The 70,286-nt window shown below is 35.2% G+C and overlaps 9 protein-coding genes across 13 annotated transcripts in view; 5 read left to right on the top strand and 4 right to left on the bottom strand.

Annotated features, from left to right (window-relative positions):
• The window catches only part of LOC115981092 (receptor-like protein kinase FERONIA), a 1,051-nt gene extending 786 nt beyond the window's left edge, over positions 1-265 (top strand). The window contains exon 1 of the mRNA XM_031103279.1: positions 1-265. This exon is cut by the window's left edge and continues 786 nt beyond it. Within this exon, the coding sequence (XP_030959139.1) occupies positions 1-265 (265 nt within the window).
• A 5,240-nt stretch (positions 266-5,505) lies between these two features.
• On the top strand, positions 5,506-7,571 carry LOC115982319 (mitotic spindle checkpoint protein MAD2-like). 2 transcript variants are annotated; one of them, XM_031104876.1, is made up of 8 exons: positions 5,506-5,754; positions 5,882-5,897; positions 6,008-6,138; positions 6,612-6,732; positions 6,865-6,968; positions 7,057-7,178; positions 7,268-7,331; positions 7,363-7,571. In XM_031104876.1, exons 1-7 carry the CDS (start codon positions 5,682-5,684, stop codon positions 7,322-7,324), a joined length of 624 nt encoding a protein of 207 aa, XP_030960736.1. In that variant the 5' UTR covers positions 5,506-5,681; the 3' UTR covers positions 7,325-7,331; positions 7,363-7,571. The 2 variants fall into 2 exon arrangements, with proteins under 2 accessions (XP_030960736.1, XP_030960735.1); XM_031104875.1 differs by having other exon boundaries at positions 7,268-7,571.
• A 676-nt stretch (positions 7,572-8,247) lies between these two features.
• On the bottom strand, positions 8,248-18,413 carry LOC115982321 (trihelix transcription factor GT-1-like). 2 transcript variants are annotated; one of them, XM_031104878.1, is made up of 6 exons: positions 18,268-18,387; positions 17,419-18,076; positions 14,570-14,608; positions 9,648-9,779; positions 9,145-9,369; positions 8,248-8,807 (listed from the first exon to the last, which is right to left on the bottom strand). In XM_031104878.1, exons 2-6 carry the CDS (start codon positions 18,008-18,010, stop codon positions 8,602-8,604), a joined length of 1,194 nt encoding a protein of 397 aa, XP_030960738.1. In that variant the 5' UTR covers positions 18,011-18,076; positions 18,268-18,387; the 3' UTR covers positions 8,248-8,601. The 2 variants fall into 2 exon arrangements, with proteins under 2 accessions (XP_030960738.1, XP_030960737.1); XM_031104877.1 differs by having other exon boundaries at positions 8,248-8,830; positions 17,419-18,413.
• Positions 18,414-26,195: 7,782 nt separating this feature from the next.
• On the top strand, positions 26,196-28,732 carry LOC115982322. 2 transcript variants are annotated; one of them, XM_031104879.1, is made up of 2 exons: positions 26,196-26,519; positions 27,555-28,732. In XM_031104879.1, exons 1-2 carry the CDS (start codon positions 26,378-26,380, stop codon positions 28,553-28,555), a joined length of 1,143 nt encoding a protein of 380 aa, XP_030960739.1. In that variant the 5' UTR covers positions 26,196-26,377; the 3' UTR covers positions 28,556-28,732. The 2 variants fall into 2 exon arrangements, with proteins under 2 accessions (XP_030960739.1, XP_030960741.1); XM_031104881.1 differs by having other exon boundaries at positions 27,571-28,732.
• Positions 28,733-29,458: 726 nt separating this feature from the next.
• LOC115979253 lies at positions 29,459-29,938 on the top strand. The gene has a single exon (XM_031101238.1). The coding sequence runs from the start codon at positions 29,472-29,474 to the stop codon at positions 29,658-29,660; it is 189 nt and encodes a 62-aa protein (XP_030957098.1). The 5' UTR covers positions 29,459-29,471; the 3' UTR covers positions 29,661-29,938.
• A 5,549-nt stretch (positions 29,939-35,487) lies between these two features.
• On the bottom strand, positions 35,488-40,481 carry LOC115982323 (F-box protein SKIP14). The gene is made up of 3 exons (XM_031104882.1): positions 40,110-40,481; positions 38,699-39,693; positions 35,488-37,166 (listed from the first exon to the last, which is right to left on the bottom strand). Exons 2-3 carry the CDS (start codon positions 39,632-39,634, stop codon positions 36,612-36,614), a joined length of 1,491 nt encoding a protein of 496 aa, XP_030960742.1. The 5' UTR covers positions 39,635-39,693; positions 40,110-40,481; the 3' UTR covers positions 35,488-36,611.
• Positions 40,482-49,897: 9,416 nt separating this feature from the next.
• On the bottom strand, positions 49,898-54,677 carry LOC115982324 (signal recognition particle subunit SRP72-like). 2 transcript variants are annotated; one of them, XM_031104883.1, is made up of 6 exons: positions 54,347-54,677; positions 54,112-54,248; positions 52,725-53,077; positions 51,636-51,732; positions 51,266-51,547; positions 49,898-51,151 (listed from the first exon to the last, which is right to left on the bottom strand). In XM_031104883.1, the coding sequence occupies exons 1-6, from the start codon at positions 54,486-54,488 to the stop codon at positions 50,141-50,143; spliced, it is 2,022 nt and encodes a 673-aa protein (XP_030960743.1). In that variant the 5' UTR covers positions 54,489-54,677; the 3' UTR covers positions 49,898-50,140. The 2 variants fall into 2 exon arrangements, with proteins under 2 accessions (XP_030960743.1, XP_030960744.1); XM_031104884.1 differs by having other exon boundaries at positions 49,900-51,151; positions 52,725-53,060; positions 54,347-54,438.
• A 3,448-nt stretch (positions 54,678-58,125) lies between these two features.
• On the bottom strand, positions 58,126-59,301 carry LOC115979654. Its single transcript, XM_031101709.1, has 4 exons — positions 58,786-59,301; positions 58,553-58,699; positions 58,373-58,452; positions 58,126-58,290 (listed from the first exon to the last, which is right to left on the bottom strand). The coding sequence occupies exons 1-4, from the start codon at positions 59,098-59,100 to the stop codon at positions 58,245-58,247; spliced, it is 588 nt and encodes a 195-aa protein (XP_030957569.1). The 5' UTR covers positions 59,101-59,301; the 3' UTR covers positions 58,126-58,244.
• A 6,958-nt stretch (positions 59,302-66,259) lies between these two features.
• LOC115981094 lies at positions 66,260-66,883 on the top strand. Its single transcript, XM_031103280.1, has one exon. It carries the CDS (start codon positions 66,260-66,262, stop codon positions 66,881-66,883), a length of 624 nt encoding a protein of 207 aa, XP_030959140.1.
• The last annotated feature ends 3,403 nt before the right edge of the window (positions 66,884-70,286 follow it).

Genomic DNA, 70,286 nt, shown 5'->3' on the forward strand with positions numbered 1-70,286 from the left:
GATACAACCAAAGGAAGACACTGGCATGTTTAGAGAATGGTCTGAGGCCATAAAAAAATATTTGTGGAGTGGCGGTACAATCCCTCGTGATCCATCTTTGAATCCCAAATACTCAAAAATACCAAACTACACTGCACCTGATCCTATCTATCAGTCTGCAATAACAATGGGTCCGAATATGACCAAGAACATGCAGTCTAATTTGACATGGGGATTACGTGTTGATACGGGTTTCAAATATCTGGTGAGGCTCCATTTCTGCTAATTAGAGTCCAATATAACCGCCACTGGCGATAGGGAATTCACCATCTATATAGATTATCAGCTAGCTGAAGATAGGGCCGATGTAATATTGTGGACTGGCAGTAACGATACGCCTTACTACAAGGACTACGTAGTAATGATCCAAAACAAGGGTGAGGACACGCGTCAGCTTTCCATTGATCTACAACCTAGAACATCAGAGGGAACTTTGATCGATGCCATTTTAAACGGTGTGGAAGTGTTCAAATTGAGCAACCCAGATAGCCATCTTGCCAGACTACATATGGTGCCTCCACAGCTAGCTCAATAGTGGCAATACCACATACAGCTCAGGATGTTCCTGGAACACCCTGACCTGAAAAAAATTTAAAAAAAAAATTATATTTAATTTGTATTGGGAACACCCTCAATCACAAAATTAGGAACACCTTCAAATTAAAAATAAAAAAAATAAAAAAAATTTATATGTTCTACTTTCAAGCAAAAAAAAAAAAATTGTAACAGAGCCAAGCCCATGGCGAGCCCAACAGATTACAGAGGTAGCAAACCATACGGATTCTCAAAAAAAAAAAAAAAAAAAAAAACCAATACAGAGAATCAAAAACCAAACCCACGGTCACGTCACTGGCAGAGAAAACCAAACCCCAATACAATCTATACAAAGCAAAAGCAAAACAAACTCCAATACAGAGGTGTTTATCAAAAAAAAAAAAAACCTATACAGAGCAAACCAAAACCAAACCCCAATACAGAGCAAACCAAACCCTTGGTCACGTCGCTCGCAGCTCACTCGTCGTCGTCATCTCTCGATTGCTCGCCCCTCATTGTCATCACTCATCGCTCGCCCCTCATCGCAAATCATAGATCACTCTGCTTTGGTACTCGATGCTCCCTCCCTCAAGGTATTTCTCTCTCTTTTTCTCTCTAACTCTCTCTCGGTCTCTCAGTCTCTCTCTCTTTATCACTGAAATGAAATTAATGAATGAGTCTCTCTCTCTTTATTCTCTAACTCAGTAACTCTCTCTCTCTTTTGAACTGTGAGTCTCTAATTGGCTGGCCGAATTAGCTTTATTTATATTTTTCTTTTTGCCTTTTTTTGTCTTTTTAAATTTGGCTTTATCTTATCCATTGGTGTTGGTCAGTGTGTGTGGGTGTTGGTGTTGGTGTTGGTGAGATATTGATTGTCTTTTAGTGTAATGTGTATAAGTGTATTGTGATTTGTGATTGTGATATTTTCTGATTAGCAGCTGGCTATTGTGATTCGGGCATCAGGCATAAGGCTTGTGCTTGTCTGTTGAGTGGGGAGGGGGTAGATGGGCTCATGGGCTCGTGGGGCCAAGTAAACAATAATTAAAGCAGTGTAATGTGCTGCACATTACACTGCTTTAATTATTGTGCTACACATGGGATGTGTAACGTCTGGCTCTTTAGTGTTAGGCTAAATAAATTAACAATTATAAAAGAAAATTAATAATTAACCAATACATTAAATTAACCAATACATTATAATTAACCAATACATTATAAAATTATGTTAGGCTAAATAACAATTAATAATTTTATAATTAATGAAACAATAATATAACAAATTATAGTTTATAAAAGACAAACAAATTAATGAAACAACTAAACAACATTAATTAATAATTTTATTAATATTTCAAATGAACTTATAGTTTATTGTTCATTCTTTTGCTAGAATTATGAACAAATATTTGATAAGAAAACCACGTACCTAAGATTCATCTCCTGCGCAAGATTCATCTTCATCTTCTAAGCGAATTCGTGTTGACTTTAACTTAGAAAATCTTCCTTCAGATCCTAAGCTACAACAAAAGATATCATCTTATCATCCTAATAATCATGATGAAATAAGACGATATTATTTAACAAAAGGTCCTTGTCAACCTGTTCATGATTGCCCTATATCATATTTTTCTGGAAAGCCCCGTCGATTTAGATCCTAATGGTATGTAAATAGAAAGTGGTTGGAATATAGTATAGACAAGGATGCGGCATTTTGTTTTTATTGCTACCTATTTGGGTAAGATGTTGGTAAGTAAGGAGGAGGTGAGACTTTTGTAACGAAGGGATTCAAACTTTGGAATCAGCTTATGAAGTTAGATTCCCATGTTGGAGGAGTTAATAGTGCTCATAACTAAGCTGTCAAGAAGAGTGAAGATCTACTGAAGGAAAAGCAACACAGTTAAAGTGTTTTGGTTAAACAATCAAATAAAGATAAATTTGAATATCGAGTTCAATTAAATGTAATAGTTGATTGCATAAGATTTCTTTTATACTGGGGATTAGCTTTTCGTGGTCACGATAAATCTCAAGGTTCAAGTGATAAAGGAAATTTCCTTGAGCTTTTACAATTTTTGAGGGATCACAATGAATCTATCAATGAAGTGTTGCAAAATGCTCCAAAAAATTGCAAGCTTACCCACTCTGATATTCAAAAAGACATTATGAATGCAATTGCACGTGATATTTCAGTAAAGAACAAATGACCCTCGTTCTTCGTTGTGTGAACAAAAATGAATTATTATAGAGCGGTTCCTTAGTGTTGTACATGTAGCAAGTACCACCGCTTTGTCACTCAAATATTCTATTGAATGTTTACTTTGTGAATATAATTTGAGTTTATCGAACCTACGTGGGTAAGGTTATGACGGGGCTAATAATATGTAAGGTGATATCAATGATCTCAAAACTTTAATTTTGAAAGAGAATAAATCAGCATTTTATGTCCATTGTTTTGCTCATCAACTTCAATTGACACTTGTTGCCATTACTAAAAATCACATTAACATTGCTGAATTTTTTTATGTGGTTAGTAATTTAGTAACTGTTGTTGGAGGCACTTGTAAGAGACGAGATGCTCTTCAAGATGCACAATTTGCCAAAATTAAAGAAGATTTAGAGAATGGTGTACGTAGAGTGGGCAAGGTTTGAATAAAAGACAAATTTTAAACACCTTGGTGATACACGTTGGGAATCATATTATGGGACTATTTTCAACTTGATTTTGATTTTCTCTGCTGTTGTTGATGTACTTGAGATTATTAAAGAAGATGTCATCTCCGACCAAAAAGTTGAAGCTTAATCTATTATGAGGTCAATTCTATCTTTTGAATTTGTCTTTACTCTACACTTGATAAAAAACATTTTAGGTATCACAAATGAGTTGTCAATAGCATTGCAAAAAAAAAAAAAAAAAAAAAAAAATCAGGATATAGTAAATACTATGAATCTTGTTAAAGTGTCTAAGCAACGATTGCAAGTGATGAGAGACGATGAATGGAAATCTTTATTGACTGAAGTGTCTTCATTTTGTACCACACATGATATTTCTATCTTGAACATGGATGAAATATTTGTAGTTAGTGAGAGGTCGCGACGCAACACTCAACAAAATACAAATTTACATCATTATCTTGTTGAGCTATTCTACACAGTCATAGATATGCAATTTCAAGAGCTTAACAACCGTTTTTCTGAGGTGAATCCCAATTTGCTACTTTGTATGGCTTGCTTGAATCCAAGTAATTCATTTGTGACTTTCGATAAGAAAAAGTTGTTATGTCTAGCTAAGTTCTATCCCTCTGATTTTCTTAGGACAGATATTTCGGCACTTGACTCTCAACTGCAAAATTACATTTTTGATATGCACAGCAAGGACCTCTTTTTAGAGCTTCAAGGAGTTAGTGAACTTGCTGAAAAGTTAGTAAGCACAAAGAAGCATGAAACTTATCCATTAGTCTATTTGCTTGTGAAGTTAGTTTTGACCCTTCCAGTTGCTACTGCAACAGTAGAAAGAAGTTTTTCAGCAATGAAATATATAAAGAATGAACTGCGCAATCGAATGGGAGATCAGTGGATGAATGATTGCTTGGTTGTGTATATTGAAAAAGACATAGTTTGTAGCATTAATAATGAGACTATCATGCAACGATTTCAAAATATGAAAACTCGTAAAAGGTAATTGTAAATTTTATATATTTGCGTGTTTTTTGATTATTGTTGTTATCAATATATAAAATTTTCTTTTTATTAGATTATGTAATTTATGCTTGTTGAGGAACATCCTGAAAAAATTTTCTAGAGTCGCCACTAAATGTGGCTGTGATGATGGTTGTTATGGGTGGTTATGGTTGTGGCACTGATGGTTGTAGCTATTGTTTATTGTGTTGGAAATATTATTTTATTGTATTGAATGCTAAAATAAAATCATCGATGTTAGTATTTTGTAAAGCGAGTTTTTTTTTTTTTTTTTTTTTTTTTTTGATAAAGCGAGTTGTTAAAATAGATAAAGTAGGTTTTTAAGTTGCTAAAAAATATATTTTTTGGGTAAATTGCAAATTACACCTTTAAAATTTGGGGATGTTTGGATTCTATACTCTGAAATTTCAGAAATTGGATTTTAACCCCCTGAAGTTTGGGGATGTTTGGACTTTACACTTTGAGGTTTCAAAACTTAAATTTTACCACCCCCCTAAATTTTAAGACTGTTTAAATTTTACTCTTTAGGGTCCACTTAGATACAGCTAAAAATTGAAAAATACTGTAGCAAAATAATTTTTAAATATATAAATAGTACCGTGGGATCCATTTTTAATGAAAAATTTGCTGAAAAGTTAAATTTATGGATCCGTGAACAGTGCATGGGACCCACATGTGGCTGAAAATTAGTTGAAAAGTCAAACTTTTCAGCTAAAAAAAAAAAAAAGGCAAAAACGCAAACGTGCATCTAGGAAACGCAAATCGCACTTCCCAAACGCACACTTAAGGTTCAAGAGTATTTGAATTTTATACCCTAAATTTTTAGAATTTGAAAGTATTTATCTCAACACTTCAAAATTTTAGGGAATAAAATCAAAATTCTGAAACGTCGGGGTGTAAAATCTAAACATCCCAATCTTCAAGGAGTAAAATCTAATTTGCAATTTAACTTCTTTTTTTTTTTCTTTTTTTTCTTTTTTTAAGAACCCTGCGAATGCTCTTGCGTGGCAGCTTTTCAAGACTACTACAACCACGTGTGCAACGTATCCGTCGTCCAATCTAAAGAAATCTAGTAAACACCCCATTCGTCCGGTCCCACTTTCTTCGCGTTTAATTTTAAAAAGCACCAATTTAAAATGCTACCGTTGGACCTCCACTCCCAGCCAAATAAAAAACTAGCCGTTACACAACTTTGTCCCTGATCCATCGTATATTTGCTATTGCCCGATAGTGAAACCCTTATTTTTTGCAAATTTCTTTTCAACCCTACAGACACAGAGTAAAAAACAAAACCCAAACCCATTTTCGTTTTCCATCGATTTCACGAAATCCCATCATTCTGTGCGTTTGTTTGATATTTCTTTGAACGAATCTTGATTTTCTTGGCTTAGAGAAGAGAAGGTGAGGGAGAGACTATGGCTTCAAAAACAGTGGCTAAAGATATCATCACTCTTCGTGGTTCAGCGGCGATTGTCAGCGAGTTTTTTGGTATGTTATTGTGCGTTATAGACTTCTTAGATAAACCCTCTTTTGAAATTCAGCGTTCTATTTTCTTTGTTGGGTTTTGAAGAAAATCTTGGCTGATCTTTTTATTTCTTTGCAATTCCTCTTTCAGGGTATGCTGCGAATAGGTAAGATTGGATATTAATTTTCTCTTTCTGTTTTTTTTTTTTTTTTTTAATTTATTGGAATGTTGTTAATGATGGGTTTTGAAAATTAATGTTGATTGAACATTGTTTAGTATTCTTTACAATCGCGGAGTTTATCCGGAAGAAAGTTTTGTGAAGGTGAAGAAATATGGGCTTCCTATGTTGCTTACTCAGGATGAGGGTGTTAAATCCTTCATTGCCAACCTAAACTCTCAGCTTTCTGGTAAGTGTTGCCTTTTAGAAAAAGCATTTTCTATTCTGTTTGGATACTAAGAGATTTTCTGGTAAAAAATCTAAGTAAAGAATCAGGAAATTATTTAGTGGATCTAGAACAGTTTCACGGCTCTATTGAGGCCAGTTTCTCTTTTTATCATGAAACATATCAATAGAAGTCATGGGACACAAATTTGTTTGTTGGCTCTATGTGATTAGCATGATATGGGTCGATTTAAATGTACATGAAAAAGGAGGAGAAAAGAATGTGTCATTTATTTCATTTGGATATAGCAAGATTTGACTTTACTTGCTGACTTCTGTTTTTCATTTTCTGAGTATAGAAAACAAGAAAAACTAAGATTTTTATTCGTTTGTTTGGGTTGTCTTCTCTTCCAATTACTGAGAAACCGTACTAGAGTTTATGTTTGATGCATTTGTGTACAATGTTCGTGACTGAAATGTTTTGGTTTTCTTGTAAAGAATGGCTGGAAGCTGGACAGTTGCAAAGGATTGTTCTTGTGATAATGAGTAAGGCTACCAATGAGGTCCTAGAGAGGTGGAACTTTACCATTGAGACTGATAGCGAGGTCGTTGAGAAGGGGTAATGAACCAAATATTGGTTTTAATTTCTTCTTCCTTTTGCATAGTATGCTTCTTAATATGAAGTTACTGAAATGTTCTAATTGTGGGTATGATCTCATTGATTTCATTTTTTTTTTTTTTCTGGTTTCAGTGTGTCTAGAGAAAAGAGTGACAAGGAAATCATGAGAGAGATACAAGCTATCATGCGACAGATTGCTTCGAGCATTACCTACTTGCCATGCCTCGACGAAGCCTGTAAGAACCATTCATCATTCCCCAATTATGTCAATTGTGCTTGGTGTTTATTCCAATCAACCCGTTGTTTGTGCCTACTTCCTTTTAGGTGTCTTTGATGTGTTGGCCTACACTGACAAAGATGTTGCAGTCCCATTCACTTGGATCGAGAGTGACCCCAAACTTATTGCTAATCCACAGATGGTCAAATTGCATTCCTTTGATACCAAGGTGAGTCTGCAATGGTATTTTTGATTTGGTTGGAGTGACAGACTCTGGTTAGCTATAGTTGATGTGATGTGTTTGCTTGGGTTATGCAGATTCACAAGATTGACACTCTTGTGTCATACAAGAATGACGAATGGGATGAGCAGTAGAGAGAAGGCTGCTTTTTTACATGAGCAGTAGAGAGAAGGCCACAGATGGTCAAATTGCATTTGTTTCTTTTTTACCTCTTTGTGTGGTTCCTTCTTCGCTTGAGAGCGTGGTCATTGTGAATCTTTTATTCACATTTTGTAGTGGCTGATGAAAACATGGAGTGAAGAAGAAATATGAGTGTCTTGAATTGAATTGTAATCTGTTCCCCATTGTGATATATATAAGTAAATCCGTTTTGCACTTTAAGTCTTTTTGTTATGTTAAGGGAATAAACATGAGAATAAGTAAAAAATATTTCTTGCATTTTAATCATTGAAGAACTGTAGAACAAATATGGTTCATGAAAAAATTGGACATACAATTAAGTCAGCAACAACCACTTTAAGGTGCTGTGCTTAAAGTTTTGAACGATTTTGCTGCACGTTTAAAAAGGGCAACTGAGTCTTTAAGAGCATTCACAATAGACGTGTTTCTAGTAGCAACTTACTGTAGTAAGTTGCTAAAAAATTTATGTTTGCGCACCACTGATAAAGAACTTTTTGGTGTGTTAAAATAGCTTTTTAACACCCCTGCTCTTAAGCTATAAGCTATTTTAACAACTCAAACACCAAAAAACCGTTCTTTATTAGTGCCAAACTTAAAAAATTTAGCATGCAGTAAGTTGCTAGTAATGTAGCTGCAGTATTTCTTCCCAGGCATGTAGCTTGCTACATTTTAATGTATTTCTTCCCAGGCATGTTGTACCTGTGTACATAAACTTGTTAATGAATAGTTTTGAACATTAATGACGGATTTCAAGAAACAGGATTAGTAACGTGCTCATTTTCAAGAACCAGTTATACCGCATGCTCAGAAACACACCAACGCAAATAGTAACAAATACATTAGCCAAGAATCGGCAAAGCAAATAGCAGCAAATCCATAGTGGGAAAAATGATTTTACTGGTAATGAACTTGGAAACCCTTTGTTGTCATTGGAAATACATATTTACACACAAGCTGTTCAGGCCACTATACGTTGAGATCAGAATTTGTGCAACAGGCTTTTTTCCATGTGCTACTATATAATTCTGAATTATACACAACTAAGCAACATGGAACCTGATCAGTAGGTATGGTAAACAGAATAACAAAGTCCCTCCAGTGTCAGTATTTAACCAAATTAACTGGAGAACAGCATTATACACAACTGAGCTAGACGGTTCCAAGCCGGTCGCACTCACATCAAGAAGAAAACAGAATGAGGTCCCTCCATCCAGACAATGATGAGCTGTCTTCAACTCACACCACGGTATATTGCACCAGGTCGAAGATCATCCATACTATCAATGTTTCGATACCCATCAAGCTCCCTTAGACATGACCAGCCTCGTTGAGACAGAAAATTACGGTAATCATCTTCAGTGTAAAAAATCTTATCTTCAGTATGCATTGCTGGTATGTGATCGGACTCATCATAAAGACACACTTTAACGGCCAATCCTGCAATTAGGAGTTCAACATTTCTGCTTAGCCCCAACCAAAAAAATTGCTCAGCATAAGGGGAAAAAGATATTTACAACTCTTCCAGGTTATTGTCGACCTGTTAAAGTTATTATGCTGGGTTAGGGAATGCGGCTATAGGGAACATACTTCATTAGAAAGATCCAATTTCGTAACAGCACTACAGCTCTTGAAAAGGTGAAACAAAAAGAAATGTGATAATTAATCCCATCAATAAAAGCTGCTACCTTTCAACTTTTATTTTTTTGGGGTGATCCTTTTCTTAAGAAATATTTAGAATCATAATGACCTTTATGAAAACCACATATAATTGTACCTTCATCAAGATGAAGCATATAATTCCCCAAAGGCATATCCCGATCAAGGCTTCGGATTATCTGATCCTCATCCTCCAACCAAAACGCACGTTTGGTTCTCAACCTGAAAGCGCATCTTATTGCCTCCTTGATGGCATCTGTGCTGCCATCAATACCTATCCTTCTAGTGTAATCACCCCACTTGACTGATATTACCCTCCCACAATATGACTGACTCTCCCCACCTGCAAGTAAGGGAATAGAGAACTATAAAGTCAACATAAAGAAATCATTTATTAATTGTCCTCTCAAAAAAAAAGAAGCCAAAGGCTCATGATCCATAGTAGTGGCCTTGATCTCACTCACTTAGGCAGGTCATACAGAGGACATTCCACCCATAAACAAAATGTTCTTACTATTAACAAAATGATACTCATCCACAGAACACAACTTGAAGGAGAAGTCACAAATAAAGATGTCTGTTAAGATAATTTCAAAACAGTCAGATTAACTGCAAAGTTACCATTTCCAGGGGTTTCTCTCCAATTCCAAGGAGGAACACCACTTGCTGCAACTGCATCAGCTGTGGTAATGGCAAGAGGATGTCCATCATGATCCAAACGTCTCTCAAGATTGAGTGTTGGCCTGCCAGTAGCTGCACATGAAAGAACTTAAATGGGAGGGGAAAACATTTTTCTTTGAGATACATAGATAACAAGGAAAACTCTCTCTCCCAAAACAGAAAAAGTACATAATAATAATTATTATAAAATAAAAATAAAAAAATAAAAGGCTGTGCAAAAGTATCTAAACGACCAGAGATACATATAATTCAGATGATTGCATTGTGTCAAAGTATTCAGGTCTCGGCTGTATGATATACTTAGGTAAGTATCAACAAAAGACTGAACTCTGAAGTAGGCAGTAGTATCGTCAAGCGTCTGTCCTCTCTATTGGACCTTAATAGACTGTTCTATGGATTATTGAAGTGGACTAGACCTAAACAACAAATCAACACAAGTAAAGAAATTGTCTACTCAAAACTTAGAGAAACATAGAGAGAAGAACTAGGAGATAATCAAGAGAACTTTCGCAATACATTTTAACTACCCTCCAATAAAGTTTGTCTCAAGTCAGGAAATGGAAAATGGTGTTTGCATTGAGGAAAGACAACAGAAATGCCGATTACAAATAGTGGTATTGCATCTGTATATCCATGCAGAAAATCAAGTTCACTCAATATCAAACTAGGTAAGTGTAAGTCCATAAATCATTTACCCCAATATAGCTAATTCTTATCCTCTTTGCTCTCATTTCTCAATTTGTTCTATTTTCATTTATAAGGGTATTTGTTTTTAGGGGAGAACGGAACCGGGCATAAGGAGCTTCAATCGCTATTATACCAACTCACTCATTTATAGTATAGAGTTGAAAAAACAAAAGAAGCAGCCAATGATGACAAAGAAACTTCTTCTGTAAAAACTCAGATCAGCATTATGTGTAGCTGTCATCAAGTGACAATGGTAGACCAAAGAATAAGTGGCTGATATGAAATGAGCTCTTTTTTAAACTAAACTTCCAAAACCCAGATTTCTTGTCTCAACATGCGACTAATTCTTCAATGATAGTTGATTCATTACAATTATTTGTAATCACAACTTTAAAAGAGTTTTGTATCTTGGCAATGGGTAGAGAATACTTCACACTTCCTTTAACATGAAAAGCTCAGCATCCATAATAAAATAATATAATTCAAAGCTAAATGATTGTTTATGGTAGTGGTGGTGATTTCATCCAATATATATTTTCTAATATATTTTAAGTGAGGGAGGGGGAATTCAAATGCTAAACGTTTCCGTTGAAAATACTCGGAAATGACACTTGACCTAAGAGGTCATTGGCAATTCCATCCAATATATAGCCATATTTTATTGTAGACTAAAATTCAAAAAACAATGAGCATGTGAACATGCATGTCCCATGCAACAAGAATGGTGTGCAATTTTGATGCAAGAGACGCAAGAAGATTATTATTTAGTATTATTTATGTTTGCAAGTCAATTATATTTTTATGTTTTAGGTCCTAGTAATTTATTAGGGTATTAGTATTTTAATTTGGAAGCAAGGTTATTTTTGAAATAAGGCAATTAGAGTTTCCTAACCAATTAGAACTAGGGTTTAGCAATCATTTATAAGCAACCTATTGTACTCTATGAAGCACGGGTGCGTTTCCGGATTCGGATGCGGGTGTGGAACTCAGCAATTTTTGAAAAAGAAGGGTGTGGGTGCGGCGGGGTGCGGCGATTAAAAAATTATTAAAAATATTTTTATTTATATTTTCTATATATTTTTACTATTAAAATATACTTAAAAAACACATTACTATGCCTTGATTCACAAAACAAAGAAAGAAGAAGGCAAGAAACACAAAACAAAACACAACAAAAAGGAAAACACAAAAGAAGCAACAAATATTTAGATTAAAATTGAGGAAGGACAGATTTAGGATGTTTGGGCCTCATTCAAAACCAATTTCGGCTGTTCTAGCATGATTCAAAGCCTATTTCGGCCTGTTTCAACCATTTCGGTCGCTGGCCGATACGGCCCGATTCGGCCAATACGGCCCAATTCTGAACGAATCGGCCCGGTTCGGCACGAATCGAGCCGAGTTGGCGCAAATCCATGAAAAAAAAAAAAAAAGAGCTCAAACACGGCACCAGTGCGCGGGCAACCGCGTCGAACTTCGATGCGGCACCCTCCCAGGCCGCGTCTGTGCTTCATAGATTGTACTCCTTGAGAAGATAGTTGATATTTTGATGAATGAAAAAAATGGTTGTTTGATCTTTCTTTGATCTGGTGCTGACTCCTAGCGGTTTCCCCACTTGGTGCCGACTCCAAGCAAGGCCTAAGTGCTGACTCCTAGGTCATCTCTTTATTTTATTATTTGTTTCAATTTTGTTCTGGTTGTCTTGCATCATATTTGGGATCAAAGCAAACACCGATCTGTTGAAGCAACACCGCAGGAAAGAACCAGAAAATATCAACCAAAAAAAAAAAAATTTTCGTTGCCGTGTTTCTCATCCCATCAAACCACAATACCCACACAAAAGCCAACCACCATAAAGGAAACCAGATCCAAAAAACCTATAACCCACTCCACCAGAACAGTACCGCAAGAATTCGTTAATACCGATCTCACCCCGTTGATCCAAAGCCGCTGCCCACAGCCATCACAAGCTGCCAGAAGGGCCAGCCACCACAACCACAACACTTGTCGGAAGCCTCAGCCTCGCATGCCGCTGGTTCTACTGCAACGCCAATCCTGCATCTATCCAATCTCATGAAGTAACCCACTGGCCTGTCTAAATTCCCCTATTCCCCTTCTTTAGCCATTTACGTGACCTACTTGATCTGATTAACCTTAAACACATCTGACCCGACCCAAAGACAGCCCATCTTTTGCCTTAGCCTTTACTGTCCCAACCCAGTTTCGAAAAAAATAAAAATAAAAACCTTAATTAGACCAAATTGTCCCAACCCATTCAACCTACTGAACCCAGTAACCCAAAAAAAAAAAAAAAAACCAACCATCAAAACCAATTAAACAAATAGCCCAGTCCTATACCCATCCACTGCAAAACCTACCCTGCCTCAATTTAAATAACATATAAGCAGTCATATTAACCCATTAAACCCAGAAGCCAACCCCCGTGCACATCAAGTGTTCTTCAACTTCACAGAAATTTTCCATATCGGTGTTTTGTGACTCCAAGTCTGAGCTGAAAATGACTGTCTTTGATTGAGAATTTGAGGAGGAGATTAAGGAGGCTGGGAATACACTCCTTAACCCTCCTTCCTCCATTGATGATCTCCTCACTCTTCTTGATAAAGTTGAAAATTTGTTAGCATATGTGGAGCAAGAACCATCCAAATCAATGCGAGATGCCCTTTTACCCTCAATGAAGGCACTAATCACTAATAAACTTTTGCGACATGCTGAAATGGATGTGAAGGTTTCAGTTTTATCTTGCATTATTGAGATTACAAGGATAACAGCACCAAATGCCCCATATAAGGATGAGCAAATGAAATAAATATTCCAATTGATTTTGGCAGCATTTGAAAATATGTCTCATGTGTCTACTCACTCTTATAAGAAGGTGGTTTCAATTCTTGAAACCACTGCAAAGGTCAAGTTATGCTTGGTGATGCTGGATCTTGAGTGTGATGCATTGGTTGTTAAGATGTTTCAAAGTTTCTTAAAGATAATTAGGTCCAACCATCCACCTGCTGTACTTTCAACCATAGAAACAATTATGAATCTGGTCATAGATGAAAGTGAAGACATTTCCTTAGATCTTCTCAGTTCACTTTTTGCTAGTGTAAGAAAGGAAAATCAGACTGTTTCACCTATTTCGTGGAAATTGGGGGAGCAAATAATCACTAGGATTAATGCCCAGCTAGAAAAGAAAATGGCACCCACTCAAAAACTAACTAGCAAGCTTGAGGGTGCACATGATGTGAAAGTTGAAGTAGTTGAATGTGCTTCTAATCAACCCTCCATAGTGCTTAAAGATCTACATCTTGGTGAAGTCGAAGAAGTTAAAACTACATTGTTTCCTATGGTTCATAAGGTTCAAGATGATATTATACTAATTCCACACATTGATTTTGTTATTCCAAATGAGTTTGATGTGGTGGAATTCAAGGTTTTTCTTTTCTCTGTGCTCCCTAAGGTGATTCCAGACTTAAAGCAAGTGTTACTTGTCAACATTCAAATCCTTCAATGTTTTAAAACTCGAGATCGAGTTTTCTCCAACCAGAGGAGAATGATGCGGGAGACACAAGAAGATTATTATTTAGTATTATTTATGTTTGCAAGTCACTTGTATTTTTATATTTTAGGTCCTAGTAATTTATTAGGGTATTAGCATTTTAATTTGGAAGTAAAGTTATTTTTGTAATAAGGCAATTAGGGTTTCCTAGCCAATTAGAACTAGGGTTCAGCAATCCTTTATAAGCAACCTATTGTACTCCTTGAGGAGATAGTTGATATTTTGATGAATGAAAAAAATAGCCATTTGGTTTTTCTTTGGTCTGGTGCTAACTCCAGGTCTACCCTAGGTGCTAACTCCTAGTGGTTTTCCCGCTTGGTGCTAACTCTAAGCAAAGCCTAAGTGCTAACTCCTAAGTCATATCTCTTTATTTTATTGTTTGTTTCAATTTTGTTCTGGTTGTCCTGCATCAAATTTCCTTTTTTATTTCCTTTTTCTGCACAACTAAAAACATAATAAAACAAAAACCACTAAACTTAAAGATCCACACTAGTCATGAGCAACCCAACCAAAAAAAAATATATATATATATATATCCAGAAAGCCAGTAAATAGGATAGAAAGAAACATAAAATGTAAATCAAAGAATGACAATCAAATATTTCCATACCTTCCACTGGTCCAAAAGAAATGCCAGCATCCTCAATACCTGGGTGAGCACAAAATGAGTTAAGCAGTTTGTCATATTGGCACCAGTTCATAATAACAGAACCATGTCATATAATAAAATTAAAAGATTTATACATGTTTTCGAACCATGTCAGATCATACAATTAAAAGATTTATCCATGTTGCCTATTATTACCAGAAAAAAGTGAATATAAATAAACAACCATATAAACTGCAGTTTAAACCAGGAGGTAAGGGGTTGCGAATTTCAAGAAACCAATTGTAAAGAACATTTAGTACACTAGTTAATGGATGCCCAAGCAGTGGAAATATGTAAATCATGAATGCAAGTGTTCAACAAACTAATGAAGTAGAACATAAAAGGATGCTCAACTAATGTTTTTTAAATAAATAAAAAAGACAAAGGTAAAAAAGGATGCTCAACTAAATCATGTACAGGAAATCCCAATATGCCATGCGATGCTTCAACGAACATTAGAATGGCACAATTCAAAAGCATGAGACCTTGTTCAGATTTTATTAAAGATAACCAACTACAGAAGCCAGATTTCATAAAGTTTGGCTCCCCATTCAGAAATTTTCAGTTAATAATTTATGATATTGGGTCACTGGGAGCATTCAGGAGAATAAATCAGACAGACTTATGTGAGCAAAGTACTCCAAATCCATAAATCACAAGCACTGGGTTAACAAAAACGTTAATCTAACAAGTAATAGCAAAAAAATTAACAAGCTCAGCTAGACTTCACATTATATCGGACTTCACCAGGAGTATAAATGACAGAAATACTAAATCAGAACTAAATTATTGAAAAGTGCATCTAAGTCTCCTTCATATGTACACCCCTTAGGGTTGTCAGCTCAACTGAGATGCAAAACAGCTTTTCTAACTGTTTTGTAACTTCCAGTAATATCCAACTCAAAGCACTGTAGCTATCAGTTCCAAGTTTAATCTTAGCCTTTGTAATCCCCTCGCAACTATTACCAATGATAAGAGTTAAGAGTAACAGGATGAGCCATGGTTACTTCAAAAAGAAGAGATGTTACATCTTCCATTATGGAGAAGAACTGAAGAAAGTTAACCCACATAGCCAGAATATCAACTATCTGTTAATGTCGTGACCATGGTGTTAGAAGGATTAAAAGAAACTTAGGCAATCAAGTCCACTAATCCATCACAGATGCTACATTTTTTTTATATAGGTAATCCATCACAGATACTACTGAAATTTTTTATTAGAAAATTGGTCTTGTATAGAAGATGTATTTTCACTATTTTGCAGCGGTTAACAATCTCAACTGTGGATAGGAATGGGAGCGAGAACAGCCAGAGCAGCTTATAATATAATGAAAGTGTAAGGGCATAAGAAGAATAACTAAGCACTTGATCAGAAAGGTAAGGATAAAGGGGTTTAGATATTCCAAATCCAAAAATGTATGAAATTTTGCATCAGTCAGTATGAAAATTATCCAACGTGGTTACTGTCATCTATCCATTATCCTAATATCCATAGATGTGTATTCAATAATCTACATGATGAGACTACAGATGCTCTCAATACGCAGGAGCATATGACATTTGGAAACAATTAAAATCACAGAATGCTCTGCATCATCCAGTCTTGCATGTTCACTACAGATAATCAGAGAGCCAAATAAGGCACGAGGATTGTAAGAATACGCAATCAAAGGAGTGAGAATCTTCTGGAAATTTTTTACCTAAAAGAACCATTTTGCAGAAAGAATCATTTATGATACACAAATACTAACATTTAAAATAGACTAATCGGTAACATATAGGCTGTTAATGAAAAAAGCTCTAAAACTGTCCATGTATTTTTTACTCTTAAAAAGACAGAAGAGAAAATTGTCATAATCATCAAGTGGAAGGAAATTGAAAGGACAAGATATGTGGGTTATCAGAAAAAAATAGTCCCCACTCATTCTCCATTCAGATCAGACAATTGCAAACAGGCAGGATTTAAAACTAAAAAAATTAATTTCATGATTCAAAAGGAACTTCTTTCCTGTAGATAAATTGAGACCTAGTGATTTGAAATCCAATGATATGTAAGCTTTTAGGGAAAAATACAGTAAAAGGGACAAGTCTAGTCAAGAAGCCAAGGCAGATAAATGGTCATTTGCATGGACTCCCCTTCTTGACATGCGTATGAAACTGGGAAGAAAATTATACTCATTCAAGTAAATTGATCTATGAATCCCTTAACTGGTTGATGAGATATCCTGTTTCTAAACAGAACTAGAACATACAGCACCACAAACTGAGCTACATACCCCCACACCCAGTACCCACCCACCCTCCCACTCCCCCCCAAAAAAAAAAAAAAGAAAACCAAAGTATGCGGTGTACAGAAAACTCAAAGTAAGCACTATAACATTGCAGACAACACTCTAGGTAATGTCTCACACTGGGCTTGCAGAAAGAGTCAACATGTGACTATCAATATATATTTGCAAAATGAGGAATAACCAAAAATAGCAATTTCAAGAGCATGCTTTGATAAGGTAGATTTGCTTTTTCAACTTAATCTGTTATACTTATACCCATTTCCAAGGCCTCTAAATATAGCTTCTAATAGAATCATTCCATAAGACAGCAAAAACTACACATGGCAATCTCAAATAACACAAAATATTGTAAGCTATCCCAATCATATACACCCAGATAACACAAATCAGGCATTACCCAATAAAACCCACATCCAGAAACACCTATTCAAATCAAATACCTTTACCAAAAAAAGAAAAACTAAAATTTGGGCAATATTCACTTCCAATTCTGCCAAAAACAAAGCTCAAAAACTATACCTTTATCAGAGAATTGCATATAGGTATCAACCTTAGGTGGAGTGGGGCTCTTGTACTGTGCATTCTTACTCCTATCTCTCAAAATCTCTTCAATCTCTTTGTAATAAGACATCTTAGCAGACCCACTACCTCTATCTTGGTGCTTAGCCTTCTTGAACTCTTTAAGCAAGTTCCTCCACTTGTCGGTGCACATAGTGGGTGATCGATCGAACCCTTTTTCTCTCATCTTCGATGAAATCTGCTCCCACAAGTGCTTGTTCGACTTCGAAGTGTTGAACAACCCGTCCATTTCTCTGCGCAGAGAGATTAAGCTACGAGTCTCGTCTTGGACCCACGTCTCGGCTCGCTTCTTGGGAGCCTTGACTTCGACCTCGACTTCATGGTCCTCGTCGCCGCCACTGCTGTCGCCGAGAATCATTTGCTGGTGCTGGTGGTGAGAGTGGGCGTGCGTGTGAGGGTGAGGTTGAGGAGCGTGGTGAGGTGGCAAGTCGCCGCCGCCGCCGCCGCCATTGGAGACGACCTCGATCATCATGTCGCGTGCGCCTTCTTCTTTGTAGAAGTCTATGGGGCGGGGCTTCTCGGACAAGTACATGGTGGTGGGCTTTTGTTTTTTCTCTGATGTAGGTGTTTGTGAAAATGCCTCCGAGAAAGAGAGAGATAGAGAGAGAGAATTAGATTGAGATGAGGAAGTGGGAGTGAGAGTAAAAAAAGTTCATTTTGTTGTTGTAATAAGTAAGGGGATTGAAGTTGAGTGCGGTTCTTTTCTCTCTTTTTTTGGATTTGGTTTCACTTTATTGCAAACGGTAATTTTGGGGTTTTAGCAAATAAGTGTGTCCTTGTGAGCTGAGGGAGAGAGAGAGAGAGAGAGAGCGAGAGAGAGGTGCGTGAAGTAAAAGCTTTGTGTTTGATTAGCGGAGAAATGGGAGAATCGGTTGAACTTGATATGGACTCCTCTCTTTCTTTCTTGTGTTCTACTGTTCATTTCAGCTCCTCCTCTGTCCCATCCTTGAATTTTGCACTCAAACTCTATTAATTCTTATTGGACGATTTTAGGCATAGAGTCGCAAGGAAGAACTATCCAAAATACATATGGGAAAAAGTTAACAAAGTTTTTATTTATAAAAAAATATATATTAATTGAAATTTTCTACAAGAAAAATAAAAAATAACTAATTTTTTGACAATTTTTTAATATTTTCTACAATAAAAGTAATATCAAATTTTTTTTTTAAATGATCCATTAATAAATGTTTTAAGACCATTCATTGTATATAAAGGCAAAAGTTAAGAGATCCCCTAACTGTATTAGTTTAGGAAATATTTTTAGAAATTCTTTGAATAATGTCACCGTGCATAAACTATTTTACAAACCTTTTTACAAAGAGAAATGATATGTCTACAATAATTTTACAACAATTCCTAAGTAACAGGTTGTTACTGGTTGTTATTGTTAGGACAAAAAAGTAATTTTAGTGTTAGTTTCAAATTTGAACCAATAACAACTAACCACCTATAATTTGTTGTAAAAATATTATAAACGTAGCATCTCTCTTTTACAAATTATTAATGTAAGACTAATACTGTAGACACGAACTATTTTACAACATTTTTACAAACTGCTAATGTGGCTTAACATTTACCAAATAATTATTGGTAAATAAAAATGTGATATTAATGATGGCCTAGATTAGAACTAGTAAGAATTTGTCACATCAATAGTTTGTAAAAATGTTGTAAAATAGATTGTGCCTATAGCATTACTCTTAATGTAATAGGTAATTATTGGTAAGTAAAAAAATAACGTTAATGGTGGACCCATATGAATATTAATAAGAATTTACTATATTAACAGTTTATAAAAATACAATAAATTAATTTATGCTGGGCACATTACTCAAACTTTTTCCTAGTAAAAAAAAAACTATATTTTTTTAATAATTTTTTAAAACCTCGTTAACAGGATCTTATAAATATATATATATATATATATATATATGTTTTTTTAATAATTTGATGGTTATAAAACTTGCAATGCAGTGAGAGATTTGAAATTTGAATAACTTCGTTAAAAATGCCTAATGTAATTGAGCTGAAAGGGCACATCTGCTTGCCAAAAGAATATAAATAATTTTTAATTACGGATACTTTAAGGAAAACTATAAATGTCTCCACGATAAAAGAGCTAAAGGCACACATCTACTTGCCAAAAGAATATGAATAATTTTCAATTATGAATAATTCTTTTAAGGAAAACTATAAATGTCTTTACTATAAAAGAAAGAGATTTTTATCTCATTTGTAGTTTAGAAATAAAAGATGTATATACTTTTTTTAAGTTAAAGCAATATTACCAAATAAAAGAATTACTACTTGCCAAAAGAAAAAGAATTGTTGTTCAAAGTGATTTTGGTGGGTGGAGGGGGTGGTTTACTTTGTCCTAAGAATTGAGGGATTTAAGAGCATCCACAGTAATAAAGCTAAAAATTTAGCTATTTAGCACCACAAAAAGTTATTTTATTTATTTTACCTACACACATGCTGTAATAGTAGATCTATTTTAGTTTTCAACACAATAAAATAATATAAACATCAAAATAAAATAAGATATCTATTACAATAAAATAATATATCCACTACACACAACCAAGCAGGGAATAAAAAATTATTTTTTATTTTTAGCTCTATGGATGTGCACTGTAGCAATGAAGTTATAAAAAAAAAAGTTTAGCTCCACTGCTGTATAGGTTTTTTTGTGTTTTGGTGGAGCTAAAATAGCTATATAGCTTTTTAGCTCCACTGCTACAAGTGCTCTCATCCAAGACTATAAGGGTTAGTCTAGGGGAAGTTTTACTTTTTTTAAGAAATTATATCATTTAGATAATTAATATGTTGCAAATATCAAGTAAATATCTTATCCTCTTTTTTTTTTTTTTTCCTTAATTCGATAGATGTAGAGGATTTGAATTTGAACGTTTTCATCTAATACACTTAAAATATTTGAGAAAATAGAATAATTAAGAACGCACTAAACGTTTTTTTTTTTTAAATTGCACTAAAGTTTATGACATTTTTAATGTTTAGAATAAATAATGATGTTAAGATGATTAATAAGCTCATTGTGAAAGCATTAGGAATTTGAAATCAATTTGATGACACAATTTCCATTTTGCTCTTAAACAAACAAACAAACAAACAAACAAAAACTTTTTTTAACAACAAATGGAAGAGGAGAATAAAAACTTGTTTAGATAATTCTATCAAATTACAAGACTTTTGACTTTCAATTTATTATCTTTTAAAATAAAAACTAGTCAGATTTGGATCTCATGCAATGATTGCACAGTCAAATTACCTTGTAGCTATGAGATGTAAAAATTTGAAAGGTTAAAGGTTAAAAATGAATTTTTAACTTTCAATTGATTCTTTATTGCACCAAATCTGAATCCAAAGAAGTCATATTTGTCCAAACTTCAACAAAACTCATACTAAAATCCATGAAATGGCTCCTTCGAAAGAAATCCACGAAATGTCAATTGAAAAATGAATTGTGGCGCTGTACATGTTGGAGCTAGTTGGTCATACAGGTTGTAGTCCAATAAATATGCAGAGGCCTGCTCAGACTAAAAATAAAAATTTGTTTGTTTCTCATTGAAAAGAAAAAAGGTGAGTGAAATTTTGCTTCTTTTTTTTTACTAGTTTTTGTAAGTGAATTTTTTTTTTTTAAATGGTGTAGTTTTTATATACAAATCATCTTTGTAGCTTTGTCTTTTAAAAAGTTATTAATTAAAACTATTATGAGCATGTTATTTTGTTTTTTACTACTAGCATATTAGTTTTAAATAATAATATAAACATTTTTTGAGATAAAAGATAGAATAATAATAATATAAACCTAATTCTACAATCTAACACTTAAAATGGATTAAAATTTAAATATCCAAGTGTATGAGAGAAATATATATATATATATATATATGTGGGGCCCAATAATTTGTGGCCCTGACCCATTTATTCATTGGGGCCCAAAACCCGAGCCGAGGAAGGTTATAGCCAAGGATAGGTAATGCAAGTACAAAATAGTCTTGGGATACAGCCGAGGACGATTCAGTCCTCGGCATGTCCGAGGTCCCCCTGAAAGGAAGGACAAAAACGGTATAGGAATAGCTTGGAAAAAATCTAAAAATATCTAGGTCAATAGAGAAGGGTACGCTAGAAAGCATAACGACCAGGGAAGGCTGTCCTTACTGCCATTCAATACTCTGCACCTGACAGAGCCATACTCTCTAGCTTTTACAACCACCCCCAACCACTCTGGATATGGGCTGATGGGACAAGTATCAGTCTTGAAAAAGTCGATCCTACACGTGGACGAAGGATAAGGAACACAGGCTAGTATAAAAGGAAAAGTAAGCAACCTAGAGAAAAGGCTGGGAAAAATGGCCAAAAACCAGAGCCTCCCAGCCCACCTCCAGGAGAAAAACTCCTAGGGCGAACACGATTTAATTATGTATGAACACCACGAAAAACCCACTGTCCGGTGATCTAGGCCTAACCTTTCAAACCCACACTCTATAAGTGATATTGTTTGGGCCTTTTCACGTGCGAACCCAATATTATTATGGGTCGCTACGAATTGTGTCCTTACAATTGGCGCCGTCTGTGGAAAGGCTTGTGTCTTGGTGCTGGTGGTGGGTTGATACAATCCTTCACATCATTTTCAGTAGCCGGATATAGTGTCTTAGAGTAAAGTCCCACTAGAGGCTATGTTTCTTCACTAGGGGCTGCGCTTGGAAGCGTCAGCAGCACGGATGGTTCTAGGGGCTTGGCTGAGGAGCTAACCCCCTTAAACCAAGGTCCCACACCATAGTCGAGAGGATAATTCCCCCAACTACTTATCAAAATCAAGTTTTGGACAGAACCAAGGTATTGCATGGTCCTCGGACTCCAACCTATGGGGAAACCAACTACTTATCAAAACCAAGTTTTGGACAGAACCAAGGTATTGCATGGTCCTCGGACTCAAACTTATGGAGAAACCAACTACTTATCAAAATCAAGTTTTTGACAGAACCAAGGTATTGCATGGTCCTCGGACTCAAACCTATGGGGAAACCAACTACTTATCAAAATCAAGTTTTGGACAGAACCAAGGTATTGCATGGTCCTCGGACTCAAACCTATGGGGAAACCAACTACTTATCAAAACCAAGTTTTGGACAGAACCAAGGTATTGCATGGTCCTCAGACTCAAACCTATGGGGAAACCAACTACTTATCAAAATCAAGTTTTGGACAGAACCAAGGTATTGCATGGTCCTCGGATTCAAACTTATGGGGAAACCAAATACTTATCAAAATCAAGTTTTGGACAGAACCAAGGTATTGCATGGTCCTCGGACTCAAACCTATGGGGAAACCAACTACTTATCAAAATCAAGTTTTGGACAGAACCAAGGTATTGCATGGTCCTCGGACTCAAACCTATAGGGAAACCAACTACTTATCAAAATAAAGTTTTGGACAGAACCAAAGTATTGCATAGTCCTCGGACTCAGACCTATGGAAAGATCAGCTACTTAAGAAGAATTCTAAGTTGCTCAATCCTCGGATCAAATACCAGGAAAGGATAAAATTATGAAAGTTATTAGGAAGATGGTGAAACGCCTTATTACTCAGCAACCTATAGGGGCTGTTCATTTCTGGGTTATGTGTCCTCGGATGATTACCTCCTACACCGCACCGAGCATTCAGCTGTCACCTCGGCTATTTCGGGGTATGTATCGTTTTCTCAGATTGGCATTATTGTGCCAAACAATTCTATTAAGTTCATATCAATATCTTTTTCTTAGCAAGGGTTTCGACCCTAAGTATCATTTGTTCAAGTGGGCATTATTGTGCCGAACAGCTCTTATAAGTTCATGGTAACGTCTTTTTTCTTGGTAAGGGATTTCGGCCCTAAGTATTGTTTTCTCAGGTCGGCGTTATTATACCAGACAGCTCTAATAAGCTCATCATAATATCTTTTTCTTTTCTTCTTAGTAAGGATTTCTGTCCTAAGTATCATGTGTTCAAATCAACATTATTATGCCGGATAGTTGCAATAAGCATAGAGCAAAGACTTTTTATTTAACTGGGATCTCGGCCCTAAGTATCGTTCGTAGTATAGAAATTAAAAAAAAAAAAAAAAATCGCAGAGTAGTGCGTCTATTTACGACATAACCATTTCAAAAAGAAGAGATAGAATATATGAAATAAAGCAAGGATGACTTTTATTAATATAAAGGGGTATTACAGTGTACAAAGAAGGGCTTAAACAAGCCTATATAGAAAACGAGTTTACAAAAAAAAAAAAAAAAAAAACAACAAACGAACAGTCGGAAATCTTTTTAAGCTCTGCTCCCAAGTCTTTCCAAAACCTGTCCCATTAACCTCCATATTGAAAGGAGGACCTTCCTTGGTGGGAGAGGAGAAGAAGAGGAAGAAGGAAAAGCACCAGGATGGATCTGGTAGTGGAAAGAAGAAGAAAGAGAGGCAAAAGGAGGCACCAGTGAAGGAAGAGAGGAAGAAGCAGGGATACTTTATCCCTGCGTCAGTCCTGACTCCTAACACGTTGGTGCCATGTTAGCTATGCTCATAAGAGAGCGGCTGGTACTGATAATGAGTGACCCCAGCTCAGTCGCGCCAAAAGTTTGACACGACGAGCCCCTGTTTCGGATTTTGGCTGAAAGGAGTGTAAGAAGTATCTTGAGTCTCTGCCATCCCTGCCCTGACCGAGCCATTTTGAGCTTCATAAGAACATGGTATTTTTGGGAAGAGTATGGTTCCTTCATTACTCACTCTTATCACAAACGTATCACAATTTTAAGGTGTAACTAGTGGATAGAGTAAACTCTGGAGGAGGCTAAGGGTCTCCAATTTCAGAAGGATTAAAAGGGTCTCTGTATAAGAGAAATAACCTCTTGCCTTTCTTCTTATATGAAGGGCAAAACGGGAGGTATTTAATCTGTCCAGATTTCCGAGAAAATCTGTAAACAAGGATATGCCCGTTCCACTTCCCCACACCGTCAATAACCGTCGAATTTAAATGGTCTCGTAAAGGGAAATCATTAAAGGGGCGTTTTAAATAATCAGACGGCAGGAACGCATTGTGAATGGATTCCGAGGAATGTCTCGTAGCCCGGTATGTTTCCCGGGTAGATAAAGAGACACCAACATTAATGAAGGACAGAGTTAAACGAGCCATAATAAAGGCTTGGCGTTACCAAAACCCTCCTCTCCGACCAAGAGGTCGGACAGCAGGATTTTGAGGGGCTATTGTGGGGCCCAATAATTTATGATCCTGGCCCATTTATTCATTGGGGCCCAAAACCCGAGCCGAGGAAGGTTATAGCCAAGGATAGGTAATGCAAGTACAAAATAGTCTTGGGACACAACCGAGGACCCCCTGAAAGGAAGGACAAAAACGGTATAGGAATAGCTTGGAAAAAATCTAAAAATATCTAGGTCAATAGAGAAGGGTATGCTGGAAAGCATAACGACCAGGGAAGGCTTCCCTTACTGCCATTCAATACTCTGCACCTGACAGAGCCATACTCTCCAGCTTTTACAACCACCCCCAACCACTCTAGATATGGGTTGATGGGACAAGTATCAGTCTTGAAAAAGTCGATCCTACACGTGGACGAAGGATAAGAAACACAGGCTAGTATAAAAGGAAAAGTAAGTAACCTAGAGAAAGGGCTGGGAAAAATGGCCGGGAAAAATGGCCAAAAACCAGAGCCTCCCAGCCCGCCTCCAGGAGAAAAACTCCTAGGGCGAACACGATTTAATTATGTATGAACACCACGAAAAATCCACTGTCTGGTGATCTAGGCCTAGCCTTTCAAACCCACGCTCTATAAGTGATATTGTTTGGGCCTTTTCACGTGCGAACCCAATATTATTATGGGTCGCTACGAATCATGTCCTTACAATATATATACACACACATACCACTTTGCCATAAAATGACCTACATGAGGTTTTTAGTTTTGAATTAATCCAATAGTATATTTTAGCCATTTTCCTTTAATATACTTTGATTTTTATTTAGTTTAATCAAATCCTAAAATATTCGGTAAGCTTATTTTTATTTTTGATATCATAGTAAGTTTCAATCTATAAGTGATATTGTTGGGGCCTTTTCACGTGCGAACCCAATATTATTATGGGTCGCTACGAATCGTGTCCTTACAATATATATACACACACATACCACTTTGCCATAAAATGACCTACATGAGGTTTTTAGTTTTGAATTAATCCAATAGTATATTTTAGCCATTTTCCTTTAATATACTTTGATTTTTATTTAGTTTAATCAAATCCTAAAATATTCGGTAAGCTTATTTTTATTTTTGATATCATAGTAAGTTTCAATTAAACTTCAAATTTTGAAATAAATTTCATTGAAACAAGTTAGTAATGTGATATTCAATAGTGTTAATAGATAAAATAAGTATATATGATAGAAAGTTTAAATAAAAAATTTTCTAACTTTGAGGTTAGAATAAAATACTATATGTTGAAATGAAAAATACCAAAAATTCTAAAATCTAAAAAGTAATTTATCATTGTGAAAAAAAAAAAAAAAAAAAAAAAAAAAAAAAAAAATCTTTATCCTATTTGAAAAACTGAAAAAGAGTATAAATTTTTTAAAAAAAAAAAAATCGCAACGACGGCGTATTGCATGAGTATCCAAAACGTTACGCATCTGAAATTATTTGATAGGCTCGGTCAGACTCTCTCTCTCTCTCTCTCTCTCTCTCTCTTCATCCATGAATTGCAGCAAAACCCCTTATTCAACTACCGCCATAGCCTCAAACTTAGCTGCACAAAAACTTGAACTTATAGTAATTTTTTAACTTTATCTTCTTATTCTTTCATGGCTCTGGTCATGATTGTGAGCAAACTATAAGCGATGAAGCTCATTCAAGCCGCCTCCACTCAACCCAAAGCTTCCCATTTTTGGCTTAATAATGGAGGACCCACTTGCATTCTAAGCCCGCCCTCGGCCTTTTCATACCCCAAAGTTAATTCCTTTAACTCTAGGTCTCTCTCAGGTATTAAATCAAACGCCTTGCGTTCTTTTTTGTTTTTGTTCTTTGCTCTTATCTGCTTAATAATTAGTGTTGTTTGATTGTCAGGGATTGGTTTTTTTGCTTTTGTGCTCATGCCCATTTTAGTTTGTATGATGTATTAACCTCTAATTGGCACTAATGGAAACAAGGGAAGTAATTGCTTGGTTAATTTATATTGCTTTTTGGTCTGTGGGCTATATTTTGTGAAAACCTTCAATTAGATTAACTTAGCTATGGGTAAGAAAGTTGTTATTTTGGGGGGTGAATAATTTGTTTCTAACTATTGAGGGCTAAGGATTATTTTCAGCAAATTTCAGTAAGTTATTCTTATCTTTTTTGCAATGTTTATCTGCAAAAATTAGTTGCTTGACAAGTCCTGGAAATGTCACTGTTAGAGTCAAGTAGTTGATAAGTGCATCAAGTTACGTGATAAAATTCATGTTTGAAAAAAGGTTAGGTGAATTGACATGAAATGATCAATTTTTGCCTGACATTGCCAAGTGTTGACATATATTTTGCATGGGCCATATGTGACTAAAATTAGAGGCTCTTTTTCCTTTGGAACATGAAAGGTTCAGATTCATAGTTTTGGCCTGTATCAATTGGCTTAGTCAAGTATACGCTTTCATTGTTTTAGACTGTTCTACTCCCAGAAAAGGAATTGCATAATGCTGCTGTAGGATAAGGAATGAGTATTCAATTCTTTACTTCAACACAAAAATCTTTTGCAAATCCTTGCTTATCAAATATGCTTATTTCGATGGAAGGTTGCTTGAGAGTGAAGAAATAAAAAGACATTTGTCCAGCCTGTTGATTTCATTGACACCCCTTGTTAGCGGTTTAGCAGTGGCATATAATGCTTCCTTTCATATTTATTTTAGATCAATTATTTGTTTTTATTTTATAAAGTCATTTCTCTATTTCTCTCAGTATGTTGTACTCCAACAATATTATCTTGTATAGGAAGATTTTCCTAAAATGTTTTTTGCTAAACTCTTCAACTAAACTTTCAAGCAGTATGTGGCCTTTGTAGGATCCTTCATCAAAATAAAGTTGCTATCAACTGTATGATTATCTCAGCAATGAGCAATGTTTGTGTCTCTAGACCATATGGCACTCACCATCAATCAGTTTTGTTGCTGTCTCCAAAAGAAAAGCATGGAAATGGAATCCTTAGAATCATTTCCACATGCAAGTCAACATTGATCTCTCCAACTGCTCCTCTCATTGGCCGTCCACCCTCATCTTTGGTGTTGGCTGCACAACTTACTCCATCTGAGGCTCCCCAACGTTCAGAAGAATGGTTTGCCCTTCGCAAGGACAAGCTGACCACAAGCACTTTCAGCACTGCCTTGGGCTTTTGGAAAGGAACCCGTCGCTTTGAGCTCTGGCATGAGAAAGTCTTTGAATCAGAAGTAGAAATTGTGGAAACTTCTAAAAAGTGTGCCATGGAGTGGGGTGTGCTCAATGAAGCAGAGGCTATAGACCGGTACAGAAGCATCACAGGTCGTGAGGTGAGCTCATTAGGGTTTGCAACTCATTCAGAGGAGAGTTTTGGTTGGATGGGTGCTTCCCCTGATGGTCTTCTTGGTTGCTTTCCAGGAGGTGGGATCCTGGAAGTAAAGTGCCCATATAACAAGGGGAAGCCCGAGACTGGTCTGCCCTGGTCAACTGTGCCATTCTATTACATGCCTCAAGTGCAGGGTCAAATGGAGATAATGGACAGAGAATGGGTTGATTTGTATTGCTGGACGCCAAATGGAAGCACAATATTCCGTGTACATAGAGACCGTGCTTATTGGGATATGATACATGCCATTTTACGTGAATTTTGGTGGGAAAATGTGATTCCTGCCAGGGGGGCTCTGTCGCTGGGGAGCAAAGAAGCAGCCATGTCATATAAGCCATCATCTACACACAAACAAACAGGACTTGCCATTGTCAAGAGTCTGAAGTTGGCTAGTGAGTCAAAGTTGTTTTGTAGGGAGATTGCCGGTCATATTGAATTTTATAGGTGATAATGTATTCCCAAGTAAAAAGGCTAAGCAAATGACTCCTATTTTGGTGCTTCCTATTTTTAATCTGTATTCCGTTGGTTCTCCATGTATTTGTTTATCGGCTCTCATTGTAAACTTATAAATCTCGTTGATAAGATATTTTTTCTTTTCATTATGTCGCAAACAAATTGGAATTCAGGGTCCCTGTTTTGCAGTTAGTTTTGTTGTTCATGATGTTGGAGGTGTTAGAACCTGTTATCTGGAGTTGAGTTGTTTGTTTGAGCAAACAAGTTAATAAGAAGTTAGAAAGTATAATCTTTGCTTTCTAAAACAGTTAAAAGGAATCTCACTTTAAGAACAAAAACCTATCCTAAAATTTAGTGAGGAGATATACCATGCATCCGAAGCAAGTATCTCTCCTCTCACATCGGGGTGGACTCCACACGTGTGGAGTCCACCCCGATATGAGAGGGAGGAAACATGCTCTGGATACAGTGTATTTTTTCCTAATTTAGCCAGTGAGTTAGTGGCTGAGATGATTAGGCAAATGTAAGGTTTGGCATAGATGTAGATTTGATCATTGCCTTGAGCAATAGAGACCCAGTCAAAAAGGCTACATGAAGGGACATCCCTCGCTCACCAAAATAACCAAATTCGTTCCTTTAGTCAAAAGAAAAGGTTTTGACCACGTTAAGAATCAAATTGAGTAAAGCAACTTTGATTAAGCAACTGGTAGCTTAAGCAAAATTCGATGGCTGTTCATCCAAAATAACCACCATCCACCAAATTTATTCCTTGCGTCCGTCCAATTAAGGGCTAAGCCAACATGAGCCTAAAATAAGCAAATGAATTTTAAACAAACTTCTAAAGCTGTTTATCTAAAAAGGTTCCAATTCAGGAAATCCAAAGAGAGTTAGGAAAAAAAAAAAAAGGAGAGATGGATTCTGGACTTTCATGGGCTGATCAATGGGACGATCACCCCGATCCCCCGCCACCATCAGCAGCAGCAGCATCAGAGAATGACAAGAAGAAGAACAAGGATGGGTCTAAAGGGAGCAAGATTGGGAAGTCAATATTAAATTTCAAATGGGTGAAAGATATCCGCAAGAAATCTCAGAAAGAATGAGGACCGCTTGTGATTATGAAGGCCTCTTTTGCTACAAAAGAAAATACGTTCAATAGGCTTCACCCTCCCATATTGCTTCCGGGGTCTCTGTCACTTCATATATGATTCAATAATATTTAACTATAGTCTATCCTCCATTCTTTATGTTAAGAATAATGAGACAAGACATTCTTTATTTTTTTCTTCAATTTCTTTTCCATTTTAATTTTATTTGTATCATGAGTAACATTGTTAAAAGCCTAATGATAGGCAACTACATATATATATTATACTTTATAGAGCTGATCACTTCAATTATCTCTAGCTTTCATCATTACTCAACCATTCGTGTTTTCTTCTCTTTGTTCATATGCTTGCTTGGACTTTCTTAAAGGGTGGCACAAGCAAGGTATGTGCACATGTTGTCACTGCTTACAAAGCCCTCTTATATGTGTGTTACCATGATTACGTTCAAAATTTTTCAAAGATATTCCGTGATTGGCATTAAAAACATGAATAATGGGTTTCGAATGACTTGGATAATTAACTTTTTCCTTCATAATAAAGACGAAGCTATTAGCTATAACTTTGTTCATGGAGAAGAGCCATGCTTGGAGTTGGACGGACCCACTTTTCTATCACGCCTCTCTTGTCACATAAGTAGCTGTTTCCTACCATCTGAACTAATCAACTCCAAAAGAAAACAATCCTCACGGAATAATTATAGAGACACACCCAATCGCACACCCAATTTTATAACTTATTAACTTATATGACTACGAGTGGTGGATACTTTCTGCCAATATAGAGCCATCATTTTTCGTCAACCACTTACAATCACACAAGTCAGTAAATTGTGAAATCGAGTATAAATATTATTATATTTGTAGTATTGTTGTTCTTGTTCCTCATATCCATGGTCATTAGTGCCATAAATTACCATATGTAAGATGCAAAACCCTTGTGTGAGGGTTAAGTTTATAATGATTGCTCCTATCATTATTCTAGGGTATCAATTGATTTTTGGGGTAAACGGGGTTCAAACTTCAGATTTCTTATTTAACGACAAGAAACTTTACCAGTTGTTCTAACTAGAACCCACTAAGTTAAGAGTATTGTAGTTCAATGGCATAGCATGCTCTTTTTTATTAAGAGATTTAGGGTTTGAATCTCTCTTCCTCTCTTCCTCATTTTCAAAAAAAAAAAAAAAAAATCGTCTAAGGGACGAAATCAGAATTTCATCTTTGGGGCTAAAGCACGAAGAAAAAAAAAGATCATTTAAGAAACAGAATTATATTCAATTAAAATAAAACTAATTTTCATTTAGTGTTTACAAAATATAAATAAAAGAAAAAAAAATTATTTCTTAATATATTTCAAGTTTCAACTTAACCACCTATCAATATATGTAGCTCAAATTTTTCTTTAATTCTGAAAATCATTTACGATTGATCATGTACCAAATTTAGCAATAATTTTTCTTGACTCTTAAATTTGTGGCTCTCCTAAACAAGGGCGGCATTGCCTTAAGGCCAAAGGGTTCAATGAACCCCCTAACCTGGCCAATTATATATATATATATGATTTTTAATTAAAAAAAATTGAGCCCTTAAAATAAAATTTTGAACCCCTGACCCTAAATTTTGTTTAAACACAACTGATATAAGTTTGAATATGATCATCTTACTGCTACTTTCACAATATTTTCACAATAATTTAACAATAAATGTTAAGTGGTAAGTTGTAACTGATTTTTATCATGACCCACAACTAACATCACTTTTTTTTTTTTTACCTTTGACAACTTGCCACCTAGGTTTTGTTATGAAAGTGCTGTGTCAATAGCACTATTCTTAAAATATTTATTTTATAAGAAAGAAAAAAAATGTTTCAAATTTTTGCTCATTCAATTAAAAAAAAAATTCCAAAACTTTGGCTTACTTTTCCATTGACAATAGAATAAAGTTGTTTTTCCCTACTCTTTTCTTCTTCATCAACAATAAAGTATACTACTATTACAACCAACAGATCTATATCTATATCTATGATTCTTTCATCATTCTCTCTATCTTTCTTTTTCTCTTCTATGTTTTCTTAGTTTTTCTCTCTATTTGATTAAGTAGTTCGATAAATACTCTATAGATTTCCAAATCCAAGAACTCTTTTGGTGTTTGCTCCAATTTTAAGAGACTGACCACATGTATGTAAGGTTAAGAAGCCATACGCTTTAAAAGTAAAAACTTATATCAGTTACTATTTTTTTTTTCTTAATTTCACATTTATCATTAGTCCAACTCCAAGAGACCGGTCACGTATATGATTAGTTATTTTTATGTATTCAACGGTTGTTGTCTTACTGATATTTATACTAAATTATATTTAGAATACTATTTTAGATTATTGTATAATGTATATAATATGGAAGTTGTACATATTAAAAAAATTAATTATACAATTTTTTTTTCACTTGCCCCTCGTGACAAATTCATACTTCTACCACTGCTAACCCCTACAAAAAAATCCTAGAGCCGCCACTGCTCCTAAAAATTCTCTAATATAACCAAATTATGTTGTCATATCCAATTTGGTACCTAATTTCAAACCCGAATTAAAAAAAGGGAAAAAAAAAACGACTTTGAAGAAGAAAAAAAATGATGAATTGATGGCTGTGACAATGAGTGCAAAAGGCAAAAAATTGACACGAAAATAATTCTTTCAATTCGACTCTGTCAAAACTACGAAGCATCATGTTTTACTCACCAAAACTATGCACACACAAAAAGAGATGATTTTCATAGTGTAATTGGTTTCAACTATGCACACACATAATTCGACTCTATCAAACTACTAAGCATTATGTCTTACCCACCAAATTAGACACACAAAGAGGTGATTTTCAAAATGCAATTTGTTCCCCTTCCTCTTTTAACTATATATAAACACTCAAACAATTGTGTTGTCTTCAAAGATTCAACAAGTCAACCAAATTACTGTAGAAGCTGCAAAATCTATTCTTCTTCTCTGTTCATGTTCTAGCTTGTTCTAACATAACGGGTGGCACAGTGCAATATGTATGTGCTCAGGTTGTTGTTAACAATGCCTTTGTGGACGAAAGTTACCACCAGTACTGTGTTAAATTTTTCAATCCCTTATTCATTTTTTAACTACTCTGAGTGGTACTTCTCATAATTTACTAGTAACTTCTTTGTCTAGGCTTGTCCTTGATGTAGAGATAATCAATAATTGAGGACTATAAATGTTTTTCACATGAAAACTCATTCAGCATTCAGAGTTGAATGGTAACACGCAAAACATCTTGTACTTGTAGTCAGCTTAGAGCCTCAAAGAGTTAAATCTGGCTTTTATTGTCATCAGCTGTTCTATCATCTATGTCCTACAAGGTCATAAAGGCAACCTGTGAATCACACAACGTGACAAACAGATGCAAGATTGAAACTTGCTTCGCTGTTTGACAATGACTGGAATGAGGTGGATGACCTGGATGAGCATAGGTGAGCAGTAGTATATCCAATTGTTGAATGTTTCAAATTTCTTAAAATAAAAGGGTTAATTATAATATGCAAAGGGCAAATTTTAGATATAGTTTTTGGAGCGATGCACTTTATTTTCACTTATATTGGTGTCCATTTAAGAACAAATTATCTAGTTCTTTTTTTTTTTTTAAAGCACTATAAATAAATAGTAAAAGCTAAATAAAATAAATAAGAAATTAATGTGAGACTCGCAAATAGTAGGGGAAAAAAAAAACCAATAAGCTGGCTTATAATCAAGATCCAAACGCACACTGCATACATGTCTAGATTAAATTATTGCTTTTGAGAATCTCATGTCTAAATTAGATTTAATCATTCTGAGTGATTGGTCAATGCAACAATGTGTTTGAATTTAATTGAAGAATTTATGAAATAATACTTGAAGAACTATATCTAAACCTTGCCCATTTGTGAAATGATCAAATTGTAGATCCAAGCATCTGATTGGATGACAATAAATCTCCAACTCTAAAATCTAGATGTGTTTACAACTTGTATTTTTAAGAAGACCTAACATATTATAAGGAGGATGTGGTGAGTTCTATCTGATCTTTCTTACTTAAGGAGATTTCTTAGGGTGGTCAACTTCACGATTACCTCTTCTTTGTATAAATATCTCATTTTTGTAATTATGGGAAAATTCTCATTTTAGGTCCAAAAAAAATACCCAAAGAGAAGAGATGGTCATTTTTGAGATATAAGGGTAAAGTCATTATTTTACATGTTCATAAAATTCCATATTTAACATAAAGTAAAATTTGACATCATAATAGGTCTTTATAGAGTTCAATAACAAATTGGTCATTTTATTATTATATGTGAAATTTTGAAATTTTTGACTGTCATATGAGAGAATTTCCATTAGTTGAAATATGATTTCAAAGTAAGTATGAATGCATGGAATTAAAATTAATTGATTTTGATTAGCTCATGAGAAGAGTAATAGTTATTAAATAGTGAGCTAACCTTTGATTTTAATTTATTTTATTAAAAAATTTGGTAATAAGACCATGTATTAATTAATGTAAACATTCCCATGCACCACCTAGCGGAAATCATAAGTGTTTCATTGTTAAATTAGGAATCTGACACATAAAGTAGCATCATGCACATAGGATATTTATATATTCAACAGACCACCTCAAGTTATATCATCAAGTTAGATTCTCATGCATAAAAAATCATGTTCGTACATAATAGATTTTGTTCATGAAATAAAACTGTGGAATTAATATCTTTCTAATCACAAAATTTTCATGCCATTTATTATATTGCTTTGGTGGTTCTCACAATGTGTTGATTCAATGTGGCACCCAAAAATCTAATGTAAGTTTTATCCATTTTAATCGATTAAAGTTATTCGTATTCAATGTGGGGCTCTAAAATCTATTGTGCATCCTCACATGACTGCTTCCGCATTCATTGCAAAATTTAAAACAGTAGTCACAGGGCAACAGTCAACTTGCCCCAACTGAAGTGAGCCAATCCAAATAGTAATCATCACACTAAACGAACGCAATATTCAATCAGTTTTTCAGTACTTTCTGCTTTTTGAGTAGCAAAAACTAAAAAGTACTCAACTAAAAAGTACTCGTTATTTCCATTTCCATAACAGTGCCAAGAGAAGAGACGGAGAAAAGAGACATTTGTCCTTAATTTACAAACTATACAATAAAATGCTTTCGTTTTGAAACTATTTAACAAAATATCCCTATTTTTGAAACTCGATTTTGACAAAATCAAGTTATATGTAAAAATCGAATTATATGTATATTTTTAAATGAAACTCAATTAGTAATGTTGAGTTTCACTTAAATTTAAAAAAAAAATTGAAGTGGTAAAATATGCATAAAACTCAATATTGATAATGTCGAGTTCCATTTAAAAAACAGGAACATTTTGCTAAATAATTTCAAAATAGAGACATTGTACTGTATAGTTTGTAAATTAGGAGAAAATGCTTATTTTTCCTACCAAGGGGATGGCAAAAAGGATTATAGTGAATGTGAAGGCCGAAAGGCCGAAGGAAAATCAGTAAATGACAATGTGCAATAGTTGTTGCTCTAAAGAAGTAAACCATGTGCAATACTAGTTGCTCTAAAGAAGTAAACCATCACGCACCCTTAGCATGAATACTTGTGGAATAAGTTAAGAGGAAAATTCTATCTCAGATAAAATTTTAAAAAAAAAAATTAAAAATTAAATAGAGAGGTAAAGAAGTCATAGGCATGGAATTTTCAACTAAAGCAGCCTAAAGAATCAGAATTTAAAATGTAAGAGAGATCTGTCAATAATAGATGCTTATTGCTTAAGTAGAATTGTTAAACATTCAATTTAATAAATGACTAGTGTTCAATACTTCTTCTAGCTACATGCCAAAAACTGACATCTTTCAAGAGAAAGAAACAAGAGCACTTTTGGCATGAGAATCTAAACTTACACAGTTTGACAACTATAACTGAGCCCGACAAAAATCTTCATCCAATGGGAAGAAACATAAAGTACAATGGCCATCTGTAATGAAAAATAACAATCACCGTGGAAGGAAAAAATTAACCGTTACTTCTACAATCGAGGAAGGAAACCCAGGACTAGGAGCCAGAAAATAATAATAAATGAGAATGGAGATATATTAGAGACCAAAGCACACAGTTTGTTAAGACTTCCCAGCTCAAACAAGAGATATCCTCCTGCAAAAAAGAGGCTCCATTATTCATAGCCGTTTGTCACAGAAAATACAGCTCCAACAACGGTCTGTATCACATACATAAGAATGGCAGGAAGAATAACCATTAAACATCCTTGGGTGACTGAGACCAAAAGGACATCCCATTTCACTGCTATCAGATAAATATCACTGCTTCCTTCCCCGATGCAGCATACAAGTTATTGAAGAATGACTACCAATATCATATAACAGACGAGTCATCTTTCTTTTTACTTTGTTCTCTACAACATCTCGTACTCCTGCAAGACGGCGCTGAAATATCAAATCCCACTTCTGCACCTACTCACTGACACTTCTGAATATCCAAGTACAAATCAATGCACTAATTAGATTTATTCACGAGAACCACCTACAACAATAAGATCATCTTGGAATTCATGCAGAGAATTTCTTCATAATATTCTTTACATTTTCTATTTATTTCTTTCCTTTTTCTTTTTTCACCCTTTCCCTCCATATCAATACAGACATTAACTCCATACTCAGAATATACCAAATGCATCCAGCCAACGTTGAAGTCCACCCACAGGCAGAACCCGACAGTCAACTGACTCAGGACATACTGAGAAAGAAATGGAAACATACTCTTCTAAGCTGCCTTACATATATTCATGATAGCAATCCAGATGACCACTCTTGCTATATCTCATCCACAATGTGAAACCAGCAGACATACACAGATATCCATCTCTAGCCATGAAGAGAAAAGCTATGACTCTGTTCATATAGAAGAGCAGGCTTAGAGGGGCCAAACTTTCTATCATGCCTCTCCTGACACTTTGGTAGCTGGTTCAAACAATCTGAGCAAAGCAACTCCAAACAAAATGTTTCCTCATATTCACTGTCATTAATGCACCGACCACACTGCACACACCGTGGTATGCAAAGCGTGCATGCCCTGCATACCTGAGTTGCATGCTCTTTCCCTTGACAACCCTGAGCCGGGCAATCATAAACAAGCCTCATGTTCTGACATCTTGGGCACATTTCAATATCAATCGAACGATCATCATCACAGGACAGATAAAAATTTCCTCTGTGATAGAAATGTGGCTTGCGGGCATTCTGCTGCATATTATCATTCATGCCCAACAAAAACTTCAAATCTTCAAAATGCTTTTGTGTTACACCATAAAGTCCACCAATTCGTAAATGCTTCACTCCTAGAGTGCCCACAGACTTGAAAGCCTTTAGACAACTCACAATACCCTCAATGCTGAGTCTTGTACACCCAGGCACACTCAACTGCACAAAGGAAGATAAATTTTAGCAGTTTGTCAATTCAACATGCGACATGACATACTATATGGAGCTCAAACAGACTATTGCATATAGAAATTGATACAGTAACAAGTTGAGAAAAGAGAAAGGGCATCCCCACGTCAAGTATTTAAAAAACCTGTTGTTTCAACAAATTCCAATGAATAGTCTAGAGTGGCTATGGCGGCCAGAGAATAAAAGGATCAATAACATGTGTGAATGTGTGTAAACCCGGGTTACTCAAAACCATTTTCTTACATTTATCATTTGAATGGATGCACACTTTGGGCAGCATACATTGTGATCTTCTCTTTCAAGTTTTCAGTTGTAATTTTTAAAGATGATATCATAAGCATCTTGAATATTAATTATTTTATATTTTAATAAAATTTCAATTATATATCCCCCAGAAAGTGTCAACATAGCAAGAAAGGTAGGAATCTGCAACTCAGTTTGGTGCCACCAATAATCCACCTCACCTGACCCAACCTCACATCATCAAGCTATTACACTCCCCCTCCCCCTCCTTTTTTTTCCTTTTTTTAATAAATAAAACTCAAGCTTATCATAGGTATATTCTATGTTCTCATAAGGACACAATCCATTATAAAGTTATCAATTGGTGATTGGAATTAGACCTTAAAATCTGGTCATTGTGACTAAATAAACAGAATGAGATGCAATAGGTCACTTTAGACCTCACAATCCTGACATCAACCCGGTTTCAGCTTGGATTTGGCTAAAGTTGGTTCAAATCATGCTTGATTTCTAACCCAATTTCACAGAATTAAACTACCAAGTCAAAAGTAGATTCGCATATCCAGATGTACTTGTAGATGCATGTAGAAAAACATACAGACACTTTTGTATGGAATAATCCATTTTAAAAGCAGCTAGTAAAATATAAACCTGCAGGTAAGATGTTGAATCAACTTTCAAGACACTCTGAAAGCACCTTCCAATCCTATAACTACAAATTTGCTTTTTATACCAAGAACCTTTTGAAAAGTGAGGTCAAGAGCAGCTCCAGAAGCAGAAAAGAACAACTTTAAAGAGAAGGCAGAACATCAAGCAAGGATCCAAGCTGTGTATGACAAGTCAAATTATCTTTATCTATTTATTTTTTTTATAATAATTCCTAGTTACAATAATGGGGGACAGGGGATTTGAACCTTTGAACATCTCCGTTGGAAACACCAAGAGGGGCCAATTGAGCTACAAGGCTCTTGGTGAGTCTTTATCTTTGTTATGGCAGTAAAAATTTTAGCACATGGTCATGGTATTTAAATTTAAATGATCTAAAAAAAGGGACAATCCTTTTAGAGAATTTTAATAGGAAGGATATATACTTCCAAAAATAAAGCAGGAAAAAAAAAAAAAACACCCCAACCATTTTAAAATCTAAAACAAGATACTTGAGAATAGATACACACAATGCATGCATAAACACATTTAACAAAGAAAAAATTCAGGAATCAATCTGACAGCTGACATTTATAAAATAAAGTCACACTGACCTTGGTTAGCCTAGGGTTACTATCAAGCACACGTTTTAGACCATCATCAGTGATCCTTGGGCACTCCACCAGGCTCAGGCATTGAAGACTACCTTGAGCCCTATTAGTCAATTGCAAAAGAACTTCATCAGTAATCTTCTCATTCAAAGGTTGATCAATGTGTACACTCCTCCACAAAAGAGGGTCGCCTCGAACCGTAGAACGAAGAGATCTGCAAACAGTTTCAACAACAAGAAGATCCCGCAAACCCAGATAACCAAGGGCAAAATTCAAAGCCCCATGAGGAGCTCCGCTATCTCCAACAGAACAAATCCCATTACCTTTAGGACAAGCTTCACTTTGTTGGCCAGAAACTCCCGGAGTTTCATTGCCCAAACCCAGAATACCATCCACGTTACAATCTGATCCAAAACCACCACGGCAAGATGTATCACCAACTTCCATCTTCCCAGAACACCCCCCAATTCCACCCGCTACATCAAACCTATAATCAACCCCCATATTCCCCGAAAAACTCTGGTACTTCAAAGCATTATTCCAAATAAAATTCAACCCCGCGAATAACTGATAACTCCCATCACTTGTCCCAACCTCATTCCCGCCATACCCACCATAATCAGCTTGAAAGTCCTCCAGCCAACCCGTGATGGCCGTAAAAGTGGTACTTATGTCCATACCAAACGGATCCGAAGGCAACAGATCAAGAACATCATTCGAAACAGACTCCTGCGACCCACTCCTATCACACCTATCCCTTCCATAATCAAACCGATCCTCAACATCCCGGCTAGAAATCCACGACCTCCCAAACCCATCTCCATTCCTCTCCGAAACTCCCTCAACAAGATACCCATTAGCAATCCTCATTGGCGCAACCAAATTGTCCTCAGCCAGATGCGCCGGAAAGATTGGTCGATGCGAAAAGTTCAAGGCCATTGTATATACACACACAACCTAAACCCAATCTCTCTCTCTCTCTCTCTCTCTCTCTCTCTCTGCAAATCCAACAAAGCAAAAGCAAACCCTAAATTTCTTCTTCTTTTTTTTTTTCTTTTCGGAGAAACAAAAAAAAAATTCAAAACCAAAATCAAAACTTTGTGAAGTGGAAGATCTAATTCTAATCTAAGAACGAAACCCTCGATTTTAGATGACAAACTAAAACAACGCACCAAAAATTTCACAGAGTTTCTTGTAAGGAACCTACAAATCAGCTAAAAATGGAAGCAAAAAAAAAAAAACGACGCCGTTAATCGAATATATCTACAAAGATAAAAGAATCAATCAAATTTTGTCTCTCTTTTTTTTATTTTTTTATTTTTTGGGGATTTCTAAGCTAAGCTAATAAAAAAACTAGGGTTTGCAAAATAAGGATCAAAAGAAAATGGATAGGAATTTGAGAAAAACACAGAACCTGAATCGGCGACGAAACGAAACGGAAAATAATCGAGGTGATTATTACGACGGCGATAAAAACCCTAGTGTTTTTTTGGGGACGAACGCAATCGACGGCGAAGAACGAAGTGTGCGTTTTGCTTTGGTATCGAATTCTTGCAGAAAAAGCAAAAAGCTTTTGTGGGTTTTTTTTTTTTTTTTTTTTTTTGGGTTTGGGGGGAATTGAAATTGGAGGGAGATGGAGAGATTTTAGGGTTTTGTTTCTCTGGTCGGAATTCGATCCGAGCGCTGTCGATCGTGCTGTCAAGGAGAGAAAGGGGAGAGATAGAGAGAGGGGAAGAGAGAGAAATATAATAAAAGGAATTTTTTTTTTTTTTTTTAGGGAGAGAGAGAGAAGTGAAGGGTAACGGTGAATTGTCCAATTTAGGAGAGATGGGTGGGGTGTGGGGAGGGGGAAACGGACACGTGTCGGGTGGAAATGTTTTGGGTTTACTCTTTCTACGCAAAACTAGACATGGCGGGAGGAGGAAGAGGAGGAAAAAAAGGTGGGAATTGGAATTGGAATTGGGATTCCCTCCTCTATTTTGGTTTTTCAACTTTCTTTTTTTTTTTTTTTTTACTGTCTTTGTTTCTACATCGTTGATTATGTGTGTTTGTATTTTGTGCAGTGTTGGATTGTGGAGTGGATGGCTGAGATTGGATGGTTTTAGGATAAAGAGTATTATTTAAGTACTTTTAAAAGGGACTTAGCTTGAGTCTAGTGTTCAATTGCACCTGATAAGATGATGACACGTGTCTATTATAGGACACTTGTTATCATTTTGACAGGTCCAGGGCAACTGAATTCTACACTGTTAATGATGGTTTTTGTAATTGTTGATGGATGGGGATTTCATGTTTAGTTTATAGAGTGGACAATTGAAATTGGATGGTTTTAGGATAAAGAGTAATTATTTAGGTACTTTCGAAAGGGACTTAGTTTGGGTTTAGTATTCAGTTGCATTTTAACTGTCTAGATAATAACAAATAATCAAAAGTTGTATTAGACTTGTCAAGATAATGACACGTAGTAACTTTTGGACATATGTCAGTACAACTAGATAATAGACCTTATAATGACATGATGCTTTCTCCTCTTATAATATAAATTATTATAGTTATGAGAAAATGGAGCACCGTATTACTGTATTCTAAAAATACTTAATAATTAATCGATTATAAGATAATTGTAAAATGACTGTGACAGATATCAATGAGTCAAAGTTTTGTTTAGGTTATTTGAAGCTTCCTTGTTTTTTTATAAGAAGAAGATGCTTCCAAGTTAAACTTGGACTTCTAACCTTTAAAACGGACCCTAACTGCGTGGATTGATTAGGGTTGGCTAAGATTTTATCCAAATAAATCTTACTTTTTTCTATTTTTTTCTTTTTGAAGGGGTTAAGCCGTGTGGTCACCTTTATTTGGTGGGTTTATTGATAATTGGATCCTTAAACTATGGTAAATCGAGTGGTGTTTGTGCGATGAGAAGTCAGAACTGGATCTCTTAGCTGGAAGTGCCCTTTGACCAACTCGTCCATACCATAGCCTATACTAAACGACCATTGTTTTTTTCTTTTTTTGGTTTTCTTTGGGTGCGTGTTGGGGGCAAGGGTGTTTGTTGAGGCAAATAAGTTGGTTTGGTGGTAGTGTTTGTGTACCTACCGAAACACACTTTGATGCATTGATTTGATTGCCACTACAAGGATTTTTTTTTTTTTTTAAAATAAGGTGAAATGGTGTATTTTTAATGTAACAGATAACTATATATTTCTTCTTGCACCATAAATTTTTTTTTTTAAACAGATTATAACGTATATAAAAAGAAAATTCTTAGAAAAGGAAAGTCAGAAGTATCATTTACATATTAATATTAATTTAATGGGATATCATCTAATCTATAATTTAGGTAAGAATTTTTTTTTTTTTTTTTTATAATGAAATATTTTGACAAGAAAGTAAAGGATAGATTTATACGTAGCATTTATAAAAAATTCATTTTGGAAGTATCATTTGGATAAACCTCAATAAAGTTGATTTAATTTATTATTTATTATTATTTTTGATAATTACGCTTTCCTCCCTTGAGGTTTGGAGAAATAACACTTCACTGCAAACTTGAAAGAAAAAAACACTTTCCCTCTTTGACATCCGACTAACCAAATTTTGTGAAATTCATATTAAAAATATTGTATACTAACCTGCCAAGTTTCCAAATTATCTTATTTTATAATTAAAATTTATTGTTTTAAATTTTTAATTAAAGTGTATTTTAAAATATTAAGTGTGAATTTTGCTTATTAATTTTTTTAATGAGTATGGAGAGATTTGTCATTATAAGTGTTTTGGTATTTGATAAATTTTGCATTTTTATTCTAAATTTATTAGTTATTTTTTTTACTAACCATGGTTAAAATTTTGTAAAGAGATTCTTATAAAATTTAGAATACTTCGTTACTAATATAAGCAAAAAGGAAGAGAATGAGGGGGAGAAGTGTTAATTTCTTCAAGGCTTAAGGGAAGGAAGTGTAAATACCCCTTTTTTGGGTTTTAAAAATGAAAATATATTATCAATGGAAGACATCTAATAGGAAATTTGCAGTGCAAATATTAAGAGAACTCACATCAACGTGTATGATAGAAAAATTTGTAAAATTTAAACATTTTTGCCTAAAAATTATCCATATTAATGAGTGTAAAATTATATAAATTTACAAATTTATTACAATAAATCATGTAAATTTACATTGATATTATTATTTTTAATTTAATTTTTTATTCTTTCTTTACGTATGCCGAGTACAAAGGAAGAGCGTAAATGGCAATTATTGTATATGAAGAAAGATAAACAATTAAAAATATTTTTAAAAAATTGATATCTTAATAAAATGTAATGTAAAATAAATAATTTGATGTGTGATGTTTTGAAAAGTGAGTATGTAAAATAAAAAATTTAAAAAAAAAAAAATTATGCTAAAATATACACAAATTTTTGCACAAACATATGCAAAAGTTTTATCAATCCTATATCTATCTCAGCAAGGCAGAGTTGGTTCCTTTTTTACACTAGTTGATGCCCAAGGAATCCTTAAATAACTTGAAGTTCTCAAAGATGTTCACCAAAATTCCAAAGCATCTATCAAGCCATCCCCTTGAAGTCAAGGCATCAGACACTTTGGACAAAGCTCAAAAATTGTCTCCACCAAAAAGAAGTTTTCCATGGAAAGTTGGACCAGGATACAGATACAGTCACCTTCTATCACAAGGACTAGTCTTCTACGTACCAAAGAAGCAAACTTATTTTTGAGTGGAACAAAACCCCTAGTCCAAGCTCCAACTAAAAACAAATAAAAAGCAATAGTTTCTCAAGTGGAACAAAAAATAATTAAATTGATTTGTCTCCACTAAAGGAAGTCTGTGGAAAAGTTGGACTAGGATACCTTCTGAGCTAGATCTCAACATCTACTTGCCAAAGAAGCAAACATATTTTCAAGTAGAATAAAACCCATTGTCCAAAAAAGAAAGAAAGTTGGAACAAAGCCATCCTGTGAAGGCCAAACCCAAATCACATAGGCCCACTCTTGGAGGGCCATGCAGTGCATCCCTAAAACGATGTTTAACTTTCTACCATACAGAGACAACCCCAAATCCACCCAAAAAATAAAGAAGAAAATAAATGAAACGTCACACTCAAAACAATTAATAAGTAGAATAAATGAAACGTCACACTCAAGTCAACTTCGTATAAAAATTTCTGTATATTTTAACAACTATTTTTTTTCTGTTTTATTTAATTACTTTTCAAAGCATTCACATATTGTTTATTCTATATCCGTGCATTAAATGTTTTTATCACTTTTCACACGCTTCCAATTTTCTTCTTTTTTTTCTCCAAAAATGCCAAAAAAAAATTAAAATTAAAAACTGAAATGTATAATTACAGTGTTTGTGCAGATTTGCACAACGGATTATGCTAATATGTTTGTAGTTTTTTGGAGTTGGTTTGGAAAATTTTGGTAGTGATCTAAGGATTCGTTTGGTTGGAGAAGTGAAAAGTGGGAGAATGAAAAATTAATGGGAGGATAGAAAAGTAGGAAGATAAAAAAGATTTAGTTTTCCCTCATGTATATTTGGTTAGAGAGGTGGAAAAGTGAAAGGGTAGAAAACTTTTTTGTTTGGTTGAAGAGAAAAAGGGGATGATGGAAAATGTAGTTTATGTATATTAACTATTATGTCCTTGTTATATAATAGATAAGTGAGAAGGGCAGGTGAGTGCAATAAAGTGAGGGTGTTTGTGTAAATCACATCATTCAACATCCTTTCCTCCACATTTTCCCCCATATTGAGAGGATAAAAAATGTGGCCCAGAGGAATTATTTTCCTCCTCATTTTCTGTCTCTCTTGTTTTCTCTCCTGAATCAAACAGTATTTTCCTCTCCCTATTTTTCATCCTTCCTGCTTTCACCCCAACCAAACATACCATAAACGCTATTTTATGTGACTTTTAGAAGTATAGCAATGGTGCAAAACTGAGCATCACTATACCAGGCTCTCTAACCAATATAAAAGTTCCCTTAAGCTTGGTCTCAAGTTATCATATGCTTCCTTAACGTCCATTTGGTTGGGTGAATTTTAGGGGGATGGAAAATAGGAGAGAGAAAAGAGAAGAGAGAATGTTTTTTTTTTTTTTTTAATGAACTGGAGGTAAATTTTATTAAGACAAAAAAATAGCAACTACACAAAAGGGGTACAAGCCTCAGCTTTAATTACATAAACAAAATAAGGAGGCCCCAATCCTATGCCTACATCAAAAATAACCAAAAGAATTGTTCAACAAAGACCACTTAACTAAGACAGGCAGCAACATTAGCATCTTAGGCTACCTAGCAAATACAACAATTTGAGATTTGAGTCTGCAAGTCTAAAACATCAAAGCAGATGGTTCCAATTCTCCAAGGGACTCCTAGGTTGGAAATTATCAACGCATCAACACAAGACTTTGTGTCACTCACAATGTAGATGGAATCAACGTCAATGTTTAATGCCAAGTTGATAGCCTAGATTATAGCTTCAACCTTTGCTTGGAAAGGAAGTGTGGTGTTCACTCTTTTCGAGCAAGCAAATACCACTTCCCCTCTCCAATCTTTGGCTACAACTACAACGGAGGAACTCTCAAGGTTACAAGCAGCATTTACATTGATTTTGTCGGGGGTGTTTTTTGTGCGTGTAGCCACGTGTCCTTGGAGGTGTGGCTTTGTTAGGCCCGGATTTATTCTGGAGAGGTCAACCCGGAACTCGACATTGGGCCGCATAGATCAATGGCTATCGGTGTATTTTTAAGCCTACAAAATAGATAAAACCCAAAGTCTTAGAATCATGATAATGGTTGAAATAAATAAATAATATGCTTAGCATGATAGCTTTGATTAAATGGTGAGTTGATATGTTATTATTATGTATATTGAGTGATGTCCAATATTAGAAAATAATTAATCAGGTGTCAAATGTCCAATAATGGGATGAATCCCATGTCTAGTTGCGGTTCATGGTTCATGTTCATCATAATAAGGTATGTCTAGCAATGGTCCATGTCCAAATAATATATGTTCATTGGTGGTATATGTCCAAATGATACAAGTCCAGCAATGGTTTATGTCCAAGTAATATATGTCCATTGGTGGTATATGTCTAAATGATACAAGTCCAACAATGGTTTATGTCCAAGTAATATATGTTCACTGGTGGTATATCAATTTATTAATATGTATGTTTATTATTACTGAGACCATGTTTATTAAATGGTGAGATAATGGTAAAATGACAATGAGTTAACATATACTCAATAATGTAATTTCAAAGATGGAGAAAACATTAACTTATCTTTTATGTTTCTGACTCCAGCCGTGTAGCATCACTTTGTTCTTCATGTGATTTGTGGCTCCAACCGTATAATGTTAGTGAGCTTCATAGGTTGTGGCTCTAGCCTTATAGTGTTAATGAGCTAATAAGATTCTAACTGTATAATGACATTAGTTGAGTGGTATAATAATAATGAACGAAATATACTTGATGATAAGTTTGAAGGTAAAATATAATGACTTATCTTCATAGTTTGGAGCTCCAGCCGTAGGACAACAGTGGACTTAGACATTTCAATAGTGTGATAAAATGAGTCCAGCGGTACAATATGATATTATGAGTCCTTCCATGGTGACTTCATGATTGAAGGGGAAAAACGAGTGCAACTGAAGGGAGAGAGAGTATGTCCAGCCGTGTGTAAAGGTTGGTTAAGTTTATCCCCTTTCATCATACACTTAAATGACTTTCCCCATGTAATACTCTTTTATTTTTTAGTCAAATATGAGTGATATTGTCTTCCATAAGAAGGGCTTTTGATTTTATAAGTTTTTGTCTTTCATAAAAAATGGCTTTTAGTAATAAGTTCTTGGAAGAGTGTTTGATATATATATGTGTGTGTGTGTGTGTGGAGATGGTAAGGAATATGTATATATTGTGAGATATGGTGTTTGTAATATGTATGAGAATTATTTGTAAATACTTTGTTGGACGTGGATCTTGTATATGTATACTATGTGAGACATGAAGCTTAGAGATATATGAGAAGTATGTATGGGTATTTTGTGAGAAATGTGTTTTGTAAAATAAATGGAAGTATGAGATAAATAAATGAAAGTTAAATGTAGTAAAGGCTGCTACTAGGATTGTTTTTTGTATTATGACATTGGTTATGTTGCTTTCTAAGAAAGGGGATTTAGAATGAGAAATAAAGAATGAGATGGAGATGTGTTTTAGGCAGCAAAGATGATGAAGTTTCTGAATAATAGAGTGTGGGAAAGATGGTAATGAATAATGGTTTTTTGTAACATGTGTGTTGTGTTGTTATCTCTGAAGAGGGACTTTGTAAGAGAGATGGGAAAGTGTGAAAATGTATATTTTGCAGTAAAATGAGTGAAGTTTCTGCATAAGAGGGTGAGAGAGGGATGAATCTGAGAGAGAGGATCAGAGAGAGGGATCAGTGAAAGAGAATAGAGAGAGAGAGAGCGAGAGATCAAAGAGGGGCCCCCTTTAGTGTATAGCTTGGTCCTCTTTATATAGAGCTAAGCTATGTAACTAGATCATAACTAGTTGAAGAGAAACTTAGCAAATCAGGAAAAAACTTTGACAAAGTAAGTGGTCTTTTGTTTTTTGGCCAAAAGAAGAAAGTTTGAGACTTAATGGCTGAAGTTATAACTGTAATAGCTGTCAATCATAGCTGTTACAGCTGGATGATGTCATCTGAATGACTTCATTTGCTTGGAGGAAAGTATATGGCATTAAATTCATGATTTTACTAAAGATGGTGAGATAAGTTTTATGAGATTTTTCTGGTACCACAGTTGGAGCTAATGCAGAATGTGTTGGAACTGTTTCAGCTTCTACAGAAGGTGTTTCTGCTTCTGCTGGAGCTGTCTATAGCTTAGCTGAGCTGTTTGCAGCTTCCGCTGGAGCCATTTTTGGTGTTTTCGGCTAAGTTTTCTCTTTTTGAAAATATATTTGGTGGAGTTTTAGAGATGTAATCATGGTCTTTTTGTATCTTAACCAAATCTTGGAGAGTAAGGAGAGCATTTTAATGCTAGATATGAGATATTAATATATATTTAGCTATGTGCTTGAAATTGATTTAGATGATAAAAATATGATTGATATGAAATACTACAATTACATCTTTAAATTTATATTATATGATGAACATTAATTTTTATGTAAAGAGCATGGAGAGTTTTATCATTTTAAGTGTTATGTGATATTAGAGGCTTACCAAATGTTACCTATTGCACATTGACACGTCAGAGTTTAGGGAATTTGGGAAGACATGCCAAGTAATATGCTTTCCTTTATCAACTTTGAATCACTGGAGCTTTATTGAACATACTTCTTGGCCCTCCAAATCACGACTCCCAAAATTTCCCCGATGAGACTCATGAGCTTGGATCATAAGCCAAAAATGAGATGATGTGCTATGAGCTTGAATCATGGGCTTTGACGCATTTTTATGTAAATATGGGCTCTTTTGGGCTTTAAAAGAGGTTTTCCCAAAATCCATGATAATATTAACGTGGTGCGGGTCGCCAATGAAATGAAGCCATGTGGCATGAAAAATTTGCCCGCAGCAGATTTTAATAGGTTTTCTATCAAGTTTAGACCAAACTAGCTAAGCACGATTGGATGGTCCAAGACCTTAATAAATTCTACAACAAAACTGAATACTTTTAATGTAATCTCATCCAACTTTGGAGTTAATCCCTCAAATTGTACTTGGTTTCTTAGTTTCTAGGCCATATCATGGATCACTACACCATAAAGTAAAAAAATATGCCTTATTATTTGAGTTCAATGGTTGTCAAAATCCCGATCTGGATCTTATGATCCTATAATTTTATGATCCCACCTGCCTAAAACGATCCGGATCTTTCAAGGATCTTTGCGAAGGATCTTTGCAATCGTTCAAAATCAATAGGATTGTGCAATTCTGATGATCCTAGACGATCTTGATTTCTTGTAATCTTCTTTGACTTGACAGAAGGTTTAGTTGAACCTAAATAAAAAATAAAATCTTAATAGACCAAGCTTTTTCACTCTAATGTAGAGAGTGTCAGTTGGATCCAAATAAAAAATATCTCAATAGAGTGTCACATTTTGAGGTTTTTTTGTCTCTTTAAATGATGCTTATAAATGGATGTAGTGATGTATGGTAATTATATCAATGAATGTATAATTTATATGATTATTTAACATACCAATGTGTATTTTTTGTTTTTTTCTCAAATAATGTAAGATCTTACAATTCACGAACCAATCGTACGATCCCACCTACATTCCACAATCCTACGTAAGATCCCAATTTTGACAACTCTAGCAACTATATTTGGACAAGAGATTAAGGTTTGGATGAATTAGGAAAAAGAAGAGAGACCCAAACCATCAAACCTTAAACCATAATGGCTGTTAAACCAAGTGGCTTTCATCAGAGGGCACAAAACAAATAGATGGATGCTAGTCTCTTCTTCCATCAAATGGATAGAAAGAATCCCCAGCATTCATAAATCTTACCAGAAAGGATTTAGTAGGGAAACAATTCGTTGCCATCCTCCGTAGATGTATTTCTGGCCTATCATAGTCTCATAAATCTTGGTTTTCTAGATTTGTCCGTGTGATGCATCTTGACTAATAGGAGGATTCCCACTGCCGCAAAGAATAAGTTGATTTTATTGAGTTTTGTCCATTGCCAGTAGTGGTACATATCCACTTGTCTGCTTGTGAGTGCAAGAACATGGGTATTTTTCTGATTAGCTTTAACAGTCAGCTCGTTGAATAAGTTTATGTAAGTCCCACTCTTTATGACTTTGAGTAAGGAGTTGGGATAAGAGATTTTTTTATTTTTTATTTTTTTTAGTGTTTGATTAGGTGGATTTTAAGAAGAAAAACTGGTGTGCCCAAGCCCACCCACCAAAATGCTATCTATCCATTTTGGAAAAAAGAAAAAAGAAAAGAGTAGTTGCAGTCAAAAGATTGAACTATTCTTCATCTCAGTTTTTTTTTTTTTAGTTTACCTGGACATGAATTTTTTTTTATTACTTTCTTCATTTTTAATTTCCTAGTTATGATTTTTCTTTTTTAATAAACTTAGGTTATTGCCTTCTTTATTTATTTTTAGTTGGTTGCTCCCTTTTTTTTAATAAGGACATATGAGTTATTTAAACATAAATGAGATAAACTAAAATCTCTTTTATTCCTTCTATTTTTCTATCCTTCCAACCAAACGAAACTTTAAGATTGGACAGAGCAGAATACGGGAAAATAACAAGAAGCAACAGCAAAATATAAAAGCATCACGACAAGGCCAGTATGTTTTGAATGTCCTAAATTAAATCCGAATGGCACAATGGCCAAAATATTTTCCAAAAACATGCAGCAATTCAAAATTTTCAACCAAAAATTATGGATCCTTTCTAGTTAGTTCCTAGACTTCTTTCTGGATGACTTGGATGAAGGCTTGGATTGCTCTGCAGCTGCATTCTGTGAGGTTCCTTTGGAGGTATTCACTTGGTTTGATTTTGAATTTGAAGAGTTAGAACTCGCACCAGAAGTCCCAGCTTCTTGCTTTTCTCTTACAACTGCACCCTGAGATCCTCTCACCTGAGCTGCTCTCTTATCCTTCCTCTTGGGCCTGTAACTTGACCTCTCTCTCTTGGGGAGCCACCTTTCTGGATCTGGTGGAGGACCTGGGTTAGCAGGGTCAAACCCTTTAGGGTACCTTGGCTTTCTCTTTCTCTTCTTCTTTGATTTAGCTTTACTCTTCCCTTCTTCATAAGCCTCAGTAGCCCCAACATGAGAAGCACTACCATCAACATGTTTCGCCCCAGAAGTCTTCTCTAAGCTATCCACATCCACCCCCCTCAGACCTGGTAACGGCTTCAGCTGCTTCTCATAGGTTTCTGCCTTGTTAACATCCACACGAGCAACTGTAGTTACCAGTCCAACCAATGCTTCCATGTTTCCATGGCTTTTCACAAGCTCCTCGTATAAACGGGCAGCATCCTCTTCATGGCCATGCCTCAGCTTAAAGGAAGCAGCCTCTTGCATTATGATATTGAGCTTATTGTCCTCAGTCATAGCATTGGACCACCATTTGATTGCAGAGTCAAGCACAGCAGCTGCACCGTCAATATCTCCAGCACGCTCCTTAAGAGACACAAGGGTTGCAACAGTGGCGGGCATGTGCTGGATATCAGGTATCTTAGCCAGGGACTCAGCTGCAATTTGGGGATGACCAGCAGCAGCAGCAACCTGTGCCCTAGCTAGGAGAACAACCTTGGACTTATCAGGGAACTTTTCAGCAAACTGTCCTAGAACTTCTTCAGCTCTCACAGCTTTGTTCTCTCTCACAAAGACAGCAGCTTGAAGCAGTACAGGCATCACACTATCAGCAAACATGTCAGACACTGCAGCAACAAGTTCTCGAGCCTGTAAAGAATCCAGAAGAGATAGAGTTGATCAAGAAAATCAGCTCACCAACAGTGACTCACTTTGTCATGATTAAATTGAAATTAGAAAGGTTAAAAATAAAGAGTGCAAAACCTGATCCAGCCTATTTGCGTGGAGAAGTAAAAGAACTCGATTTGCATATACTGCTTCCCTTTGTTTTGGTGAAAGCTTCAAGTTAAGTCCATGAGCAAGCTGGAAGTTCTGTGAATCTTTCTCTTTCAGCCTATCAAGTTTCCTTAGGCCATCAGAAACATCTTTTGGACCTTTCAATGCAATGAGGTTGTTCACTGCCACTGCCAGTGATGGCTCATCTGCCAGATCTCGATTAATAATGTCTGTGTAAGCTTCACTGGCCTCTTGTGTGTGCCCAAGGAGCTGATGAATAAAGCTAATTTGCATCACTTGCTGCCTCCATCACCAAAACAAGAAACGATTGAATATATACATAATGTAATAATTTTACCTGCTGAACATAGGCCAACTGGACAGCTATAGGAGCCAATTCAATCTCTATGTCATCATCAGGCAAGTTGTCTTCCATTAGTGTTTCCTGACCAATTCTGACAACAACAAGCACATTAGCATCCAGTGGAGATATTACCACTTTTCCTACAGAAGTTTCCCCCTGCTCTGCCCCCAATCCCCCCTCATTTTTTAAGTACATGCATGTGTTTACAGTTCAGAGCATATCAATTCATTGCACACTTCAATCCTCATTTACTTCATATTCAGAGCAAAACCAAAAAAATGTATACAAATTATTAGCATGGATTAACTCGACAGCCACTAACAAATATAGATTAAAAGTGATGATGTTAAAATGCAAAACAGGACTTCCAGACTTCAAAACAGAACTTACATTAACCAATATGTAAACCCCTTCCCAATCAAAGTGATTTCCTTTTGAATTTCAACCTCCCCAAGTACTGCTTATAGTTACTACCTAAAGAGAGAGAAACCAGTTTAAAGGATGTGCTGCAAATGGAAAATAGAGAGAACCTTTTTTTTTCCTGATAAGCAGCAAATAGAGAAAACTTAACAAAAGGTAAGGCACAAACATGATTCAGAAGACAGAATACCAGATTCTAAAAAAGAACCATTCAGGATTTTTTTTTTTTTTTTTCTTAATAGTTTCATTCTGGAATTTTAAAATGTTAAATAATAATAATTTTTCTTGCCCCTAACAAATTTCATTATAAGGAACTTTCATATACAACACCAAATAGATGGTTTTTTGCATCGAAGACTGCTGCAGTGGTTATCTAAGATTAGGACTCTAGTCAGTTATCAAAAGAGATTAGGGTTCTAGCCATAGAGAAAAAAATGATGTTTCTTCGCATGGTCATGCTTGTATGAAATTTCTCTAAACATACTTACCAGCCAAATTCAAGCAAGCTATAGATTTACCAACTTAAGCTTGACAAATAATGCAGTAAACACAATACAAAGCATCAAAATAATATTAGTCTGGAATCACAACATTATTCAATACAGTTGAAATCAACTTGCTTATCATAACCAATGGCAATGTTTGCAACCAACAGTACATTACCTTCGGGCTGACAGCAAGAGTTGTTCTGCATCTGTGTACTTGTTCCTTTCAATCAAAGAACACGCGGTGTTGTATGCCAACTCAAAATTGCTAGTTGCTTTGACCCTAAGTGCATCCAACATTCCTTGTACTTCTGAAGCTCTCCCAGAGGAAACCAAACCAGCAACAGAGTTTATTTCTAAGGAGTCAATCTTTGATTTTTGAAGCTTCTGATAGATATCGACGCAAGCATCCATTTTTCCAAGACGATAAAGAATCTGTGACTCTAACAGCATGGTTGCAGAATTTGTCTCTTGGGTTTTCAAGGACTCTAATGCTTCATCTAGCTTGTTTTGTCTGTATAAGCAGTATGCCTATTTAGAGATAGCAAAAGCAAAAATAAGAACATAAACAATGCATAATGTATACAGCCAAATATACAATTGAAACCCTCAGAAGGGTTTGATGAAGAAAATCTAAGCTAACTATATATATAATGCATATGGGCCATTTTTGGTTGATTAAGCTCATATATGGACCACATACTTAAGAACATGCAAATTAGATGCACCATCTGACATTAAGTTCAAATAGTAGACCAATCCAAATCTAGAGAAGGGTACCTATTCAACTAGTGAAAAATTAACATATGACCAAGGAGACCAAAAAAAAAACCCTTGAATTTAGCATTTGCTCACAGATAAAAGAAATACCCAAGTGCAGGAGTATTTGATATCACCTATCAATAAGCACCAAACTTGCCAAAAAATTTTATTCTTTTCCATTTAATTTCTCCCTAATTCTTTTATACAATCATTGAGAAACAAATGTCCACAAAACAAAAAGGCATATCACAAAATGTGCTCTAACATGAGAACTCTAAATAAGAGCCCTTTGGATGTGCCTGTAGCTAGTAAAATCTATGAGCAGCTGACCCCCACACGCCATAACGAGTTTCTAGGTAAATTAATAGGCATATCGCAAAGTGTGCTCTAACACAAGAACTCTAAAGAAGAACCATTTGGACACGCCTCTAGTTTCCAGGTAAATCTATCACAAAGTGTGCTCTAACACGAGAACTCTAAAGAAGGGCCCTTTGGATGCGCCTCTCGCCAGTAAAACCTATGAGCAGCTGACCCCACACACCATAACCAGTTTCCAAGTAATCCCGGCACACTATCGCAAGAACATTAGGATTTTTTTTAATTTTTTTTTTAATTTTATGAAAACGCTTAATTTGAAGGCAATGCCTGGTGATTAAATTTCTCTAAAGCATTTTGATAAGAAAATTCACCTATCAAAGTATGTAAATGCAATGTACTTCGAATTTCAAGCAGAGAAAGAGACTGGCACAAAATTAAATTTAAAATAATTTCATAATAATGGTATAATGCTTGAAATTACGTACCTTAAAGAAAGTGAAATCGATCGGGACCTTCTTTGTGGATTGAATCGTCGAGAGAGCATCGTCGATCCTATCCGCCTTGATCAAAGCCACAACCTTGCATCGAATCGCATCCTCATCACCTGGTGCCACTCTTAGAACTGCAAAAAAAACCCCAAAAAATAAAGATCAAAATTGAAATTTAATAGGAAAAATAAATTTAGGAATTCGGAGAAGGTGATGAAACCGAGAAATGGACCTTGATCTGTGACTTTGGCGGCTTGTTCGAACTCGGATCTTTGGATGTGTTTGCTAAGGGAAGCGAAGAGATCTTCGATTGGAGGAGGAGGCTGTGACGGCGAATGAGAGGGTTTTGGTTTGTCTTTGGGCTTCGGAGCCATTGAATATTCCCGGACGCGAGAGCTTTGATTGTGATTTTCTCGGTTGCCAAACAGATGTTAGGAAAAATAATAATTTAAAATGAGTGAGAATTGGATTGAGACGAAGGTTTTGAGTGAGAATATAGATAAGCAGAGATGGCTGCTGGGGTTTACGATTTCTTCTCGTTTTCACAGCTTCTACTCCTTTTCCGTTTTTTTTCACTCTTTGCCTTTCTCGGGAAAATGGTAAGCGGGTCGGGACGTAACCGGTTGACCCGAAGATCCAGGTTAAGCTAGGCCCATCGTTTTGTGAGCTTTGAGTGATGGGAAAAATTTGCCAGCATAATTTTAGGAAAATTTTAGGAAAGCAACACACTGATGAAATTATTTTGTAAGTTAGGTTGTTTTTAGAACTCGAGTTTCAATATTTCTGCACACTGCGAAGAAACTCGAAGCTTGGCCCATCGTTTTGTGAGCTTTGAGTGATGGGAAAAATTTGCCAGCATAATTTTAGGAAAATTTTAGGAAAGCAACACACTGATGAAATTATTTTGTAAGTTAGGTTGTTTTTAGAACTCGAGTTTCAATATTTCTGCACACTGCTTGAAACTCGAGTTTGTTTGTCACTCGAGTTCTTGTCCAAATACAAGTTTATCAAACTTGAATTCCAAAAACAATCTAACTAACAAAATAATTTCAAATGCATGCTATGCATCAAATTTTTTTCTAAAAAGCTACCATTCCGCAAATTTTGCCTTGAGTGATGGGTTAAAAGTTTTTGAGCCATTGTGAGAACTTAGGTAGAAATGGTCCAAATGGACCATGGTCCTCACCCTATTTTGCTCCTAATGAATGAATGATTTTTTTTTTTTTTTTTCCTTTTAATCAGACTAATGAATGTATTTACTCTCAAAGAAAGAGAGAAAAAAAAATATATTAATACTACTGCAATTTTTGTGCGTAAGTTTTATATAAGAAAATTTCTAGTATTCCTAGTATCGTTTTGAAAAAAAGAACTAAAATTATTACAAATTTTACTACAAAGAGCTTTACAAATTGATATGGTGATATGATTGTTGTCGCTTAAACAAAACTATGAAATGAATGTTTTGAATCATTTCTTTGTGATTAATGACATGTTAATATGTAAATATTATATTGTAATTTTTTTTTCATATCTCTAGCATTGCTCAAAAAAAGTTTGTGGTATTTTTTTGGCGAAACTACACTATTGGTCCCTGAAGTTTACCCTGTGTGCGCAATTAGTCCCTCAAGTTTGAAGCGAGCACAACAATTAGTCCCTTAAGTTTTAAAACTGAGTTATATTGGTCCTTTTACTAACTGCTGTTAACGGTGTTACTTACGTCGCTAACAGAACAATGACTTGACATTTTTTTTTAATGATGTGGCATGTTTTTAATTAAAAATTTTAAAAAACAGTTTCCACGTTAGATAAAATTGAAAAATCATATTGACTGGATTAAAAACAAATCTGATATTTGTTTAACAAAGGCATGACGGAGAGAGAGAAGGGGAAGTGAGAGATTGACAACCACAAGAAAGAAGGGGACGGAGTGAAGGAAAACCCAAGCCTAGCCACCACCAGTGGAGACCAAATCCCTAGCCACACAACAGCACTGCTTCTCTGGCATAACCACTGAACCGCTGCCGCCTCCCTCTGCTGGCGACGGTGGCCTCTTGCCTCCTAGCGACGCTTCCTTCTCGGCCACTTTTGTGTCTTCGTGCTAGCATAGCCACTGATACCTCAGCATCGCCGCTCCTCCTCCCCTTATTGAAAACCCTCTCAGGTATTGCTGATTTTTGTCTTCGTCGATTTGTTGTCATGCTGGGTGGGTGTTCAATGCTTAGGAGCGCTTTTATTTATAAATAATTTTGAATGGATATTTGTAACTAAATTCAAAAGATTATGTTTGGTTTATGGTAAAGTTGTGAAGTTTTTGTTTTCTTTAGCATTGTTGATTTGAACCATGTTATAGCCATCTACTTTTGGTCCTTCTTGAAGTTTCCTTTATAGTACGGGTACATACACCAATGTTAAATTTATTTTCTTGTCTTTGGTTCAACGAAGTTGACCGATTTACCTCACGTGATCAACTAAGCTTTGCATATACTTACTTGAAGTTGAGGAGAATAAATTTAGAAAGACCATTTTACTTAAATATGTTTAAGGTTAACACATTTTCTTTTAGTGATTCATTGTAGTTGTCTGTGTATTATTATAATTTTTATGTCATAGATTAAGTAATTTACATTTTTTTGGAGCTATGGCTAAAACGGTTCCTAGAGCTACTCTAATCATTCATTTATTGGTACTTTTGGATCACATGGAAATCAAATCTTTGCATATCAGCAAAAACTGACTACTGGCTATTAGAACTAACAAAAGAAATAGAATATGAAAGAAAAGATCATATAGTGAACTAAACTGGTAGGGGTATGTACCATTATATTATTTGCAATCCTTAGAAGCAACATAAATTCGTGTACCCGTTTGAGATGTCATGGCTGATGGGTACTATTGCAGGACTTATTTATTTATTTTTACATAGATCCAAATAGTTTCTATTTACAGATTTTATATAAGTTCATGACAATGCTTATATTGTCTATGTAGGGATGTATATTGAAGGTATATAGGACTGTACTGTGATTGGCTTTTTCCTTTTCCCACTTCCCAAAATCAACCTTGGTGCAAGGTGGACCATAACCAAGCCATATTATCTAGCTTCTTTCCTTGGTGTCAATGAATGCGTCAACTTTCAAGACTATCCTATCAATTTTGGGAAGATAAATTCAATTGTGTTTGGTTCCCATGAGATTCTTCAAAAAGGCAGGGCAAACTGTATTAGGTTTTAATTTGCTCTGCATTATCATAATCATGGGGCCTAAAAGGATAAAGGAGGGATGAAAATTACTTTCCCATTCTACTTTATATTACTTTTTGTGAATATATATTAAAAAAATTACCCCATAACTAAACGACCTTCTCTTTTGTTTTTATTTGTTAATTTGGTGTTTCTTGATTATGTGTGTGTGTGCATGTGCATGAGAGAGAGCCTAACTACTTGTACGTTTGCAAGTCATGCTTTTTATGAAGATTTGAACTCCCAGTCTTTGATTTGTATAGTGAGTTTTGTCCTTGTTTGTTACCATGACAGTCATGCAATTTGCATCAATTTCTTTACTAGTGTGATTTTCATGTTGCTCAACCACCGAGACTATCTATTAATGCCAGCTTTAAGCACTAGCTTGTACAGTCAATAAAGCAAATAAGCCAATTCTTTCTAGCATTATAATATATTTGCTCTACTAGTGCATTCTATTTGGTTTCCTGCAAATAAGCCAAGTCAATAAAGCAAATAAGCCAATTGTTGACTACTTTCTATTTGGTTTCCTCCAATAAAGCAAATTAAACCATTATAAGGAATAACAATATATCTAAACAATTGATCTAACCAATTACATAATCTGACAAGGTTTCCAATAAACATCATATTAATTGCACCAATTAACATGTTCAAAATAGTAACATCAAATAAGCTATACTTCAAATAGTAGTAATCCTCAAACTATTTCAAACAATAACAAAAAAATATCTAAATGTTCTATCCACTTCAAAATACACATTTATCTCCACAAGCACCTTCACTTCTACACATTTAACCACAAGAAATGTTGTTCACTTTTGCCCTTGTGCATTCTTATAAAATTTTGTAATTCTTTTTGAAGTCTCACTTGCAGCAACCATTGACTATACTAACACTCCAAAACTATAATTTCTTGTAACTTCATTAGGTCCAACCTGAACAGGTGCACAAGGATATTAATCTACTAGAAACAACAAAGTTAATTTTGTTGAAACATATAAATGTAATAATAATAACCTGAGATGTTGGTTGACTTCGATGTACTCCTTCACATTGGGTGTTGGCTGACTCTGTGTTGTGACATTTCTTTTCTTAACCTGAAAATGCATTATAGTTTCATTTCAGTACATTAACAATAAATTTGTGATTTTTTCATATGAGACTAACAAATATAAATATGTATTTGCAATCACTTACAGGTATTTTTTGACTATGCTGACTTGCATATGCTTCCTCACTTGTTTGCAATGGCAGTGTTGCCCTATTAGTAGGTTCTACATGGCTTGAAGATGTCCTATGTTCTTGGTTTTCCAAATTGTGTGCTGTTACATTTGGCTCTCTCACCTATAAATTTTAGGTCACAACTTAGTAGCACATTATCAACAAGGCAAAAATAAAGAAAAAAAAAATCTAACTATTACAAGCCTTACTCGTAGTTGTTTGCTAGCCTGAGTAGTGGGATTGCACCTTCTCTTGTTATGGCCTACTGTCCCACATTGGCAACATTTAACATGACTGATTCTCCTCTTTATCTTATATGGATTGTTTAGCTCACCAAGTTCTTTCTTTCTCTTCTTTTTAGGCCTTCCCCCTTGTCTTATTTTTTTAGGAGGGAGTATGGTTTCTCTGTCACTCCGTGGCCACAACTTAGGACCACTAATAGGGTATATACATGACCCATAAGTCTGGGTTAAGGAATCCATACTATAGCAACGACGCACATAATCTTCAATTATGTGACCCATATATCCCAACGCAGCTATAGAATGTGCACAAGGAATCCCAGTTAGGTCCCATGATCCACAAAAGCATGTACACTGCTTTATGTCAACTACATACTTATCAGGCAATTTTGATACTTCAAACTTTGATTCATTGCTATCCCCACACCAAACTGGAACCCAATCTGTACTATTAATTTTTTTCAATCTCTAACTTGTTCTAGATTCTAGGACATATAGGGCCATGATACCTTGTAATTTTCTCCTTCTTCTTAATATAATTAGCCATCAGATGCAATCTAATCTTCTCCAACATAGTAATTATTGGTTTGTCCCTATTCTCTAATATTTGAGAACTAAAATTTTCACATCCATTGTTGGTTAGTGCATTACACCTGGGATACCTTCTAAAAGCTGCTCTTGTCCAAAACCTAGGTTCCTTTACTACCAACCATTCTCATGCCTTTATGTTTAATTTCTTGATCTTCCCCATTTCAAACTGAAACTCAAACATGTTAGTGGCCCTAGCAGCTGCCTACATGCGATCTTTTAATAGCTTGCCTTTATAATCCTTACTAAAGTTATTATATAGATGTCGAAACACAAAATCAATGGTACACACCTGGCATGAGCTCATCAAACATTTGTGTTAATCCCTACAACAAAGACATAAAATACAAAATTATTGGATGTATTAGAATACAATTAATTTGGTGTGAATTTATAGCAAGGTATATCATCCAAATTTAAAGAATAAAATAAAATGAAAGTTCCATTCACCTTTTGCTGGTCAGACATGAAGATCCACCCTTCATCCCTTAAACTTCCAATATCATCAAGCAACCTTTTCATGAACCATGTCCATGAGTCCTTTGTTTCTGCCTCAACCACGACAAATGCAATTGGGTAAACACAATTATTGCCATCCTTGCCAACTGCTATCAAGATCTATCTTGGATACTCACCCTTCAAATGACATCCATCAACACCAATGAAAGGCCTACAAGCAGCTAAAAAGCCTCTCTTACAAGCATCCAAACATACATATAATCTCTCAAATTTTGGCTGCAAGTGTGGTTGAGGTCTATTGGTAGAGATTAGTATAGTAGACCCAGGGTTGCTTCTCAACAATTCTTCACAATAATCCCCCAACTGGGCATATTGTTCTATAAAAGTTCCGTGCACTAATTCTTTAGCCCTACCTTTTGCTCTAGATGCTTGATACCTACTAATATGAACCTTAAACTTATTTACAACTTGGTCTTTGATAACGGACATCTTCACATTTGGGTCACTCCTCACATCATCCACCAGATGCTTCCTAAGCCAATTTGAAGATGCAAATCTATTCTTAAATCGCCTCCCACAATTATGTTCAAGATTCAATTTTTTCACTATCCAAGTATCTTCATCTTTCATCTTTCTATAATACAACTCAAAATGACATCTATCTGTGCATTTTACTCTTACCATTACTTTGCCATTTTTTTAAAAAACTTTACTGGAACCCCTTTGAAAATAGAGTAGAGTTTGATAGCATCCATCACGTCCTTTTTGGTGGCAAACTGCATCTCAAGTTCAAAGTGCACCTCAGAGAAGGATTCTGGTGGATGGTATTGAGGATACCTAGGCCTAGTTTCATCATCAAATGAACTAACCAGACTTGCAGATGTCTCTGACTCCCACTTATCTTCATCCCTATTAGCTCCAAATGCAACAAGTGCACTTGCACTAGGATTAACCCACTTGCATCACTCATGTAGGATTAACACCTCTTGCATCAATCCCACTAGGACCAACACCACTTGCACCAACCTCACCCTGATCAACACCACTAAGATCAACCCCACTGCCACCAACCCTACTAGGACTAACCCCACATGCACTAGCCTTTCCCTTTCTCCCCTCTTTGAGTTTCACTTGCTTATCTTTTCTAAGACACAAGGTCTCATCAAGTAAGCCTTTTACTTTGGAGGCTATTTCACCACTGCTAATATACTGTGCAAACATATCATTGTCGTCACTTTCACTGCATCCAAAATGAACTTATGAGCACTATCCTCTTCACTAACAACTCCATCTACTTTATCTCCCTCATCAAGATTACCCCCCTCATTATCACCATCTTCCCCATCTCCTTCATTACTAATAGCATTCTCATAATTATCTAAAAACATAATGTACACTTCCACTTCATTATAACCCCTAAGAGCATTAGCATTGGGGAATGCTAATGCCAAATCTAAAGGAAATTTAGCATTTTTAACCCCAAAACCATCTGCATCAGAGAATGTTAAATAGCACTATTGCAATTTTTTTATAGCAAGTATTGTATCAAAAATAATATATTTTATGATGTTTTCCCCCTAAAACTTCTCTCTCATCAATACATTCTACGCGGGCTCTTCTCTCTCTATTCCTTCTCTGTTTCTCATCTGCTCTTTCATCTCTGAAGCTTCATCTCCGAAATTTCTATGTGACCATCTCCAAAATTTCTGACCCATCTTCATCTCTGAAATTTCTCACTCGATTCACCCTCACCCATCTCCATCACTGAAGCTTCACCTTCACCTATTCACTGATTCACCCTCACCCTCACCCTCACCCATCTCAACCGATTCACCCTCACCCATCTCCATCACTGAAACTTCACCCTCACCCATTCACCGATTCACCCTCACCCATCTTAACCGATTCACCCTCACCCATTCTCAAGGGTTTTTGGGTTTGGGTTCAGATTTTGCAAAAACAAAGCTCCGTCGGTGTTGGGGGATTCAGCTCCGTCAGTGTTGGTGCTGACTGTAAGATGGGTTTTGATCAATGTATTAGAGTTTTTGTGTTTGTGTTTCTTTTCTCTCTCTGCAAGAAAAAGAGGGATTCAGCTTGTGTTTGTGTTTGGGTTTTGATAAAAGAATTATTGTTGATGTTTGCAGAGTTTTTGTTGTTGATTTAGCATCTTCGAGACCGTAAGCTCGAGTTCATCTTCAGAAAGTTTGCTCAGGTTCATCTTCAATTACTAGTAAGTATCTCTCTCTATCTATTTCTCTCCCTTCTCTCTTTTTTCTTTGTTTCTGTATCCCTCTGTAAAACCGTTCTTTGATAAGCTTTTTTTTTTCCTCACAAATCATTCAACAACTCCTCCTTTCTACCAAAATCCCAATTTTATTAGATAATCGGTGTTCTTGTATTCTATTAATATTTGGCTGTGTACAGGGCTAGTATTTCTGTAACAAAAAATTACTGTAGTATAGTTGAAATATTCTGATTAGGAGCTGTCAATATATATATTTTTTGATTAGGAGTTGTCAACATATATTGTAAGATGTTGCTATATGTGAGAAGTTGTCACCAAAATATTATGATTAGCTTATACTGATTGTAAAGATACAAATAAGAATTGACTTCATACACTAACTATTTTAAGTTCCCTATTTAAAAGGGATGGTTAGGCAAGAAGACTATGACCAATATGGTAATTTCTTACAAGCTGATTCTGATTTTGTGGAACCATTTTTAAGTGGGTCTCAAAATCCTTTAATGCCCATCCAGTCTTTACCGGAAGTTGAAATTGTCACCTCTAAACGTGGTGGCAACTTCAGTGTAGATGAGGACCTCCTCCTCATCGCTGCATGGCTTAACATTGGCATGGATGCTGTGCATGGTACTGAACAAAAGGGTGACAAATTTTGGACGAAAATTTGGGAATTTTTTTGCGAGAACAATACTTACGGAACCACATGTTCTAGTACCTCCCTATCAAGTCGATGGGAAAATATTAATAAGGAGACAAGTAGGTTTGCTAGGTTCATGGCTAAAGTTGAAGCTCGAAATAAAAGCGGTATAACTGACAAGGACAAGGTATAAATTATATTGCAATGGTGTCACAATATTAATTTCCTTTATAGTTTCAAGACTCTAATTATTTTATTTTAAAAAAAAACTTTAGTTGAAAGAGGCAAAGGAACTATATAAAACTACACCAAATCCAACATCCGACAAATACATAACTTTTGCTTATGAACATTGTTGGGTTGTATTGAAGAACCAACCAAAGTGGAGTATGCCTAAGGAAAGATCAAAAAGGCTCCCTCAAACTCCAAGTTCAATCGATCAAGTTGATAGTAATGATGATGATACAGTGGTACTAGAGAGACCAATTGGTAGAAAAGCCGAAAAGGCTAAGTGAAAGAGGACAGATGGTGATAAGGGTTTCGATGATTATTTAGCGAAAAAATTTCAGTATATTCAGGCATCACATGAACAAGACCAAGAGGCTCTTCGCATCAAAGCGGAAAAGCTTCATCTTAAAATTATTAGGGAGGAGGGAAGAATAATAACCATGGATACAAGTGGCATGAATGACAAAGAAAGACTTTATTTTGAAAATCTCAAGGATCAAATCCTTGCAAGACAAGTTGGAGTTGACCCAAGGAACATGTAGATGTCTTGTTGTAACCTTATTTTGACAGTAAATTATTTTAGGGTTGGGTTGGCATATGTAGATGTCATTTTGTAAGTAACCTTATTTTGGTAATGGCTTATTTTAAGTGTAGGTTTGGAACATGTAGGTGATGTATTATTCCAACTTGATCAATTGGCAGTAGATTGTGCCACTTATGTAATCACATCATTTTTGTTTATATAAAAAACTTATGTATTTTCTATGTTTGATATCATATCTTCTACCAATTGGATGTTCCAACTTTAAGTTTGTTCTCAATTTTATACTTCTGTTTATTTTTTTCTGATAGTTATATGCCTTCTGGTATCTGTTTTAAGTCTGTTTAATTTTGTTTTAAGGGTGTTTCTTTGGCTGTTTATGATAGTTAAGTTTGCTAGCTGTTTATGTGGCTGTTTTACTACTGTTTGTGTGGCTGTTTGGTGAGATTTAGTAGCCTAGGAAACATTACACAGTGAATTTAGGAATGATTAAAAGATTTAGCTGAAACGTGTTGGGGGTGATGAAAATATTGTGCAAGTAGTTGTTTTTCTACAGCCCCTGCAACCATTATATCCATATTTACATATTCAAAATTCTTGCATGAATCATATTTGATATTTCTATCTATCTATCTATGTAACTTCGCATCTATATTTACAAAATTAGATGTCATCTTTCATCCATCAAAAATCGTAAGCAGCATTTTAATTTTGTTTGCAAAGACAACCCAAACTAGCTTATTTGAAAAAGTGCCCATTTGAGCTTCTCTAAACTTTGTCCTACATCACAAAAAATTAATATTATATTTGAGTTCACAAGCAGATTTCCATTGTTTTCCATCATTCCTATGGTCATCATTCAGAGATCAAAATACATGCACATCTGAAGAATTTCCAGCCATCCATATAAATCTGTTTTGAGCTAAATTTGTATATTATTTACTCATACATCTTTATGATTCAGTGTCACCAAAAATATGACACTGACACTTAAAATTCCTGAGTATTTTAAAACATCAATTGTTGACTGCAATTTAAATAATATGAAACTAGTGACTGATCTTGAGGCCTAAAAAGGAATTGCAAAATAGAGTTCTATATCTTTCACCATTATCTTTTTCAGTTTCCAAGGATTTGAATGTGATTAAAATAAGGTTACTCTTTCATTTAATTACTAATTGCTTTCACAAAGATGTGGCAGCATCTTGATGCCGTCCTGGGTTGATTGATCCACATAGGACTCCAAATCATTTAGTGCACCGGGTTTGTTCTGTTGCTTAGCTGTCTCATACTTATCTTGGCAAACCATCAGCGATCTATTCAATTTTTCCTGCATCCAATAAAATAATACTTGAATAACCTTTATTAGTATTGAGAAATTTCTTCAGCAATGGCTAGGAAAAGAAAAATATTCTGCAAACTTAAATACATATAATGACTTAGCGGGCATGCTCATGCCCACACACAAAAACACATACTTATACTCATACATAAAACTTCAGCTTAATAAGTTCAAAAGGGAAAATTAGCAAGGCACATAAATGTTTACAATATATTTTAGAATATTCCCAAGAAGAAACACCAAATAGCTTAATTATTGTTTGTCTCACACTCGCTTGTAGAATATCTTAAAATGTCTTGGGACAAACTGAATTCTATCCAACAATTCTTTTTGATAAATAAATTCTATCCAACAACTATTAACAACTTTCTTTCCATTTCCATGCTCATAGTATTCTTGAACAGTAGTTTCAATTTTGAGATTAATATCAACAACTCTAGAAGGTAGATGTGATTACATCTTTGTTGTAAGAGGAACCATCAGGCAAGCAAACTAAGGCCTCTTATCAATTAACATTCCTTGAAATAGATTCCAAGGGTGCGAAACCATTAATACTGCCAGGTTTAAAAATGGTGCAACCACTCAATGTCAAGAATTTGCAATGGAGGTAGTACCTATCCATTGTCACCTGGAGGTAGTACCTATCCATTGCAATTAAGTGGTTCACATAGGTGTCCCTTCCTTCATCCAAAATAAGTGATTATGCTGATTTTCTAATATAATTGTTGTAGCTTTTATGGTTAAGTATAATGACACATTTGCTTGTTAATTTTAAACAAAGGTTAATAAGAAATAGATAGATAGAAAATTTGTTCTGCTTGAGTAAATTCAAGCGTATGGAACACTAAGGTTGTCCACAAAAAGGTGAACAAGAAGTTACTCGTGGCTGTTTAAGTGGCTGTTTAGGTGGCTGTCCACAAAAAGGTAAATTAAAGTGTTTAATGTGGCTGTTTTATGTCTGTTTCAGTCACAGAATTTGTCAAAATCTGTTATGGGGCTGTTTTAAGTATGTTTTAAACTATTTAAGTGTGTGTAATTTTTCTTGAAGTTTGTCTATGTGGCTGTTTTATGTCTGTTTCAGTGGCAGAATTAGTCAAAATCTGTTATGAGGCTGTTTTAAGTATGTTTTAAGCTATTTAAGTGAGATAATTTCCTGTTCAATAATAATGATAAATTCCTAACACTGTTGTCTTCAAGGTTGTCTCTATGGGTCGCTCTATTTTTAAAAAGTTTCTTTTTGACGACTCAGACGAGGATGAGATAATGAGGTAAGTTCTTAAGGGTTCAACTAAATAACGTAAACGTCGTCGATATATCGGACGTGATCATTTGGCAGGCCATAAAAGACTTTATCTCGACTATTTTTCTGACACACCAGTGTATCCTCCTAATTTATTTCGGATGAGTCGGAATCTTTTTCTTTGTATTCAGCATGAGGTAGAGGCATATGAATCTTACTTTATCCAAAAAAGAGATAATGCCCAAAAATGGGGTTTATCTTCTCTTCAAAAGATAGCAGCTGCACTTAGGATGCTTGTGTATGGAGTTGCAGCTAATTTTATGGATGAGTATGTGTGGATTGGAGAATCCACTACAATGAAAAGTCTGAAAAAATTTGTTAAAGTGGTGGTTGATATTTTCTCCAAGGAATACTTGAGGTCCCCAAACAACGAAGACATTGCTAGACTTTTAGCCAATGGGGAAAGACGTGGATTTCCAGGGATGCTAGAGAGCATTGATTGCATGCATTGGAAATGGAAAAATTGTCCGGTTGCATGGAAAGGTCAGTACTCTGGTCACATTCATGAGCCAACCTTTGTTTTGGAAGCAGTAGCATCATTTGATCTTTGGATATGGCATGCATTTTTTGGGTTACCTAGATCAAATAATGACATTAATGTATTAGAACGGTCTCCTATATTTTCTGAGCTCAAACAAGGACGTGCTCCTGCAGTAAATTACTCAATTAATGGTCATGAGTATACAATGGGATACTACCTTGTTGATGGCATATATCCGAAGTAGTCAACATTCGTTAAAACAATTCCATCTCCACAAGGACACAAAAACAAATTATTTGCAAAAGTCCAAGAGGCGAATAGGAAGGATGTAGAGCGTGCATTTGGAATGCTTCAAGAAAGATTTGCAATTGTGCGTGGACCTGCAAGATTTTTCCATAGTGAAACGCTTCAAGACATCATGAAAGCATGTGTAACTCTTCATAACATGATCATTGAGGATGAACGAGATGAAAATGAAGTGGTGAATTAGATTATGAGCAAATTAATGACAATCCTACTATACAACTGTCACGGGAGAACACAAATACATTTACGGAGTTCATTGAAACCCATCAATGTATTTGAGACCATAAAAATCATTTTCAACTCCAATCAGACCTCACTAAGCATTTATGGCAATTACAAGGGGAGTTGTAGGAATTTAGTAAGTGTGTGAGTTATGCGTGTGGTGTTTTATTGTAATTTGATATATGTACAAATCTTCTAAAGACAACATTGATAGTAATGTATGTGGATTGCATCTATATATATGTATGTGGATTTTTGGCAGGTTGCATGTGTATATATATATATATATGTGTGTGGATTTAGGTTGAGTATATTGATATTAGGTAGGTTGCATATGTATATATATATATATATATATATATATATATGTATGTGGATTTTTTAAGTTGGCAAGTTGAGTACATTGATATTTGGCAGGTCGCATATATATATATATATATATATATATGTATGTATGTTTTTTAAAATTAGCAAGTTTGAGTAAATTGATATTTGGCAAGTTCTTTCTATAAAGAAAAATTGGCAAGTTCTATATGTGTGTGTGTGGATCATTAAAGTTGGCAGGTTCTATATGTGTGTGTATGTATTTGGTAGGTTGTTTGGAATAGTTGTTGAATTTGACCAAAAAAATAAAAAAAAAGTTTGCTAGAAAGAAATGATAAAGGCCAGGGAAAGATATTTGACAGGTTCTTTTAAAAAAAAAAAAAAAAATTGGTAGGTTGTTTAGAATAGATGTTGAATTTGACAAAAAAAAATAAAAAAGGTTTGCTGGAAAGAAATGTGACCGCTGGAATCAAAATCTCATAATTATACTGTTGAAAAAAATTGGCTGTTGGAACTTGGAAAGCCCAGGAAAGAAATTGACAGTTGGAAAGAAATGTGACCGTTGGAAACTTGGAATCACGCCAAAATCTGGAAAAAAAATTGATAGTCGAAAGAAATAATAAAGAAAGTTAAAAATAATAATATTTTAATAAAAATAGAAGTTTGGGATGTGGAGGCATTGTAAAATAGTATAGTATAAATGATAAAGTGATTTTTAGAATTGTAAAATGGAGTAGCATTGCAATTTTCCAATGCTAATGCTCTAATACACTTCACCATGTTCATTACATCAACATCATTCTCCAAAGGTTTTAAACCACCTGCAAATGGTATTGTGATACCCTAATTTGATTGATTGTGTGATGTGTGTGGGTGTGTGATGAGTCCCACATCGGGTATTTACTGGGTTAAACTGGGCTTTATTAACAACTACAAGGAGTCTCAATTGTGACTAGTCCTTTTGAGGTATAGCGCAGATGTGGCTAGTGCTTTTCCTTGGGTCGTTACATATGGTATCAGAGCCGGCTTGGTAATCCTGTGTGGGCTCGGAAACACTACCCCACAAAGTGGGCCCTAACAAGGACGTTAGGGATTTAAGTGGGGGAGATTGTGATACCCCAATTTGATTGATTGTGTGATGTGTGTGGGTGTGTGATGAGTCCCACATCGGGTATTTACTGGGTTGAACTGGGCTTTATTAACAACTACAAGGAGTTTCAATTGTGACTAATCCTTTTGAAATATAGCGCAAATGTGGCTAGCGCTTTTTCTTGGGTTGTTACAGGCATAGTAGGCACTCTATACATAAATACATCATTTTCACCATACCCAAAAATTTTGGCCTTATTCCATATCTCAACAAGTGACATTTCATTAGAATTATTATCTTCATATATTTTTATCTCCCCTCCTTCATATCTGTATGGATTATTCCTAATCTTCCCCCAATAGTAAGGGCGATTGTGAAGTCAAAGTCATCCATCCCTACAACAAGAGCAAGGAATTTAACATTAAGAATAGACATAGCAAAGGGCTGGATTATTTTTTAAAAGTTACTCTACAATTTCAATATAAATTAAACAATAAAATAAAGAATCATCATTTGAGCTGTAAAGTTATTTTTTTATGTATGCAGGCCATTTTGTTGGATACTTTAAGGGATAAAAATTGATCCAAATTAAATTTTGCGTCCTAAATCCTAATATTCACAACTAGTAATACTTAAACAAAACCAAATTAGATTTGCCAAGTTATACAGGTATTACTCGATCAAAACCAACATGTAATATTTTTTTATTAAATTTAACAAGTACAAATTTGCCTCACGTGCACAATACATTTATACTCAACACAAAACCTGTGTTAACATTCACAACTAGTAACGTTTGGATAATTATACACAAATAACACATTTACACAATAAAATTGATTTTGTCAAACAAAAAGTAAAACAAAAGAAAAGAAAAGTAAGAAGTAATGAGAGAAAAAACAGAGAGTTTAGAATGGCAAGCATGTATCAATAGGTTGATCTCCTTTCTCCCTCAATAGCCCTACTCCCCATAAAAGGCAAAAGATCTGTATTTCGGCATGGACCATTTAGGCCTGTTCTCTCAAGCAATTAATTTCTTCTCTGAGATTACTCGTGTTGAGGGAACGATTTTTCCTTTCTTGATTTCAACCCTGTGTATTACTTGATGTGGCAGACTAACGCTTTGATTTTGCTAACTCTTTTTTTTTATCCTTCACTTAGCTTATTCTGTATACAAAGAGTCTTGTTACTCACCTTTATTTATTGTGGCTAAAAGTAGTGATTGTATTTCTTATATCATCTTTATTATATCTGTCTGTCATAACTTACTCACAGCAGTTCTGCCTGCCATGGGTATGTGATTAAACTTTGGCGAACGGGGCATAGTTTGTGCACAAGCTGGACCAAAGTGAGTTACAATTGGACCAGTTTCAACTCCCTTACTTAGAACATTTGGGCCAAATACCGCAGGAGGTAGCCCAACACTGCAAAAAAGGCTCACTACAGACTTTATGTAAGATAGATTCGTTCCTTCTAGGAGAAGGACTTTAGTAACAGAAGTTCATGACTTCCACGAGAAGAAATTTTAGTATAAGTGCTTGATATCTCTTAAGAAGTGTGGAGATAGTAAAATATATAGATGTTTTGTAGGATGTAGTATTTGTAATATGTATGATATATGGAAGTTTGAGAGATATGGAGGTTAAAGATAGTAAAAATATGAGATTATAACTACTGGAGAAGTTGTAGAGATTGTTTTCCAAGA

Source organism: Quercus lobata, chromosome 3 (assembly GCF_001633185.2).
Source record: "Quercus lobata isolate SW786 chromosome 3, ValleyOak3.0 Primary Assembly, whole genome shotgun sequence".
NCBI lineage: Eukaryota > Viridiplantae > Streptophyta > Magnoliopsida > Fagales > Fagaceae > Quercus > Quercus lobata.

Bases quoted from the DNA above. Each gene is read 5' to 3' on its own strand.
- LOC115982324 (XM_031104883.1), bottom strand. From the start codon at position 54,488: ATGGCTCCGAAGCCCAAAGACAAACCAAAACCCTCTCATTCGCCGTCA. The intron at 51,733-52,724 runs GTAATGTACTGT...TGTTGTTGTCAG, and splicing joins CTCTTGCTGTCAGCCCGAAG to AATTGGTCAGGAAACACTAA. The intron at 51,152-51,265 runs GTTTTGCACTCT...GATTCTTTACAG, and splicing joins ACGCAAATAGGCTGGATCAG to GCTCGAGAACTTGTTGCTGC.
- LOC115982321 (XM_031104878.1), bottom strand. From the start codon at position 18,010: ATGTACTTGTCCGAGAAGCCCCGCCCCATAGACTTCTACAAAGAAGAA. The intron at 9,780-14,569 runs GTATGGAAATAT...TTTCATGTGCAG, and splicing joins TTCTTTTGGACCAGTGGAAG to CTACTGGCAGGCCAACACTC. The intron at 9,370-9,647 runs GTAACTTTGCAG...CCTTACTTGCAG, and splicing joins GAGAGAAACCCCTGGAAATG to GTGGGGAGAGTCAGTCATAT.
- LOC115981094 (XM_031103280.1), top strand. From the start codon at position 66,260: ATGAGTCGGAATCTTTTTCTTTGTATTCAGCATGAGGTAGAGGCATAT.
- LOC115979654 (XM_031101709.1), bottom strand. From the start codon at position 59,100: ATGGGTCACATAATTGAAGATTATGTGCGTCGTTGCTATAGTATGGAT. The intron at 58,700-58,785 runs GTAAGGCTTGTA...TAAAATTTATAG, and splicing joins AGGCTAGCAAACAACTACGA to GTGAGAGAGCCAAATGTAAC. The intron at 58,291-58,372 runs GTTATTATTATT...GCACCTGTTCAG, and splicing joins GAAGTCAACCAACATCTCAG to GTTGGACCTAATGAAGTTAC.
- LOC115982323 (XM_031104882.1), bottom strand. From the start codon at position 39,634: ATGGCCTTGAACTTTTCGCATCGACCAATCTTTCCGGCGCATCTGGCT. The intron at 37,167-38,698 runs GTCAGTGTGACT...TCCTTTGTGCAG, and splicing joins GTAACCCTAGGCTAACCAAG to TTGAGTGTGCCTGGGTGTAC.
- LOC115982322 (XM_031104879.1), top strand. From the start codon at position 26,378: ATGAAGCTCATTCAAGCCGCCTCCACTCAACCCAAAGCTTCCCATTTT. The intron at 26,520-27,554 runs GTATTAAATCAA...ACTTTCAAGCAG, and splicing joins TAACTCTAGGTCTCTCTCAG to TATGTGGCCTTTGTAGGATC.
- LOC115979253 (XM_031101238.1), top strand. From the start codon at position 29,472: ATGGATTCTGGACTTTCATGGGCTGATCAATGGGACGATCACCCCGAT.
- LOC115982319 (XM_031104875.1), top strand. From the start codon at position 5,682: ATGGCTTCAAAAACAGTGGCTAAAGATATCATCACTCTTCGTGGTTCA. The intron at 6,969-7,056 runs GTAAGAACCATT...ACTTCCTTTTAG, and splicing joins GCCATGCCTCGACGAAGCCT to GTGTCTTTGATGTGTTGGCC. The intron at 7,179-7,267 runs GTGAGTCTGCAA...TGGGTTATGCAG, and splicing joins TGCATTCCTTTGATACCAAG to ATTCACAAGATTGACACTCT.